The sequence below is a fragment of the Arachis stenosperma genome, chromosome 9, assembly GCF_014773155.1.
Source record: "Arachis stenosperma cultivar V10309 chromosome 9, arast.V10309.gnm1.PFL2, whole genome shotgun sequence".
Classification (NCBI taxonomy): domain Eukaryota; kingdom Viridiplantae; phylum Streptophyta; class Magnoliopsida; order Fabales; family Fabaceae; genus Arachis; species Arachis stenosperma.
The window spans coordinates 19235330-19307418 of record NC_080385.1 but is presented as its reverse complement, the minus strand read 5'-3'; the positions used below and the strand labels follow the sequence as shown (position 1 = coordinate 19307418).

Sequence of the window (72089 nt, the reverse complement as noted above, 5' to 3'; positions counted from 1 at the left end):
TGTGCCTTGATTCTGATTTTGCACCTCGTATCTATCCAATCTAACACCTGCTCCACCTCTTTCATATTCACCTCTGTCCCTTAATTTATTAGCCATACCTGTCTATGTTATCTAAGAATTGGGCACCTTTGCCAACTTTCAAAGCACCCCTTAGAGTTCCTTGCCAAAGACTGATCCAGCATTCTAGAAAAGAGTTCCTTATCTTACTACTACTATTATTATTGAGTTCCTAGTATAGTAGCTAGAATCTCGATTTAACTCTTAAAATCTTTCAATATTACGATTTTAAATAAAATAATCGATTTTACAAAATTTTTACTAAGTCAAATGATTTTTTGATTTAAATATTGTTACAAATTTATATTTTACACATTTAATTAACTTTTCCTATTTCACGGAAAAGAATAGTGCTCTTTCAGTGGATATGGCTGGTGTTTTTTGTTAGGCCTTGGTGTCTTTTTTAGCTCTCATGTCTCAAAAAAAGTGTTTTAGTTGCTTTTTTTTTTTTTTTTGAGTAGGGAGGGCATTTGTTTCACTTCTTAAACCTTCCCAGAATTGCTTGTTAAAAAGTTGGTTAATTGGGAATTTTATTTCTTTTTTTTTTTAAATGCAGGTTAACGCCACAGAAGCTTTATTACAGACCGTATTTCATTCAGAAAAGTGGGGCACAATGGCATTTGTAATAGTGGAGATTTTGTTCTGGTGTCTTTTTGCTGGTTTCCTCCACAAGAAAGGGATATATATAAAAATGTGACAGATGATGCAATCATGCAAGACATGAATTGACGTGTAAATGTATGTTATTATATATCGTTATCCAAGTACATATCTTTCTTTATTCTCATATTGCCTGCCAAAATTGTCTCTCTACTTTTACCTTCGAAATGTCTCGATGGCATTTCATCAATTTGTATATTATGTTTAAACAAAAAGCCGTTTTGAATCTGGAGTTGGCAATGTGGGTTTATTTTTTATCCCTTTTTCTATTTTCATCGAGAGTGAACATATTCATGTAAAGATACATTGCAAAGAAAGAAAATATACGTTAAAGTGGAAATATAAAAATGATAGTGGAGTTGATGATGCCGGTTACTGTGGAGTTGTATGATAATGGCATTAAGGTTGGATAACATTGTGTTTGTAGTTTGTACCAAGCAATCTCTTATTTCTTCCTTTTCTTTTTAAACAAATCATTTACTTCATTTAGAAAGAGAGAATAAGACGCCATTCACATACGTGTTTTATCATTTATAATAGAAAATTAGAAATAACACAAGGAGTCAAGGAAGTCTATAGAGTCAGTCTTTCTATGACAGAAGATTAATGGATAAGATGCAATTTATTCAGTTTAATGGACAATAGATAATCAATACATCCTGAGATTACCTTAGTGATGACAATTTGACAATTGAGCACAAAAATTGTAGCTGAATCCAGGACAAATTCAAACTTGACATTAGACATCAAGTTTAATTGTGATATTTAACATAACAGTTGGGGGAAAAACTTTAGCAGGATTTTAGTTGTATATGAATGGTAACTAGTGTGTTAGTAAATTGATATTTTAGTGATTGATCAATTTTGTTAAGGATTCAACTTTTTATCAACAATTAATCAACAAAATAGTGAATAAACAACATTATTTGAGTTATTATCGAGAGGCTAAAGAAATCCAATCCCTGTGATCCTGCCTTCCACTTTGTGTGCAACAGAAGCAAAATATTCTTGGGAACTTTCCGGAAATAAACAACATGATTCTCATCTTTATGGCTACCTAAATGGTATAATTGGTTTCTTGTTGTCTAAGACAACACTGAGTTTTACAAACTACCAGATAAAGTGCTTCCAAGAAGCATAAAGTCTCTCTTCTTCTTCTGTGGGCCTCCTGCCACCTTTAACTATGGCCTTGTCACTATTTGCAAAGAATTTCCAAAGTTAAACCAATGTGCTAAATAAATTCAGACTTGTTTATATGACATGGGATTAGTCAAGATGATAAATACTTGGTAGATTTTATGGTGTCTATAATTTTTATAGTTACAATGGTTAAATAATTTTAATAACATTTAAAAAATATTATTAAAATTAAAATAATATTTTTTTATATTTTGATAATATATTTTATTTTTAAAATTAAAAAATATTATTAAATAATAAAATAAAATAACTTTAATTTTAATTACATTTAAGTTAAAATAGTCACTTTAAATTTTTTTTTTTTTTTGAGGTGAGTCACTAACTACTATATCCATGCCTCCATGGGCACCATAAATACTTTAATCATTTAATCAAAGTTCAAGTTCTAGAAATGGAAAAGATCTTTGTTAGGAGACTCTACTCTCTTTATAGGCCTTGAGCTAGATTGGGTTCTATTATTCCTTTAGCTAAAAGAAATTATGCTCAACTTCTTTTCCTAGCTATATATAAGACATTTTAACCAATGTGCTTCAACAATCAAAGCTCTTTTTTGGCTTCTTGTATTATTCAGGAACGAGGCAAATGGATACTGAGAAAGAGAATGCTGAAACTTCAGGTGCCTATTTCAACATCCACAACAATTCTGTTCAGCCATCATCAAGCGTCAACCATCTTGACAACTGTCACTTCGGGAAATCACTAGCACACAGAGCGGTTTACCGTTATATCGGTAATGGAAGTAGAAAGGCCAGAGGCAATGATCCCAAAGCATCACCAAGCAGGCTTAGCAAGGTCTCACTGGCTGCTCATAATACACAAGATTAGCTACCTTGATCACAATATATATATATATATATATATATATATATATATATATGAAGGTAGGGAAGCAAGAGGGTATTAGCAAAAAATCAGTCAAATATCTCTGAGTGAATCTAAAATCTCTACGAGTTAATATATATGGATGTTTCTTTTGCTAAGTATTAGAATGTTTCTTTTTCATACTAAATGGATGTTCTTTTATATATTTTTCGAATTTTTTTGTATTACAAATGTGAATGTCTCTATTTCTTTAAGAATTTCATAATTTTTTTAAATTTTATAAATATTTAATTATTTTTACTAAAATATAACAGAATATTTCTTTTGTTAAGTATTAGGATTTTTTTTTCATATTAAATAAATGTTTTTTTTAATAACACCCGTAATGGCCCCACTTCATACTCCCTAAAAACACAACCTTCAGAATTCACACTCTCTCTTCAACTATGACTAAGCTGATCCAATATTCCAACCGGCTTCATCGGCTTCCTATGCACCAATTCCCTACGCCGCGGTGCAGTGCAAGTCCTTGGACCTCTTCGAGTGCCGTAACGGAACCTGCCTCCAAACAACAACGAAGGAGACCATTACGCTCGGCTCCGTTTCAGTCCCCAATGTAGCCATCGGCTGCGGCTACAACAACGAAGGCTTGTTCGTCGGAGCTGCTGGCTTGCTCGGTCTCGGAGGCGGCCCGTTGTCTTTCTCGCCTCCATGGTTTCTCAGGCTGTCCTCCCGCCCTCGAAATCGCCGCTGTCTTAGGGTCAAGCTCAAGTTCAACTCCAACTGCAACGGCGGTTCCGGTAACACATCTAGTTCGCGAAAGGGAAGCGGTTCTTGTCGACGGTGGCGAATCCGACGAACCAGATGTCTGTGATAGAAGAGGAGTGGATCGCAGTGGGGAGGCGGAGAGGACCTGACGGTGAGAGAGAAGTCTGTGTGTGTGATTGTTGGAGGTGAGTAGGTTAATGTGAGAGAGAAAAGGAATGTTTTTATAGGTTTTAATTAGGTTGACCTAATGAATTTAAAAAATTTAAAATTGATTAATTATTAATATAAATTAATGTGATTTTGTTTAGTTTTTGGCTGATAACCTCTTGATTCCATATACTTTTCCATATATGAAAAATGATAGAGGAGCATCAGAATTTATTGTTTTTATCTATTATTTTTAGTCATCAATCTAATTTTTTTAATCTAGTAATATAACATCATATTTTATCCCACATTGTTAAATATTGATGATGATTAATTAATGGTCGAAAACAATAAATTCTCATGAGCCCAACCTTCTTTTTATATATATAATGTGTGTGATTATATATTCTTAATTACAAGAAAGTCATATATATTCAGAATACAAGTGTGGTTCATTATGGAATTGTTATTCTATTGTTCTATTCTTCAAAACTGAAATTCGGGTTTGTGTTTAAGATTTTCTAAAAGAAAAAAATACGAAGTTAAAATAAAAAGTGATTTTATTATTTTTCTTTTTAGAAAAATTCTGAAAATAAAAAATAAAAAAATGAAAGCAGAAAGCGTTTACTCAAAGCAAAAAAAGTCTTAATTATTACTCTGAATCCTATGTATATTATTACTTTGTATGTGAGTCTTAATTGTGGATGTTATCCAATCTTGTTCGAATATGGAACTAGATTAAATTGGATTACTATCTTAAAGTAAATAGTCATTCATTTGAATTTAATTTTTAATATTTGTGTTATGTAAATTTTTTTTGTTTATTATTTATAAATTTTACAACCGTACTGTAAGTTCTTCAAATGACTTAACGAGATGATTAAAGAAAATATTAGTTTCAAATTAAAAGGTGTTGATATAGAAAGACAAAATACTAAGGTGCAAAGCAAATTGTCAAAAATAAAAGAGAGAATGATAAAATTAGAGTTACTACGATAGAATGGAGTGCAAACCCGAACAAAATTTACATAGTTAGGATTTTAGAGTGTGTTAGAATTTATAATATTTTTTGCTGCTGTTTTGAAGTTTGTGTTTGTTAATTGTATGAATTGTGAAATTATTTTAATGCATAGCATCTAGTGTTATTGTTTAGGACTTAATTTAAGATTGTGTAACTTTGGCGGGGACTTATTGAAGCAAATAATAAATTAATAATATTATGTAATTTTAGTTGAAGCATACTCATTGAATTTTGCTTCAACTTGCTCAATAGACTAATATTCCTAACTCCTAACATTGATAGATATTAATGTAATCTAAAAGCACAATACATCATTGACCATTAGTTTTTGGCAATTTTAGTATATTGTCACATAACTTAAATATACCAAAATAACCATCCATAGTATTATGTCATAATACCTAATAAGCATTACTATAAATGGACATGACAACAAAAGTCATAATTTACAATTTAAAATAAATACAAACATCTACATCATCCTAATAATAGCAAATAGCAACTTATATTAAATAGATCTTAGTCTTCACTTTTCTTTTTGGAAGATTGAAACCAGTTGGTACATTAGAGTCAGTTGATGCTTTTAAACTTGAAGGTTTATTGAGGTCTGGAATTGGAATAATTTGGGAAACCCTTGTTACTATGCCAGAGCTTGTGACTGCCAATGTCTCTATAAAAATTTCATTGTTATTACTTAGTTTAGGAAGTGCTAGCTTAAATGCTTTTGCAGTTACAATTAGTTTAGCAATTGGTGTGACAGGAGAAAATTCAAATTGGACAAGCATGACCTCACAATAGGTTGTTTGGCTTTTCATGGTCTTATCATCGGTGTGATTTTTGGTGGTATATCATTGTAAGTTATGGAATTGGGTTGAGGACTAACATTGGCTTTGTGAACTTGGTAAATAAGTCGAATCAATGATAAATTTCAATTCTTAAATCCACACATACTATAAGATTAATATATTATATTCCAATATCTCAGTTGGTAGTATAAATTAAGAAAGTGGAATCTCATATTTTCTTTATTGTGGTGGTTTTGTAATTTTTTTTTGCTTCTTCTTTTGCTTTTTAGCTTTAGTCCATATGCACAACTAAGTTTAAAATTTAGGCTTATTATGTTTGTAAAATTTTGAATGCAAAATTATATACAAGTAGTACTTACAACAGAATCAGTTGCTTATCTCTAGTGGTGCACTATTTGTCACATATGGATTAACTCCATTTGGCCTTGGAGCATTTCAAACTAGACGCACATCCTAATGTTGCAAACATATAAAATAAAGACCATTAAATCTCAATCGATTTTTTTTTTCAGACAGCAAAAAATTTTGTAAGGAATTCTTAAATCCCTGTCAATTTTATATAAAGACACTTAAAACTACGAACATTATAAACTTAGGTTTACATAATACCTACTACTTAGTTGGTTAGATTGATTGCTGCTGTCCTGATGAATTTTCCATAGCCTCAGTAGTTCTTTACTTCTTTCTCTTTTGTTGTTAGTTGAGATTTCTTGGAATTCCTTTGCATGTTTTGTAATAGTGACATTTTTTTTTTCATACTATAAACTTGCTTATTTCTCTTATTTGCAATAACATTCTTCCTTTTTGGAGTCAAATCGTTCTACTTTATTGTTAATTTCTTTTTTTTTGGAGTCAAAATCTCACTACTACTACTACTACTATTATCATATTCAAACCTAGGTGGAGAGGTTTATAAGTTTCATCCTCCGTACTCTCATAACTATCATTACTAGATGAGTCAGTATCTCTTCCTACATCAGTAGCAATCTCCAACAACTCTGAATTATTTACAGCATGATCACAATAGATATACAACTCATCAGTCTCTATGTTAGCCATTTTGTTGTCACACATCTCATTAATCTCTTTGTCTCCTTTAAAAATGTGGAGCCTACACAAAATATCCCCTGCAATACGGTCTAGCCAATACATCTTTTTGTAAGTTTGGTAACTTAAACCCTTAAACATTTTTACTGAGTCTTTGAAATTCACCAAGTCTATATCCAACTTAAAAAATATGGGAACCTTACCATCCATGTAGTTAAGCACACTATCCCTATCTCTTTCAAACCATCCTCCATGGTAAAACACAAGCATAATAGTAAATTTAACTAAACTCTAATAAAACTAATTTTAATTAACTCACATTCCTCATTCAACATTAATAAAAAATTGCTAATTTATTTTCATTACTTGATTTTTTTTTACTTAACCCTAAAACAGAAAATATTTATCGCCCTAACAACTAAACAAGTCACTAACTTCAAATTGCATGCAATGGAGTTACAAAGGAGGACCATCTAGCACCACCACACTCATAGGACCACAACCAAATGTAGAAAAATGCTAGAAAACAGAGTAAAAAGCCTACTTTGTGTTCTTCAAACAAGACTTCACCATAATGTCACAATGATGTCAGCTCTTCGTCGTCATTGTATTGTCACGCAACCGCTCGTCCTCTGTCATGGTATCTCTCGTTGGAGAATTTCTAACGCAAAATAAGATTTTTCTTAGGATTTTCTATAATTGTTGATGTCAATAAGGGAGATGAATGGAAAAAGTTTGTTTATATAACGTTTGTGTTGTGAAACGCAACATTTTGGCCTCATAAAAAAGCTAACATTTTGCTTACTGCATTAGGGGATAATTTATCCCAAACGAATTATCCAATGACACGTAGAAATGTTATTTTACACATTGGAATATAACCTTACACGTAGAGTTGTTTCCATCTTCTATTGATGGAAACTTTGACAGAAAAATCATGATGTCTAACGGTCGTGATGGTAATATATTTTTCTTAAAAATAAAAAAAAATTCGTAAAATTATCAGAAAACGGAATGAGATTTTACTCTAAATATTATGAGTTAATTCAACATTTTGAATTAGTCGTCTTTCATTACTAGGTCAAATTCTAGTTACCAAGTCAAGTTATCCGACATATGGCATAAGCCATTTGTCATTGTCATCATTTGAAAGGTATACCTTCAAATAATGCTGTTAATTAAGTCTAACAAACTAAGACTTATCCTTTTTAAAATCCTTTAATACAAGGAGAAAAATTAAAATGAAAGCCCATTTAGTTTTAGTAAAATTTTTCAACACAACCTGAATTCTAACTACGGTTATATCAACTATTGTTGGAAATCGTGGCAAAACTATTTTGTTGCACCTCAAAGGATAACAAAAGACAAAGCACTACCATTTAGTGGCAATTAAAAACCATTTTACCGCACCTCAAAGGGTGGTAAGCATCCCTAAACCATTTAGTAATTTTTTAAAATTGCCGCAAAATCCCTCCAATATGTACCGCTGTAGTGCCAATTCAAATCCTATAACATCCCTTGAAAATAGGGTTTCTTCAGTAGTGGAATTCAGACGTGGCTTGCTCCTGGTTAATTCCCACTTCTCCCATCACGTTGTACAAAAATGCTTAGATAGATACATAGATACATACATGGATTATTCTAATGCAATCCTCCCATACATACATTGTTCATTTATTCACACGGCTATAACCCTTTACCTTCATGACACCATGCATCATGTACTAACCATACCATCATAATCATCATATGTGACACTATCATAATATAGCATACATATTTTGTCCTTATTCACTTTTTCCTTTTGTCGAGATACATGCCTCGAGAAGTGAATTCCCCTAGCCTCCTCACGCCATTCTAGATGTGATGATTTTCATACTGAAGAACATGCTCTCAAAGCTTATATTTGTCGTTTAATGAGTTAATAAAAGGGCATTTCACAATCTCGCTACCTCCATTCTATACTTATCGTTATAGAAATCTTCAATCCACTGTTGCTCCATCTCTCATTACGTTGTTCATCTTTCTTATTCCATCCCCATTACAGTACATTACATTTCTTGACCTCCAAAGCAAAATTAAACGGTTACATCCCATTTTGTTGTAGTTCACCATTTGCGGCTAATACAAATCCGCATTAGAGGGTCAACATGGCTGCATCTAACTTCTATGACCTGGGGCGTTATTTCTACATGGAAATCAACCCTGACTTGGTAAGATGTTTAGTTAGCCTCATATTCAGTTGTTAGCATACGCATCACTTGGCCTGACTATTTATCCATACTTCAAAGTTTGTCTGTCTTCTAACATTCAAAAAGTGTCTTGCAGGACATGGGTGAGATCCCTTCCATTTTCTTCAGGAGATTCAAGGATGGGTTTCCAAACTTCATGACTTTCCACGACTTTACTAGAAATGAGGTTGATGTTGTTACTGAGAAGTGTCACTGCACGGCTATTATTGTTGCTGGTTACAACAACTTAGTCACACTCGATGGCCTCAAAGAAAGTGGTTGGCTCAAAGTGTGCTACATTGGTAGGGAGAAATTTCTCATTATCGAAGTGAAAGACCACAATATGGTGGCCAAATGTCTCTACTTTTCACCACTCAAGCTAAGTATCGACATCAAACCTACCATTGCTATTGATGAAACTATATCACTCTCCGAACATACCTCAGCGGCAAGCCCCCTCAACCAGGAGATGATTTCATCTAAGCTAGGAGAATCACCCCAAATTTTGCATAATAAAGCCAACTTGCAACCTAATTCAGATTTCGTACTCCACGGTGGTCATTTTATAACTCACTCTGTTTTCAATGTCTCAAACCCCGTCGAACCCACTACTTACTCTGGGATGGAGGCTCCATACAATAACATAATGATTTCGTCTTCTGATGATGCAATAGCTCAGCCACCTCACGATCCAATCAAACAAGTGCTTTCAATGATGGTCTTCCCTGCTCCTCCCCAGATAAGTGAGCCCCTCAACCAATATCTTCCATCTACATTACCATCCTCTAACACTGACACATCAAATATCAGTGTTGGTGATCTTAACTGTGGTACACCCATCTCACCCAACTTGAACAGTCCTCCTCTGCCAGATCTGAACCTCAACGTGTCGCCTCCGGATTCTCTCCCTGGTGAAGAGCTCTATAGCATAGTGAGAGTTATACCTGAATACCAATCCAAACACTACTCATTGGTCAGTGTCATATTTGTATTATATTTACATTAATTTTTTTTGTTAGTTCACCATGTTTCTCTTATGGAGTCTAAATCTAACATGGAAGTTAATCTGTATGCAGCTTATTCCTTCGACTTTTGCAGCCCAAGGATTTTCTTCGAGGCTTGACTTTATTCATGTTCGTCAACTGCATAAGCCACTTATTCTCATGAAGCTTCGTTGGAGGAGTCCTAGATCATCTGAGGCATTTGTTACTAGGGGATGGCGTAAATTTTCCGTTGCCAATGGTCTTAGGTGCGACAGAGTTCTGCGTCTCAGCGACCCTGTGCAAGATGAGACCACCATGTTCGTTACTATTCTACGTATCTAGCGATGTTTCTCAGTTCATGTTTCTTTTGGATCAGTTTCCCACTTGCAAACTGCTGTTTATATCTTTGGTTTAGTTGTAAACAAATTGGTTACTTTGGTGTAATTGAAAGTTATTAAAGCCAATCCTAAAAAGGCATTTTGTTATGTCCCAAACCCATTTGTCCGCAGTTTCAAATATGTATTTCATACCAAACGTCGTTGTTTGGTTTTGAATCTCCAATATTTATTTCTACTAAACTGGCAATCATGTATAGCAATAATCTGCATCAAAGCCACCAATGCTATTTCAAAGCTTTCGATACCATTCTCACACCAGTTAAGTTGCCATCCAGGTTGATATGACTGCTCATTGATATTAGAATATATTAGTTTTGTAATATATTATTTTATCTTTTAGTTATTTCTAAAGACAATCGATTATTAGTTAGGCTAATTTTCTTCCACAAGTTATACAACAATTAATTTTTCTTAACATTTTCTTTTCAATTTATCATCGAATATAACTATAAAATAAGAAAACAAAAGGTTACAAAATTTTCTAGTGGTATTCTTCAAATTTACCATACTTTTGTACAAGATAGTTAAGTTCATGAAATTAGATATTCTTTCTGCAATTTTTTCCATCCTTAATCTTTTGGTGCGAACCACTACTTCATAGGAGTGAAAGGGTTAAACCCAACTTGAGAAAGTAAGTTCCTAACCACAGATGGGTCCATACAAAACACTCCTTGAAGTAACGAAGGATTTGTAGTCAAAGCAGCAGAACCAAACAACCCACTCTCATTACTATCTTCATTATTATTATCATCATGCAAAGCCCCCTTCCTGTGTTCCTTCAAAGCTTCCTCTTTTGTGATGTTCGCCATAATTTTAACATAACCCTTCTGACTCAACCTATACAACAACGTTGCAGACCTCTTGATCCTTTCCTTAACATCCTCAATGGGCGCAAAATGAAGCTACATAGAGTGCTGATCAACATAATATACAATTAATGTTTATTGATGGATGAAAAGGAAAGAATTTGTGTACTGAGATAGGTAACAACTCATAATAACCAAGCCTGTGCCATGTTAATGAGGACAAAACACCAGACATGCCTTTATAATTCACCATCGGCGTTTCATGGCCTTAAAATCTACAACTACTAACTAATAATACAATACATGACAAGAGGCCCCAACTTCTTGTACAATCAAATCAGGCACGATACATGACTGTTGAGTTGTCGTCCCTGGGTCTTTACAACCACGCATTGCTTGAACCATACTCTTCTAATCTTCATGAATCTATGCCTTCATCACAATGCACTGCTTTACATTTACATGCTTTACATGGTTTCAATTATTGCGTTACAGACTCTTTGTCAAATGGCGGCATGCATGGTTATGGGAACATGCACAACACTGTCTTCTTCTTTTTGTTCCCTTTTACAACAAGGTTCGTGCATGATGTTTGTGTCACAGTCCTCGCTTCTATAAATTAGGCACTCCGATTCCTTTGATCAACATCCTCCTTTACCCACTTATACCAATCTCTCTTACTTTTTGGCATCCCTACAGCTTGCAACAAACAACATGGTTAGCACCTTCAACAATGTCAAGGACATTGACATGTCCCATGACAACTTGAGCTATAGGATCAAGGTGTGTGTGATTAAGATTTAAACCCTATCTACAGCTGAGCAGAAATTTCAAAAGCCAATGCTGGAACTGGTGGTCATGGATAATTTGGTAAGCTACCAACCCTGAGATCTCAATTATAATCAATAGCATTAATTTATATGGTGTATTATATTATATGGTGTATATGTTACAATAATCATGCCACTATTTTCACGTAGGGAGATCGGATCCAATGCTCAATTCGAAACCCTCATAGGAGGTTATTTGAGGATGACCTTACTGAGGAAAAAATATACAATATGTCCAATTTTTTATTTGCTCAGAATGACCTCAAGTACAAGGCCACCAATCATCCTAGTAGAATATATTTTAATGAGAGATACCCAGTTTAAGGTTGTTCAGGATCCTCTATTCCCTACACATATTTTTCGCTTTGTGTATAATAAAGTAATACTTAACCACACTAATGCTCAGTCCCATTTAATTGGTATGAAGTTCCTAATATGTTGTCTCCTTTTTCCTATATCAAAATCAATGCTGAATTATTACTCACAAATTTATCTTTTAGATGTAATTGAGCTCCTCACTGCTAAGGGTGACATTATTAAATTCACAAGAAATGGAAAGAAGTCCATCTACATTGTCATAGAGCTTGATGACCTGAGTTAGTAGAACGTTCTTACCTGTCTAATTTTGTTAAAAATATCTAATTTAGTGCAACTTTGTTTCTATGCATATTGACTAATCGAATGACTCTTGAACTAATTAACTGTTAAATGTGTCTACAGGCGAAACGGTACCGTTCGATGTACTTTATGGGAAGAATTTGCAACTCAATTGGTAAAGCATATAGAAGGGACACCAAGCTCAGAATATATACTTGTTATACAATTTGCAAAGTTTAACCTGTTCAAAGGTTAGTCACGTATTGAATTCGAATTATTTTGTGTCAAGTAATATACTTCATGCCTATCTTTGATATCTAATCAAGGTTATAAAATATACAAGTTAATCGAGTTAATCATGGTTCAGTCAAGAAATCCAAAACAATAAAAAAATGCATAATTAAAAATAAAGAAGCAAAGATGTAAATATTTTTTATCACGATGAAAAAAAATATACAAGATCAAAGTATACTATGTAGCAAAATTTTTTTCATTTTATGTAACTACCATAAAGAATGAAGGTTACGATATTATGTACTATATCTTATACATTATGTAATTAAAGAAAAATATACACAAAAGTATTTATTCAAATACATGTTATATTGTACATTATCTTATTCTTAATTATGATATATTGTTAATTAACTATTCTATGTATAATTTGCTAAAATAAGTGTAACTTATTATAAAGGAAAAAATTGAAATAAGCATTAACATAACTGTATTCTCATGTTTTTTTTTTTCGCTTAAGGTATTTCATGTAATTAAAAACAGAAGGCCTTTTTTTTACTCGGGCTTCAACAACCCAAGCTTCTAATTCTAGATGATAAAATAAGTGGAATTTTTGGTTCAAAAACATCATGAAACCTAAAACCCAAAAAATCAATTGATGCAACTACCTTAACCTATGCGTTGTGCGTGCTGTGAGCAATGCATTTGTTTCTTTATCTCTATTTCACTTTTGTCTTATTCTAAGGAAAAAAAAATTCCCAAATCATGTTTTATGCTCGTAATTCTCTATCGCAGGAAATGGAAAAAATCATGACAAGTGGCAACCCTGCTCAGCGCGATAACACACACGCCATGTTGATCACCGTGGATGGTGGTAGCTGGAACCTATGCCGATGGCTGTGATAGGAAAACAAGGGCACAAATACGGGGAAGAATTTGCCGTGGACCATTCCTGGGAGTTGGGTTTCTCATCTTTAATTTAAAAAAAGTTAATTCTTATAGTCTCCTTTCCTTTCAAATGAAAGCCATCTTACTGTTCCGAAGAGTTTTCAAGACTCAATTTCAATGCATTCTATGTAACACACTGATTGCAGAAGTTCTTATATGTTGTCCTGATTGTACACATGTACAATGGGTATATCAAATGCCAACTACAAAAAATCAATTGATGCAACTACCTTAACCTATGCGTTGTGCGTGCTGTGAGCAATGCATTTGTTTCTTTATCCCTATTTCACTTTTGTATTATTCTAAGGAAAAAAAAAATTTCCAAATCATGTTTTATGCTCGTAATTCTCTATCGCGAGAAATGGAAAAAATCATGACAAGTGGCAACCTTGCTCAGCGCGATAACACACACGCCATGTTGATCACCGTGGATGGTGGCAGCTGGAACCTATGCCGATGGCTGTGATAGGAGAACAAGGGCACAAATACGGGGAAGAATTTGCCGTGGACCATTTCTGGGAGTTGAGTTTCTCATCTTTAATTTAAAAAAAGTTAATTCTTATAGTCTCCTTTCCTTTCAAGTAAAAGCTATCTTACTGTTCCGAAGAGTTTTCAAGACTCAATTTCAATGTATTCTATGTAACACACTGATTGCAGAAGTTCTTATATGTTGTCCTGATTGTACACATGTACAATGGATATATCAAATGCCAACTACAATTCCATTCTACACATCAATGGTGATTTTCAAGAGGTCAAGGATTTTCGAAAGAGGTCTTTTAATTTCAGACTCAACTTATTTTATCAGTGATAAACTTGAGATGTATACAACTTTCACATATTGTATACTGGTACACTTCCAGTGTCATAATGTCAGGTGTACCTGCTGCAACTCAAGTTTTCCAAATAACGGGAGAACCGACATATTCAATTGAAGAGGACCTACTTAACCATTCCATTTATAAGCCCATATCCGAGCTGAAGGATTCAATTGAGGTGCACATGCATTCATGCATTGTTGTCTCCAAAGCCTGATTTCAGTTATATGTAATAAATTGATAGATTAGTAGATCTAGATTAATATAAACAAACATGCAGAATGGGCTCTTTGTCACTATTGACACAGTTATATCCATTGATCCTAAGAATGGGTAGTGGTATAAGAGTTGCAAGTATTGCTTCCATTCTTTACAAGAAGTCGAGAACTCATACCATTGTGCTAGGTGTAAGACATACCCATCGTCTCACACTCCAAGGTATATCTTATTATAATTTTTTAACACTTTCTGTAATAATGTCCTATAGTCTATTTGAATACGATTCATGTTATGGTATACAGGTTTAGCATAAACATGCGAGTTACTGATGAGACTGATACGGCTTCCTTCCTACTGTGCGATAAGGAAGCGTCCAAATTCTTTGGTATATTCGCATCCGATCTCAAACTTGCACAACTAACCAGGGTATTATGCATTTTTTCCAGCTATGAATCTTCTTTATAACACACTTTCTTGAAGCCATTATAATTTCTTTTTTGCATTTGTAGGGTGGAGTTAATGAAGAATATCCAACAGAGCTTAACTCACTGATGGGAAAGAAATTTCTGTTCAAAGTTTCTGTGAAAATGGAAGATCTGAATGCATTCCAATCATATAGGATAATTGTTACTAAACTCTGTGGGGACAACTCAGTTATAACAAAATTTACTGCAAAGAATAGCTTAGACGAGGTTATAAAATCCTTCAAAATTTTGGTGGTTATCTTTGTATTTGAGTTGTATATTTATTTTGTTTATGCCATGCAGCACAATATGGGTATGGATAATTATGAACTGCTGAGCATGAACACTGACTCTGCTGAAACTCCAAAGGTATAAATGTAGAACAAATATTTCTCTAGATCTGTTATACATGCATCATGTTTAAAACATGTGTTATACCAACCCGATTGAATTTTTAGGGTACAATTTCTCCCTCTGTTGAGACTCTATCCCAGGGAACAAATGATGCATTCTCAACTCCAAATGATAAAATCATCACTGGTGGGTGGTCTAAGAAGCTGATCAAGCTATACCCAGATTCTGGCCATGCATCATTCTCCAGGAAAGTGACAATGGGTGTCACTGCAACCATTGTCGAGATTCATGATGATTAGTGTCATTGCTATGTAATAAACTAATCTAGGCCTTATCGGTTTTACCGACGGACCAGATTATGTGTATAATATATAGTGATTACCTAAGTTGTATCGTTGGATCTTCTGCATCCAACTTTGTGGTTTGCCTTATGCTATGTCATTAGCTTGAATAATGTATAGTTGACTTATACCAACCATTAATATAGTCGTTTGGCTTGGAATGTGTCTATGTAGTCGAAGCAGACGTGATCTCCATGAGACTGTTTTGCTTCTTATGTCTTCATTTGAAGTTCAATGAAATCATGCTATTTTGCTATATGACATCAGGCTTTGGATCAGAGAATGCGATTTACTAATTGAATACAACTCCAGTTGCACACTAATCAACTTAGGCGATAGCTATAATGAAAAGAGATCACGAAGGTAATTTTAGTTTAAAAATTTATTTAATATGTAATTTTAGACATTTGTATTCTTCTATAAATTTGTTACCTTTTTGAATAAATTATTTTTGGATACTTTTTCACTTTAGTTTACAATTCTTCTATCATGTATTTATTGTAACTAAACGGTAATCTTAACCTTAACTTTTTTGTTTTTACCATTTTCTTAAAAATAAAATTAGATAATTTTATTCTTATGATCTAACTTAAAATAAAAAATCTTTATTTAATTAGTTATTCTAACAATAGCTTAATATTAACTGATTTTTATTAAACTTAGCATACCCGTGCATCGCACGGGACACTTCAAGTTGAATACAACCCCAGTTGCACACTAATCAACTTAGGCTATAGCTATAATTAAGCAATGACAAAATACATTGTGTACAAATATGGCCACCTTATCCATCCCTTATTCAATGGAGTGGCGGTGACTTGTCACAATTTTATATGTGCACAAATTGTGTTGATCCTACCACTTTGCATACTTTTGGCAAGTTAAAATATGAATGACAAATTGGTGATAACAAACTGCTATGAAATTTTATATTCCTACTAACTTGAGAACTCTTGATAACTTACCATGTGGACTGGATCTTAATTATACAAAAAATACGTATACAGTTACTTCGTGTTGTTACTTTAATAGATAGTGGTGAAATTTGGATTATTAGATGAAACAAGATTGAACCATATACTGACATCAAACATCATAAAATCCAGCCCTTCATCCTTCAGTCATGATCCCTTTCCCTTCATTGGAAATCGAATCCCAAACTCTTCTCAATTACTCTGCCCCACCAAACTTGGCTTTATCATCCCATCCCTTTCGTTTATATAGTGCCTATTACATTGTCTTATAAGTACTTTTTTCATCATCTTCACTACCCATTTCTTGCTCTAATCAAACCTATTACATTTTCTGATATCATGATCGCCATAGAGAAGAGGCTCCTTCCATCCGAATTTGATGATGACTAGATTTTTTATCTCCACGTTGACCCTCTTGCTGTAAGTCATCGCTAACCATCTTCTTAACTTACTCCACTTTGTACAAATCCTTGGATATTAGTCTATCTTACTTTTTTTATAGATTAAATTCTGTTTCTTCACTTCACAAATCATACATGAGCTGCCATCCCTCTTCTATAGGAAATACAGACCCCTCCTTGGTGAAAGGATGATTGTGATGGACCTCAACAACAACCAAATAGAGATTTCTCTATGCAAAGGTAACTCTTCTGGCTATATTGTACATGGTTTTCAAAACCTGGTCAATTGCTTTAGCCTTTCATCGGAAGGGTGGATAAAAATAATGTATGTAGGTGAAGATGTTTTTATTGTGATGAAGGTCAAAGACAACTTCATGGCTACTAAGGAACCTTCTTATCCATCTCTTGAGTTAGCTAGCAACTATTATCATTTGACACATGAATCTACATCAAGAGAGGTACTTGTGGGTTTCTGTTAGCCAATTATTTTCAACCCAACCCACCAAGAAAATGCCACAAAAAAAATGTCCACCCAAAATATCCATACACAAGGACCATGCCAGTACCATATTGCAACAACTCTTCAAACTGGTTATTTTGGTTACCCTTCTGAAATCGAAACTATCTCTAAGGAAACCTATTGTCTCGACTACTCTCAGAAGCATGGATATCTAAATCAACCCATTCTTCCTGATGAAACTTTACCGACCGCTGAGTTAAGGAATGGTTCGGTGATTCTTCCAACTAAAATACTCAACAACCTCTCTCAGGCACAGACATCACCTTTGCCAATTAGATACATGTCCTTAGAAGAGAAGGTGATCCTTAACAATCCTACTTCACCAACGGTTAAAAGACAGAGATCATCGCTTCGAAATGCCGATGAAACTAATAGTCCACCACATGTGATGCATGCTCCTATAATCCCTGCAATGAGAACATATCGAATGTACACCTGCATGAAGCTTCCGACCTCAAGCCAAGTGGATAACAGTTTCCTGGTAATTATGTCATCCATCTATCTGTAAAAATCATACATTACATCAACAGAGACAAATTTAATTAACATTCTACTCATGCATCTATTCATACATGCTTGAACAGCTACTACCCTTGCAATTTGCCCAACATGCATTCCCTTCAAGGTATAACAATGTCAAAGTTATACTAGACAATGAATGTTGCTATCGGTTGGAATTAAGGTGGAACAAGTCCAAAAAGGGCCAGTTATATCTCACTAGAGGTTGGAAGAGTTTTGCAAGTAGGAGTGGTTCTGTCCTCAAATTCCATGTCTCACCTGCAGATGAAACCACAATGCATGTCCAAGTCCTAAAGTTATGAAGCATTTTTATCATTAGTCATCTACCTATCCTAATGTGTAGTTTGTAGGTGCTATTTTGTATTCTTAATCTTAACTTATGCATTATGTTCCCTTAAGTCTAGTGTAATGGAATTGATTAAGTAATTGCCCAAATGTCTCCAAAATTTATAATCCATGTTCCTTTTTCACTGACGTACACATGATAGCAGGCCGAAAAGCTTCTGATTAATTTGTGATTCACCACTTATTAACCCCAACAGATAAACTCAGCAAGAATTTGACATTAACATCAACCTAATCTTGGCTCATCATGCAGTGTAATAGCTAACTTAGGGTTGAACTTTTAACAAATACAACATTGAAAGTTTCACATACAATCAGGGAGTTAATATGGAAAATTAATTAGTAACCAGCATCTGTATAATAAACTTGTGCAATATTATATATCTATTTATTTATTTTTTTGTTGAGTGAATATGGCATGTATGTGTCTGCCTTTCACTAATTGAGTCTAATAATATATTTGCAGCATGTTAATAAGTAATGGTTATAAAGTCAAGCCTTCTATAAAAGAAGTACATACAATGTTACCTACACCACTGAAGTTTTTTAACTTCTACCATAACAGAAACATTTTTTCTCTCATACATGGCCATTAGTTTGTCATTTTCCTGCCATCGAATAGTGTACTATTCTCTAATTACAATGTCAAGAGTTGGCAGCCTTAACTCAACAGTCATGATTACTTTTCTTCCAAGCCGCCTGTGGGAATTGTGTAGCAGACTACCACCGATTTGAGACCTTTCCTTCATATCTTCGGCTATGCCTTGCTAACCCCTTTCTGTAACTGCATTAGATTTTGTTCTGCTAGATTACACCACCTTCTAGAGTCATCCATTAGTGGGTAAGACAATGGTACAAATGAAGCACAATTAAGGAACACCCTCAACTCTCAACATGTGCATTCGTGCACAAATTCCAATTATATGTTATAGGGTTATATTTCTTTTACTCTATATGGTATGGACATCTAAATAAGAGTACAGGAAATGATGAAATCTCTGTCACCGTCATTAGCACATAAAGTTTATTAAAAGAATACTAATAATTCTAATTTTATATTTTATATATATCATGAATTTTCTGTCACCCTCATCAGCACAAAATGTTTATTAAAAGAATACTAATAATCCTAATTTTATATTTATATATATCATATATACCATAAAAGGAGTGAAAGACTTCTATTCCTTCAGTAATACCACCCCTGGTGTACTCTGTTATAAATATCAGGTACTTTTGCTCTAAAATGCATTTTACAAGCCACCAAACTATATCTTCTACCAGCTTAACTGATCCAAACATGTAGCTATCCCCAAGTCATTAATGGAACCGCTGGTCTCTATTGTGCAAAACTTTGTTTGCCACATATATCTAATATCTCATATTCGATTCTGCACATGAACAATTACTACTTCGTTCAGTTAAAACTACCTACACCATTAGCCCAACACCTGCTTTGTGCCATAAACGATGCAAGCTGATCAGAGTTTGCATGGCATTGACCAACAATGTCGAGTTTTTATCTCACGGTAGATCCACTGGTGGTATGATTTTCTCCACTCCTCTAGATGCTCATGTTATTTAGTTTGACACTTCTATAGCCATTAATTTAACATGCATTCAATGACATTATTTTGATTTTTTTCAATTGTTAATGTGCCTTTTGCTGATATTTGCAATTTCCTCTTTTATCCATAATAGAAGATGCATGCTTTACCAAGCCTGTTCTATCGAAAGTATTGTCATGACCTAGGCAATCGGATGAAAATAGTGGATGTTAATCGTAACATTGTCCATCTACGGATTATCAAAGGGTATATGACAACCTACATTGTGGAAGGGTTTGATAATTTGGTTCACGTATATCACCTTCTAAATGGAGGTACTATAAAGCTAAGATTCCTATTCAATGATATCTTTTATGTGATCAAGGTGGGGGATGATAAGATGGTTAGCATTCCGATCGTCTTCTTTTCTCTAAGGGACCCGCACACAAATCATATTTCACGAAAAGGAAAAGAGATGGTTCCACTCGATCCTTTTTTCAATGAGATTGAGACATTCCATCATGCAACGTACAAACAAAAGAAGAAGAATAAGAAAAAGATGCGTACCTCGACTTCTCGACTGCCTATAAATGCAGATGCTGCACACTCTTAGAAGAAACCAATCCTTCATGGCGAACCTATCGTTGTACATAACCATTGCCCTGAGATAGCTGATGCTGCTCCCAACAAGAATACCCACGTTTATCATTCAAAATCTCTGGATATTAATCTCAACGAGCTCCCCAAGATTGACGATGATGATCCTGCTGACTCGGACAATCTTGAGCCAAATATCATGGAAGATACTATTTGCACTACCCGAGCTGAGATCGACAACAGTAAATACTCTGTCATACCAGTCAAGTTTCATCAGTTCATCACAACAGCCGCCAACGAACAGTTTGTAGAGCTCCCAAACCATCCGCTGCACTGTGCCCAACTGAACTCGTCAACTTTCACACAGTTTATACCCATCAATCGTCTAGTAGGCTCTATCTATGACACATATGTTTGCTTCATTACCATCCATGAGGCTCACAACTGCTCTATAGTAAGTTTTGATGACCATCTTCCCACATTTCTGTTGCTTTGAAATGTTTTTTTTTCCAAATTTTGATATGCATATTTCTACTCTACATCACCAAGTTCTACCCACTGATTTTGCAGTACGTGCATTCCCTTCTAGGATGGACTTTGTACACCTTCGACATGTTGGAGGCGTTGATTACAATATGGGAACTCGCTGGACGTATATCGTTTCATTCATCGAGGTACAACTTACCAGGGGATGGAGATACTTTGTTAGGAATAACCTCTTAAGGCCAAGCAGTATAATTAGACTTACCGTCACATCCTTGAATAAGTCGGTGATGTACGCGGAGCTTATCAAACTATGATCAGCACAACCTCCAGTATATGTAAATAAATGTTAATGAAGGTATAACAAGTATTTTGTCGAGTTACTCTAGGAACCATTGATCACATCGACCCTTCAAGAAATGCCATTCATATTGCTTATCATATTACATTGTTAGATGTATATCATGGTTCATGGAGTTACTTTTTAATGCACACCATGAAACCCCCTTTTGTATAAGTGATGGAAAAGTTCCATAAGTTAATGTAATCACTCCGTGTAGAATCTATCACCCTATAGTTACTAATCATGTGGGTATCGACTTCTCTTTTTTAATACCAAATACTTATCACTTTTGTGGAATGATTCAACGACTTAAATTCAGCTGCATGAGATAGAGAAAATTTGTTACCATAGTGTGAATTTGTAAGCACAGACGTGAGCAGCATATCCATTTAAGCACAATGACTAATGACTAATATAGCCCATTGTTAACTATAATATTGAGCATTATATATCTATCACTGATCTGTATACTCAAGTGATAACATGTGGTTCATTGTTCATTCTTATTTAACAGAGTTTCCTGATGTATGCCACTGAGCGACGAAACATGAACCATGCCCGTAGTTACATGTCATCGGTGGATTTGTTTACAATATTTCAACGATGTAAAATGAACCAGAACAGTATATTCCCTAAATTAAGCGGGCCTCATGTACACAACAAGATTTCCCAACTTTCGTTGTTAATTCATATCATTAGATGGATTACTTGATTTGTTACCCCGCCACCACGACATTTCAATCCTCAGCCATCCAAATTTTTTTATTTCCCGTGTTCCCGCTTAGTTCCACAATAAACCAAAATGTTTGATAGAAATGTGCACTACTCCATATTCACAATCTAACTCACATTCCCGATACTAGCTGAGTGTGTACCATTTGTCATTCCTTCTCTGCAAAGCATTTTTCCTCGTGTTTGCGTTTCATGGTTCTACTATCATAACTACTGAACATTTTCATTAGCTTTCTATCTCTATTGTTACATCTCCCGTTTCGATATAATGGACCACGGTAACTTCATACTTAGCTCGAAATTAGCCAGGATGCGTCAAATATTCCTCTTAAATCAGCGAAGAATACCACCACAAGGTCCAACATTTGAAAGGACAATCCCAGCCGGTGAGCTTCTTTAACTCATCATATTAACATGCAAAGTCCTTTGGTTAGGTCCATGCTTTTTTCATTTACCATATACTAATTGTAGTCAATGGTTAATATTAAATAGATCCGAATTTGAAACCACTACTGCCTTTTAAGAGAAGTTCTGCCACGGTCAAACAATCCCCATCATCATCCCAGGCTATTGATAGACCCAGCAATTCTGATCTCATGGCCAAACACTTCTGGGTATCCGATTCTTCTATGTCAACATTCTCAATTCGTGGCTTCAGGAAGACACAATCTAAAACTACGAGTTATTCACAAAAGAACCCACTCTCAAACCTAACAAATGGTAAAATCCTTTCATATTACAAGTATATAAAAGTATAGTATACCACTGCATTGTTTAACTTGACCTGCCGTATTCTTCGATATGTATTCTATCCTATTTAGTGTACGATAATCAACATGTTGGCCTCAATCCTACTGTGCTAACAATGAACAACAGTAGTGGCAATTATACGGGTAATGACATAAAGAAAAATGCCTCACCAGGCCAAGACTATACCAATATTTCAGGGATTAATGGTGGACCATCAGCCACTCCAACTATAGGACGACATGGGTAACTCCTTACGATAGATTAAAACTTGATTTTACCTCACACTCTTGGAAACGAATCCACTTATTCCATTAAAGAGTTAGAGAAAATCTAAATCTTCTATATTTAACTATGGTATTATATGTTCTGTAATATATCATTGTGATTAATTTTGTTTTTAAGTTAAAATATACTAACATTTGTTTGTTATATAAAAAGGTTACCTGATTTTACATAACTTTTTTTTAATTTTAGATTTGTTAAAATATAAATAACCTTTTTTTATTTGGTTTACTTTAGTATTTATTAGTGTTTGAGTAATTTATATCTTTACATTGTAAAGGATAATATTATAACCTATAAATGTTTAATTATATGTTCATGTTGTTAAAAACATTAAAGTATTTTTATATGATGGGACGTGTGAAAATTACGAGGTTAAACTTTTAACGAGCACAGAAATTAATTGTTTACAGATTTGGAAATTTATTTAATCAAAAAGTGACTAGCAATAATATTTTTCTCTATCTAAGGATTGTTACTAACTGCTGAGTTTAATAATATCATTTTTTTGCTAGATAATTACTTATCCAATTTTTTAAGATTAAAAATAGTTACATAATATATAATAATCTTATACACCTAAAATTATAAATAGGGAAACGGATCACAAAGAAAGCTATCGAAATAATGAAAGAAACCCGACCTTTCGCACTGGACGGAGTTGTGGATAATTAGAAGTCTGCATTCTTCTTCAACGAACAATCATCATCAGATATGCATCCTGTTAATCCAACAGGTCACGATTCCATGCCAGATTTCGAAGGTTAGCTCCTTAACCTAATGGTTAAATAACAGTGTTCAGTTAATTTAACAATCACTAAATTGAGACTCGCGTAATGTGTGGAATAGTAAATTCATGATATAAAGTAATATAGTCGGTATTATATTATTTACATACTAATAGAATTAGAGTGCATCCATGCGATACAGGTGGAGATAAGTTAATTATATTATTTAGAGATTGATTACATTATATGTAACCAATTCTTTATTTTGAATCTTTTTATGTTAAAGATATCTTGCCGAATATTTAATTCGTGATCTGAAAATAATTTTGTATAATTAGTTGACTAAAGTATAATATAAATTAAAAAATAATTGATTATTTTAAGAATTTGAGTTGAATTATTTTTTAAAAAATTCATAGGTCTAAAAATAATTGATTATTTTTTATAAAAAATTAAATATACATTTAATATACATGTAGAGCTTATAGAACTAATGCAGTCACCTAGTATAAATATTTGAACATGTATAAAAGCCACGCAGATCATTTTTGAATTAATTTCTTTTTTCATCTTCAAATTCTCTTTCACTCTATATGACACTTCTTGCACAACAATAAGCTATTGCCACATAATTCTCCTATGCAGCCTCATCCTCGCAGAGCAATTCCTTTGACTCTAATTACATTCTTGGCTCAATCTTTCATGGTAATTTAAAATGGTTCCAATTATGTAACTTGGCAATAACATACACTTTTTTGCTATTGGTGACCATAACATATGAGATGATATTCAAGAATAAAAAAATAAAAAAAACTCAGAATAACATACCGACACAAAAACTCATACCACGAGCAACAAAGAATTCGGTACGACTAAACATCTTAACAAAGACTTCTAATCAATTATTCAAAAATAAAAAATTGAATTCGAAAACAAAAATACTCAGCATCTGGTACACGAATCCCCACGCTTCGTACAGCTGAACCAGCAAGTGCACTGGGTCATCCAAGTAATACCTGAGCGAGTCAGGGTCGATCCCACGAGGATTGTGGTTTGAAGCAAGCTATGGTTATCTTGCAGGTCTTAGTCAGGTGGGTAGAAGAGTTGTTGGATTTGTGAATCTAAACTAGGTTGACATGTTTAATTGCATAAAAGGGAATAAAAAGAAAAAGGATACTCAGAACTCAGAAGTAGTGTAAACTATGATAAGAAGGTGGTTAAGGCTTGGAGATGCTTTGTCCTTTTGGATTAACTCAGGTATTGCTGTCTTCTTCAATTGTGAATGATTTCTTCTATGGCAGGCTGTATGTGATCAACGCCATACGGCCGCAGTCGTCAATCTCCTCCAGATCTGAATCCCAGGGTTAGTGCGGATCCATTCTGATTGAGGGTGAAGCTCAAGCAGTCCATTCTCCTTAATGATCTTACTCAAAATGCCACAGACAAGGTCGAATCTTCCAGATTAGAGAATGCTACGCCTTTGGGTTCTAGCCTCTACCACAGAGACCCTAATCTCCCCATACCTCAGCTGAACTGGTGTCTCAAGAAGTTCCTAACGAAGTCGTGGATTAGCCGTCTAAGAGATGTATAATCAAGCTGGCAGTTTGATGCTTTCCAGTCATGTATTCACACGAACCCAAGAAGAACACGGGTGGTTGTCAAGCACGCGATCTTAGTATGAAGAATGGAGATGATTGTCACAGGTCATTCCATTCATCAAGTTGAAAAATGAAGATACATCTTAGAATTGAATCAAACACAGATTGAAAAGAAACAGTAATAATTTTATTAATTCATAGAACTCAGCAGGGCTCCTCCCCTCAACCTAGGAGGTTTAGAAACTCACATTGATAGGAAACACAATGATAAAATGAAAATATGGCATAAAGCTCTGTATGATTATGTAAAATATCCCTTAAATACTAAACTAATGACTAAGAAGCGTAAAACAGTCTTTTTAGTGCTAAAATCCACTTCTGGGGCCCACTTGGTGAGTGTTTGGGCTGAGCTTTAATGAGATACACATGCTAGGAGGCCTCTAGGGCATTGAACGCTAACTAGGGGGGTCCTCTTTGGGCATTTGGATGCAGGTCTCCTCCTTTGGGTGCTGGACGCCTAGAATGGTGTAGGAGGCTGGCGTTGAATGCCATTTTTGGGCCTTCTATTCTGAAGCAAAGTATAGACTATTATACAATGCTGGAAAGCTCTGGAAGTCAACTTTCCATAATCGTTAAGAATGCTCTATTTGGACTTCTGTAACTCCAGAAAAGCTCTTCTGAATGTAAGGAGGTCAGATCCGGACAACATCTGCTGTGCTTTCTCTGTCTCTGAATAAGACTTTTGCTCCAGCTCCGCAATTTCAGCCAAAAAATACTTGAAATTGCCTAAAAATACACAAACTCAAAGTAAAATCCAAAAATATAAATTTAACACTAAAACCTATGAAAACTTAATAAAAATCAAACAAAACATGCTAAAAACTATATGAAAATGATGCCAAAAAGCGTATAAAATATCCGCTCATCACAACACCAAACTTAAACTGTTGCTTGTCCCCAAGTAACTAAAAACACAGTAGGATAAAAAGAAGAGTAAGATACAATAAATCTCAGAGTTTCCAATGAAGCTCAGTTTTAATTAGATGAGCGGGACTTAGTAGCTTTTTCCTTCTGAATAGTTTTGGCATCTCACTATCCATTGAAACTAAGAAATGTTGGTCTCTTTAGGAACATAGAATCCAGATGATATTATTGACTCTCATAGTTTAGTTCTTTTTTATTCTTGAACACAGCTTTCAGAGTCTTGGCCGTGACCCTAAGCACTTTGTTTTCCAGTATTACCACTGGATACATAAATGCCACAGACACTTTAACTGGGTGAACCCTTTCGGATTGTGACTCAGCTTTGCTAGAATCCTCAGATAGAGGTGTCCAGAGTTCTTAAGCACACTCTTTTTGCTTTGGACCATGACTTTAACTGCTCAGTCTCAAGCTTTTCACTTGACACCTTCACACCACAAGCATATGGTTAGGGACAGCTTGGTTGAGTCGTTTAAGCTAGGATTTTATTCCTTGTAGGCCCTCCTAACTATTGATGCTCAAAACCTTTGATCCTTTTACCCTTGCCTTTTGATTTAAAGGGTTATTGGCTTTTTTCTCTTGCCTTTTGGTTTAAAGAGCTATTGGCTTTTTCTACTTTTTATTTTTCATTTTTTTCGCTTATTTTTTTTCGCATGCATATATATTAATTTTTTCTTTTGCAACATGCTTTTTCTTTTTCTTTTTGCTGCTTTTTCTTGCTTCAAGAATCAATTTTTGGATTTTTTTTATTACCAATAATACTTCACTTTCATCATCATTCTTTCAAGAGCCAACATTCTAAAATTCCAACTTCAAATATGCATTGTTTATTCATACATTCAGAAAATAAAAGTAATGCCACCACATCAAAATAATTGAACTATTCTTATTTTATAACTTGAAATTCATGTATCTATCAATTCTTTTCAAATAAAATTTTCTGTTAAGAAAGGTGAGAGATATATGAAACATTTTACAACTTTAAGACATAAATGGAAATGATCATGCAATAAGAACAAGAGAACACACAATACAACATAACAAAAAAAAAACAGAAAAATAACATAAGAAAAGGAGATAAAGAGAATGAATCCACCTTTAATGGTGGTGGCTAGTGCTCTTCCTTGAGGATCCAATGTAGTGCTTGATCTCTTCAATGTCACTCCTTTGTCTTTGTTGTTCTTCCCTCATAGCCCTTTGAACTTTTCTGATGGATCTTTGGTCTTCCCTTATTTCATTGAGGATGGTGGAATGCTCTTGATGCTCCAACTTCAATTGCTCCATGTTAGAGCTCAATTCTCCCATGGAAGTATGCCATTGATCCCAATAGCTTTGAGGGGGAAAATACATCCCTTGAGGCATCTCAGGGATCTCATGCTGAGGTGGCTGTACAGGCTCTTATGCATACTTTCTAGTTTGCTCCATCTTCTTCTCAGTGATGGGCTTATCTTCCCCAATGGAGATATCTCCCTCTATGATAATTCCAATTGAATTGCATAGATGACAGATGAGGTGAGGGAATGCCAACCTTGCGTTGGTGGATGACTTCTCAGTTATCTTGTACAGTTCTTGATGGATCACCTCACGTACTTCTACCTCACTTCTAATCATGATACAATGGATCATGATGGCCCTTTCAATAGTCACTTCTGACTGATTGATAGTAGGGATGATAGAGCATTGGATGAATTCCAACCATCCTCTAGCTATGTGCTTTAGGTCAAGTATTCTTAGTTGAATGAGCTTATCTTGGGAATCCCTTTTCCACTGTGCTCCTTCCACACAAATGTTTAAGAGCACTTGATCCAGTCTCTGATCAAAGTTGACTCTCCTAGTGTAAGGATGTGGGTCTCCTTACATCCGAGGCAAGTTGAACGCCAATCTCACACTTTCTGGGCTAAAATCTAAGATTCTCCCTTGGACCATGGTGCTCCAATTCTTTGGATTTGGGTTCACACTAATGTCATGGTTTTTAGTAACCCATGCATTAGCATAGAATTCTTGCACCATTAAAATCCCAACATCTTGAATGGGATTGATTAGGACTTTCCAACCTCTTCTCCGGATCTCTCTTTGGATTTTCGGATAATCATTCTTCTTGAGCTTGAAAGGGACCTCAGGGATCACATTCTTTTCTGCCACTACTTCATAAAAGTGGTCTTGGTGGGCTTTGATGATGATCTCTCCATCTCCCAAGATTCAGAGGTGGCGGATACTGCATTTTCTTTCCTCTTTCTAGAGGATTCTCCAACCTTGGGTGCCATAAGTGGTAATGGAAAGCAAAAAGTAACTCTTTTCCCATACCAAACTTAAAAGCTGTGCTCGTCCTCGAGCAAAAATTAAGAAAAGAGAAGAATAGAGTAGAAGAAAAAGAAAATAGAAGGAGATAGAGGGAGAGAGAGGGCTTGGCCGAATGGGGTTTTGAGTGTATGAGAAGTGTGTGTATGAAGGGTTAGGAGGAGGGGTATTTATAGGAGGGGGTAGGGTTAGGGTCGGCCATGGGTGGATAATTGGGAAGGAAATTTGATTTTGAAGTGGGTGCCAGTTGGTGGGAGTTATGATGGATTTGGGAAAATGATATGGATGTGATTGGGCTAGGGTATATAGGGAAGTGTGTATAGGGAAGTGTGAAAGAGAGAGAGGGAAAAAGTGCGGTAGGTAAAGATGCTGTGGGACCCACTGATTTTGAGAGGCTAGAAAATTCAGATTTCTTGCCCTCTGCACCGGCGTTTGAATACCCAGGGTCTGCTCCTTGTCTGGCGTTCAACGCCAGCTATGCTGCCCATTGGGGGCATTGAACGCCCAGGGTCTGCTCCCTTGCTGGCATTCAACTCCAACAACACTCCATCCAGAGTGTTATGTTTTCACTGCTGAACATTTCTGTCTCTGTTCTAACTGCTGCACATGATTATGAACCTAAAAAAAACTTAAAGAAAAACAAAATAAAAGAAAATAGAAATAATTAATTAAGGTTGGGTTGCCTCCTAACAAGCGCTTCTTTAACGTCACTAGCTTAATGGTTAGCTCCTTACAGAGGTGAGTATGGGCTCAAAATTTTGCCCCTTATAGTGAACTTTCTTCCTGTCTTCTCATGAATGTGCTCCACATGCTCTAGAGACAGGATACGACTCACTGTATATGGTATGACTGGCTTCTTAGTGAAGACAACTCTCATGCCAGGTGAGAGGCTTTTAGTTGAGACTTTCTTGTCCCTCCAGCCTTTAGGTACTTTCTTCCTAGTACCTTTGTTTCCAGTGCTTGTTAATGGCTGTCCAACACCAAACTTAGAATTGATGTTTGGGGATTTAGTACAGCTCTGCACTGAAAGATATGGTTGGAACACTAAGTGTTGCACCATTGTCTCTTGCTTATCAGAGGGAGAATTGGGTTTGGACATCTTGAACAAGATGTAGTCCTCTCCTAGTTGGAAAACCATTTCTCCCTTTGCCACATTAATCATGGCATTTGCAGTAGCTAGGAAAGGTCTTCCGAGGATGATAGAATCATCCTCATCCTCTCCTATGTCCAAGACTATGAAGTTTGTAGGGATGTAGTGGTCTTCAACCTTCACTAAGACATCCTCTACTGAGCCATATGGCTTCTTTATTGACTTGTCTGCCATCTCTAGTGAGAAGTTTCCAGCTTGTACCTCAAAGATTTCCAACTTCTCCATTACAGAGAGTGGCATGAGGTTTATACTTGACCCTAGGTCATACAAAGCCTTCTCAAAGGTCATGGTGCCTATGGTGCAAGGAATAAGAAGCGTCCAGGATCTGAAAGCTTCTGAGGTAGCTTCTGCTAAACCAAAGCATTGAGTTATTTGGAAAGCAATGGAGGTTCTTCCTCCAAAGGCTTTGTACCAAATAGCTTGGCATTCAGCTTCGTGAGAGCTCCTAGGTACCGAGCAATTTGCTCTTCCCTAGTGTCTTCATCCTCATCAGAGGATGAGTATTCATCAGAACTTATGCATTGTAGAAGTGCATGTAAAAGAACCACTATGGTCTCTATATGAGCCTTGGCTTTCTTTAGTTTTTGGATAGGGATTTTTTGATTGGGTATTGAGAACTCAGAGTGTGTGCCTTTACTGGCGTTCAACGCTAGCTCTGATGACTCTTTTGGTGTTGAACGCCCATGCTGTATACCCTTACTGGCGTTAAACGCCAATTCCCTTACCATTTTGGGCGTTGAACGCCCAGCAGGGATGTCCTGAACGCCAGCTTTTCTATCTGGCTGGGAGTTGAATGGCCATCCAGTGTTCCATGGCTGGCATTCAACGCCAGCTCTGTTGCCAGGATGGGCATTAAATGTCCAGTGAGGGCTTCCTCACTGGTATTTAGTGCCAGGCTTTTAGCCAATTTGGGCATTGAACACCCAGTGAGATCTTCCTCATTGGCATTCAATGCCTTTTTAGTCTCTCCAGGTTTGGCCTCAGCCTCAGTAGTGATAGCCTTGCACTCTTCTCTTGGGTTCACCTCAGTGTTACTAGGAAGAGTGTCAGGAGGGGTCTTAGGGATCCTCTTGCTCAGTTGACCAACTTGTACCTCTAAATTTCTGATGGAAGCCCTTGTTTCAGTTTTGAAACTATGAGCGGTCTTAGAGAGGCTTGAGACTAGAGTAACTAAGTCAGAAAGGCTCTGCTTAGAGGTCTCCATATTCCCTTTAGAAGATGGGAATGGTGGTCTGTTGTTGAACCTGTTCTGGTTCCTTCCACCTTGATTATTATTGAAACCTTGTTGAGGCTTCTGTTGATCCTTCCATGAGAGGTTAGGATGATTCCTCCGTGAAGGATTGTAGGTGTTTCCATAGGGTTCTCCCATGTAATTCACCTCCTCCATAGTGGGTTGATCAGGATCATAAGCTTTTACTTCAGAATAAGCTTCTTGGGTACTGCCAGTTGCAGTTTGCATTCCAATAAAATGCTGAGAGATCATATTGACCTGCTGGGTCAAGATTTTGTTTTGAGCCAATATGGCATTTAGGGTATCAACTTCAAGAACTCATTTCTTCTGAAGTACCTCATTACTTATAGGGATTCTTTCAGAAGTGTACATGAATTAGTTGTTTGCAACCATCTCAATGAGTTATCTTATTTCTACAGGCGTTTTCTTCAAGTAGAGTGATCCACCTGCAGAGTTGTCTAATGAGATTTTGGACATCTTAGACATACCATCATAGAACACGCCTATGATAGACCATTCTGAGAGCATGTCAAGAGGACATCTCTTGATCAGTTACTTGTATCTTTCCCAAGGTTCATAGAGGGATTCACCTTCTCTTTTTCTGAAGGTTTGAACTTCCACTCTAACTTTGCTCATCTTTTGAGGAGGAAAGAATTTAGCCAAAAAAGCATTAACCAGCTTTTTCCAAGAATCTAGGCTCTCTTTAGGTTGAGAATCTAACCATATCTTAGCTTTGTCAATTACAGCAAAGGGAAAGAGCATAAGTTTATATACCTCAGGATTCACTCCATTGGTCTTAACAATGTCACAGATTTGTAAGAATTCAGCTAAGAACTGATGTGGATCTTCCAGTGAAAGTCCATGGAACTTGCAATTCTGTTGCAAAAGAGAGACTAACTGAGGCTTAAGCTTAAAGTTGTTAGCTCCAATGGCAGATACAGAGATACTTCTGCCATAAAAGTCAGAGGTAGGCATGGTGAAGTCACCAAGAACCTTTCTTGCCTCTTCTTGAGGTTCGGCCATGTCTTCAATTTCTAGTTCAAAATTTTCTGAAAGGTTTCTTCCGAAGTGTTGTGCTTTAATTTGTTGTAAGCTCCTCCTTAAAGTCCTTTTAAGTTCAGGATCAAGATTAAAGAGAGGTTCTTTATCCCTGTTCCTGGTCATAAACAAGAAAAGAAGAAACCAAGGACAGAAGAGAATGGGAGTTCTATGTTCAAGAACAGAGGACTCCCTGTGAGATGTGAAGAAAGAAGATGAAGATAGAAGAAGGGGAAGAAGAATAATTCGAATAAATAGAAGTAGAAAAGATAAACAATAATTAAAATATTTTTATTTTTGTTTTATTTATTTATATAATTCAAAAATAAAGGTTTGTAAATTAAAAAGATTTGAAAATAAGTTAATGAATTTCGAAAATTAGAAGAGAGAAGAATTAGTTAGGAAGTTTCGAAACAGAAGAGAGAGAAGATAAGTAACTAATTAAAAAAAGATTTGAAAATAAGATAAGATAGAAGATTAGAAAAGATTTGAATTTTGAAATTTGAATTTGAAATTTGAAATTTTGAATTTTGAAAAAGTCAACAAGATAAAATAAAGATGTGAAAGATTTGAAGTTTTGAAAAGGTCTGATTTTTAAATTTGAAATTTGAAATTTAAATTTTGAAATTTGAAATTGAGTTTTAAAATTTCAATTTGAAATAAGATAATATAAGACTTTTTAATTTTAAAGAAAGATAAAAAGATGAGATAAGATTTTGAAAAAGATAAGATTTTTGAAAAGATTTGAATTTTGAAAATTGAAAAATAAGATAAGATAAGATAGAAATTTAAAATTAAAATCTGAATTTTTAATGTGATTTTCAAAAATTTTAATTAAAATAAAGATAGAAAAGATATTTTTTATTTTTGAATTTAATGAGGGAAGAGAAAAAGAACAAAACGACACCAAACTTAAAATGTTTAGATCTAAAGGGACCTAGTATGCGAAAATTTGAAGACAAACACCAAAAAGACACCAAACTTGAAATTTTTAAGATCAAAACAAAAAGAAAAACAAGAACACTTTGAAGATCAAGACGAACACCAAGAACAAAACTCAAAGAATTCAAAGAACACAAGAACATGCAAAAGACACCAAACTAAAAATTTTTGAAAACCAAACACAAAATTTTCAAAAAATTAAAGAAAACACACAAGAAGACACCAAACTTAAAGATTGACAAAAGAATCAAATAAAAGAAACTATTTTTGAAAACTTTTTAGAAAAAGGACTAAAAAATTTTGAAAATTTCAACAAGAACAAAAACAAAAGACTCAAACCAAAAACAAAGATTAAACAAAGAAAAGAAAAAAAATTTGAAAAAGTTTTTTATTTTTTTGAAAAAAAAGAAAAATAAAATAAAAGACTCTAACAAAATTAAAGATAATACCTGATCTAGGGAACAAGATAATCCCTCAGTTGTCCAAACTCGAAGAATCCCCGGCAACGGTGCCAAAAACTTGGTGCACGAATCCCCACGCTTCGTACAGCTGAACCAGCAAGTGCACTGGGTCGTCCAAGTAATACCTGAGCGAGTCAGGGTCGATCCCATGAGGATTGTGGTTTGAAGCAAGCTATGGTTATCTTGCAGGTCTTAGTCAGGCGGGTAGAAGAGTTGTTGGATTTGTGAATCTAAACTAGGTTGACATGTTTAATTACATAAAAGGGAATAAAAAGAAAAAGGATACTCAGAACTCAGAAGTAGTGTAAACTATGATAAGAAGGTGGTTAAGGCTTGGAGATGCTTTGTCCTTCTGGATTAACTTTGGTATTACTTTCTTTTTAATTGTGAATAATTTCTTCTACGGCAAGATGTATGTGATCAATGCCGTACGGCCACGGTTGTCAATCTCTTCCAGATCTGAACCCCAGGGTTAGTGCGAATCCATTATGGTTGAGAGTGAAGCTCCTGCAGTCCATTCTCCTTAATGATCCTACTCAAATCGCCACAAACAATGTCAAATCTTCCAAATCAGAGAATGCTGCGCCTTTGGATTCTAGCCTCTACCACAGAGACCATAATCTCTTCATACCTCGGCTGAACTGATGTCTCGAGAAGTCCACAACTAAGTCATGGATTAGCTGTCTAAGAGATGTAAATCAAGCTGACGGTTTGATGCTTTCCAGTCACGTATTCACATGAACCCAAGAAGAACCCGGGTGGTTGTCAGGAACACAGTCTTAATATGAAGAACGGAGATGATTGTCACATGTCATTGCATTCATCAAGTTGAAGAATGAAGATACATCTTAGAATTGAATCAAACACAGATTGAAAAGAAACAGTAATACTTTTATTAACTCATAGAACTCAGCAGGGCTCCTCCCTTCAACCTAGGAGGTTTGAAAACTCATACTGATAGGAAACACAATGATAAAATGAAAATATGGCATAAAGCTCTATATGATTATGTAAAATATTCCTTAAATACTAAACTAATGAATAAGGATTACATAAGAAGGGTAAAACAGTCTTTTTAGTGCTAAAATCCAGTATTGGGGCCCACTTTGTGAGTATTTGGGCTAAGCTTTGATGAGATCCACGTGCTAGGAGGCCTCTAGGGTGTTGAATGCTGGCTAGGGGATCCTCTTTGGGTGTTTGGACATTGGTCTCCTCCTTTAGGCGCTGGACACTTGGAATGGGGCAGAAGGCTGGCGTTGGACGCTAGTTTTAGGCCTTATATTCTGAAGCAAAGTATTGATTATTATACGTTGCTGGAAAGCTCTAGAAGTCAGCTTTGTAAAGCCTTTGAGAAAGCTCTATTTGGACTTATGTAGCTCCAAAAAATCTCTTTCGAGTGCAAGAAGGTCAGATCTGGATAACATCTACCGTGCTTTCTCTGTCTCTTAATCAGACTTTCGCTCCAGCTCCTCAATTTCAGCCAGAAAATACCTGAAATTGCCTAAAAACACACAAACTCAAAGTAGAATAAAAAATGTGAATTTAACACTAAAACCTATGAAAACTTAATAAAAATCAAACAAAACATACTAAAAACTATATGAAAATGATGCCAAAAAGCGTATAAAATATCCGCTCATTAGCATCCACACCATCCGAATCCAAAAACCAAAAAAATAAACAAAGAATCCAAGAATAAATTTGTTTATGAGGCAGTCCTATATGAATATATTGTAAATTTGTTCTATAGAAATAATATTCAGAATCCAAGCATTTCAATCAGATAGGATTAACACAAAGTGATACATTTCCATCAAGTAGTGAAAGAATTTGAGGAAACAAAAAGATACTTCTATTAATTATAAACTCTGAAGTAAGGGATAAAACCATTTTCCTATTCTCAAGTGCAACTTTTACCTAAGGGTCTTCATTTGAAGTCACAGGCAACACAGCCAAAAAGTAAATACTCCTTATAACACAAAAAACCAGAAATGCAGGGATAATGCTTACATGAAAGTGAGATTGGAGTTTTCTCCTAAAAAATTATTGAAAATCCATCTTAGTCGTCTATCCTCACTGAAAATTATTGGTAACCACATTAAGATATTAAGCAAATTAATAAATGCCACAATATATAAGAGATAAATCCCAAGATACTAACAAAAATCATGAACATAATTAACTCAGTAAACAAAATCCAGCTACTCAGTTTCGAACAATGGCAAAACACTAAAACTAGCATAAATGATTTCAAGTATTAAATATTAATTCTTAAACATAACTAATATTGCAAAAATATATAACAAATTAGTCCCTAATACAAAATATATTATCAGTTTAAATAAAGAGGGAAAAACATAACACAATAAGTAAACTAAAGTTCAATGATGATTTATGGCAACAAAAAATTTAACTACAAAAATGATTTACAACAACATCATAATGTTCTGAAAAATTATTAAAATTCCCTTAGCAATGGCAGATTTGAATTAGCTACATCTGTTGAAAGCCTTGCTACCATCAAGCTTGAGTTGTGTTCCTCCTCATGGAACCATCCTACTTCATTCGCCAATATAGCTACCATAAACAAGCCAAATTCACATTAACAACATTATATGTTTGTTTTAACCAAGGTTGTGAGAATCGGATCGGTCATTGAACTGGTCAAATGATTGGTTTAATGCTTCAACAGTTCAACTGGGATCCAACCGTAGTCGAACTAGTTTCATTAAATATATAATAAAATTATTAAAAATTCAATACACAATTTCAAATATATAAATTCAATAATTTTTTAACTAATAAAATTCAAAACTTTTATAATTTGACAATAATTTATTCATATTTTATCATAAAAAATCTATAAAATAAAAAAATTTAATTAAAAATCCATCATCTGCAGAACCTTTCCCTCCTTTTTTACCCTCCAATCCATCCAAGAATTGAAACATTCCGTCCGTCACCGAGCCTGGCCGCACCCAAGCTAAACTTCAGTGGTTCAACACCAATCCCTATAAATCCCAAGCAACCTTACAACAACAAAATTAGAATCACAAACTTACACTTACACTTAAAAATTCAATCCATTAGCAACAAAAAGAATTCAGAGACACAACAATTTCCACAAAAATCTTTCAATCTAAGTATTCAATAAAAAAAATCAGAAAACTCAAAATCCAAATCCAGCAAAATCTAGAAACAAAAAAACTAACGAAAAAAATCCAAACATAACATCCAAACCAAATTCAAAATCACATAAGCAATAATCCAACTCAAAACACAACCCAACTCAAAATCCAAAATTCAGAATGATTAATTCATATAATTCAGAATCCAAATTCTCCCACTCATAATCCAAAATCCAGAATAATTAATTCATATAATTCAGAATCCAAAATCCAGAATACAGAATGATTAATTCATATAATTAACAAAATCCAAAAAAGTTAACTGAAAAAAAAACTAATTAACTCACTACAGCAAGCAATTCATATAGTTAACAAAATAAAAGAAATTAATTGACAATAATAATCGAAGAATCCACTGTGGCAAAGAGCAAAATTTAGCAAAATTTAATGTAGCATTCAAAATCCAGAATCCAAAATTGAATTTATATCAAAATTACGTTCAGTAAAATCTAGAAATACAGGCTCATTAATTCATATAATTAATAAAATAAAAAACCCCAAGAACTCACCGGTCACCGCGACAGAGACCAGAGAAGGCCTACAGTTCTAGGACGACCAGGATGACGACGACGCCGACGCTAAGCTTCAGAGTTCAAACGACTAGACGACAACACCGCTGACACCCGCTTTGATCCGTGACGGTGAGTTCCTTCTGCGCGTTGACATTAGCTCCTATTCGGCATCAATTGTGGTAGAGTGGTAGGACGGTGATCTTCGTTGGAGTTGGAGGATGATTGGAAGCATAAATTAGAGTTGAGGTGTGGTGACTGGAGAGGGAGTGAGGGACTGAAGAAGTGAAGGGCTGGGTCTCAGCAGGTTCAGTAATAGTTTTGTTTTACGTTTTTTTGTGGCGTCAAAATGACGCAGTTTTGGGACAGTAATAAAAAATCGGCATCTTTAAAAACTTGCTCGGTTCAATGATTTAACTGGTTTTTTCATCAATTTTTAGGTTTCACTTAGTCATCAAAATTGCTGGCAATTGCCAAGACATCATTCGAAAAAACAATATTTGGATTGAACTCAAACCACAAAATTTTTATATTTTTAACCATGGACTATGTATGTATATTCCTCATGGTCGACACAAAATTTACCCAAATTGTTATATAGACATTGTCCATGTCAAAACATAAATGCTGCTAATAATGTATTGCTAACTGGAAATTAATGCAGTTATACATGCATTTAATAATACTAGAATAGACTCTGACTACGTACATAACTCCAGGAGAAATGAGCATGAAGGTACTACTATATGATTCATGCATTACTTAATCCTTTCCTAACAACAATCAACTTCGTTTGCTAACATAAACTTTGGCCGTTCTTGCTGAATAGGTCCACACCAACTTTCTCTAGTCGAGTCAGCAGATTCGATTTGGGAGGAAGGTTACTGATATCTCTTATATACCCTGCATGCTGTGTTTTAGAAATAACTCATTTCGCACTGCATTTTCTCAACTAAACATGACAAGCGTTATATGTACTTCAGATAATTAGGATGCTGGAGATGCAATCCATTGTTGCATGTTTTGCAATGCATGCATGTGGAAAGGGGAAAAGTTAGCTAAAAGCAAGAGCAACAGAATTCCTCGATTTGGCCTTTGCTACATGGATGGAAAGGTACAATTGTCGTTTCTTATGCAGGTCCCTGCAACTCTACAAGACCTCCATCGTGGACACCACGACAAAGGTAGGTACTTCAGGAAGAATATCCGTAAGTTTAATTCCATGATTGCGTTTACGTCAATGGCTGGAAAGGTTAACCGAAGCATTAACAATGGCACGACTCCACCGACTTTTTCAATTAATGGTCAGAACTACCATTCAATTGGAAGCCTGATCCCTACCAACAATGAAAGACCAAGATTTGTGCAACTGTACGTCTATGACACAGATAATGAAGTTTTTAATCGGATACTTACTGTAAGGTACATCATTCAAACTTGTATACAGAATAGATTATACCTTGCAAACAAATTAATAGATGTCTAGATGTACATACTTACCAAGTGTTTAACTGTATGTCGCACTTAATAGTTAGAACAATTGTAGGTCCGATGAAATAATCAACAAACTTGAAACTAAAATCATGTCTGAACTCAGTAAGATGCTGGACATATGCAATCCTCTTGCCAAGAGTTTTTGCTTTGCTCGAGATCGGTTTGCTGATAGCGAGCCTTCAAAAATTAAAATGAGGCTGATTAGAAATCGGGAAAAGGATGGACGAGTGTACAACTTACCTACTGCATCTGAGGTTGCCATCTTAATAGTAGGTGACATTGATGACTCAATCCTTGGTAGAGATATTATTATTCAGTCGACAACAAATAAGTTGAAAAGAATAGATGTTATACACCCGTTGTACTTGGCTCTTCAATATCCGTTGATATTTCCATACGGTGAGGATGGTTTCATGACAGGTATTCAGATATCTACTAGATATGACCTGAGTGGTACAAGGAAATGTAAGACGATAAGTATGTGAGTTTTTTTCATACCGTATACAGATGAGATGTAATGAGTCCCCAATCATATTACAATCTATGAGGTTATTCCAATAATTCCTGGTCGATGTGTACACGATGATTGAGTCTGAACGGCTTAGTTCTATCAAACATAACCAACCCAGACTAAGGGTGGACATAGGGGTGCACATGGGGCCGGGTGAAGCCGGGTTCGCTGTGACCCGAACCCGACCCTAAATAATGACCGGGTCTGTTTATGAGACCCTTACCTGGCCCAAGACCCGATGAAATCGTGTTACTTTCGGGCCACACTTAAGCCGGGTCTAGACCGAGTGAAGTCCGGGTCTTGATCAACTTTATCACGACATCACCAAAAATTAGATTCTACATCTTTTGAACCTCTAAATTTTGGAAAATAATTATTCCATAACATTGTAACATTCACATAATAATAATTTAGAATCTAATAATAATAATTTAAAGTTTCATAATAATAATTATGTCAATTACACACTAAACATTCAAAGTTCAAAAGACAAGTAAACAAAGTTAACAACCAACGCAAGATTAACATAATAATAATAATTTATAGTGTCATACCAACCAATAACAACAAACTATTAAGTAGCAAACAACTACAGAATAAAATGCATTTGATTCGTAGCTTGCTCTCAAGGTTGTGAACTTGATTCTTGTTGTGTGGATGTGCTAGTAACATCTGCAAAACATAAAAATTAGTCTCTCAAGATTATCATATGAATTAAATTAAATAATAAGAAAAGTAAAGACATCATAAAGTAAATATACCATTAACAATCTTGTCACTACTGTCAAATTGATCAAACTCAAGTTCTTCAAATATCTGCTTAGAAGGATACAACCAACTTTGAGTGCAGATTAAAGCTTCTATCATTTTTGGTGACAAAGAGCTACGATAAAGATCAACCACACGCCCACCGGTACTAAAGCATGATTCAGATGCAACAGTTGAAACTGGAATACCAAAGACATCACGGGCTATGGGAGAAAGAATTCTATATTTTGATCCATTTAATTTCCACCAAGCCAATATATCAAAATTCTCATCTTCGACGTCGACAGGATCTTCGGCCAAATATTTCTCAACATCAGATTTGCTATCTGCATTAGCTTTTTCTTTCTTTTGTTTTTTCCACAAATTCACTCTATTTGCAGCAACACACCTAGCACTAGACTGACTACTGTCTTTATCATCCAAAACAGCTCTAGAGGAACTGACACCATCATCAAAAACTTTATCATCTATAATTTCCTTTGAATAAAATTTGTACAATGTCTCCAATGTAAATTTCACAAAACTAGTCATACTAGTAGCCACTTCCTTACCATATACATCCTCCAAACACCAAGAAAGATAATCAAGTTTGTATCGAGGATCTAAAACAACGGCAACAGGTATCAAAGGATTAAACTTGTCAACTGGTCCCCAATATTTATCGTATTTAGCCTTCATAGAGCATGCCATAGTTCCCAATAGTTCAGAATTGTTGTGGCTCCAAGATGTTAGTTGAGAATTTATAGAAGCAATTTCATGAAAGCATTTGTTTGAAGTAACATGTAAAGAAGATGAGAAACACAAAGTAATCTCATAGAAGATTCTCAAAAAATCAATGAATAGCCTAGCATATTGCCAATCAAGTGCCGTAGGTGGACCAACTTTCTTTTTACCCCCACTATCCTCTCCAAACTATCTAAAAAAATCAGTTTCTTGATCATAAAGTCTATCAAAAGCTTTTTCAAAATTTTCAGCATGTTCTAACATTAGATAGGTGGAATTCCATCTAGTTGGAACATCTAAACAAACAAGACTTTTAGACTCTATCAACTCAGCCTCAATGCATTCTTTAAATTTTTTAATTCTTTGGGGAGAAGATCTAACATACCTAACAGCATTCCGAATGCTTTCAATGGAGGCATGTTGCTATTTAATTCCTTCATTCACTATCAAGTTGAGAATATGAGCACAACACCTCATTTGCAAATATTTTTCTCCTTACACCAATCCACCCCTTGCAGCTAATTTTCTTTGAAGGTAAGTGATAGCCCCATCATTTGAAGATGCATTGTCTAATGTGATTGTGAAGACCTTTTCAATTCCCCACTCTCCCAAACATGTCTCAATTTCTCTCCCTATTGTTTCTCCCTTGTGGTTCTCAATCAAGCACAAGTTGAGAATTCTCTTTTGTAGCTTCCATTCGTCATCAACAAAATGTGCAGTTAGGCTCATGTAGCTAAAATTTTGATTTGATGTCCAACAATCTGATGTCAAACAAACTCGAGCACATGACTTTGCCAACCAAGCTTTAAGTTTTTTCTTCTCATCTAAATGAAGCTGAAAGCAATCTCTTGACATTGTCATCCTGGATGGTACAGTGAATCTTGGCTCAAATCGATTAATCATTTTGCAAAACACAATCCCTTCGACCACTTTAAAAGGGTGTTCATCAAGGATAATAAACTCAGCCATTGCCTTCCTACAATCTTCCAAGCTATAGCCATTGAATTTGAAAGTTTTGCCGGCTTCACCTTCTTCACCAACCTTAGGCATATAACCATGAAGTGTCCCATTTTTGCCTGCTTTTGTAAATATCCACTTGTGAGAAATTTTCAAGTGTTTATTCAAAGAATTTGTGCCATGTCTAGTTGGATGACATAGATATACTTTTCGACAGTGATTACATTTGGCCTTGTGCTCTCCATTGGTCTCGCTAAATGGAAGCTGTTTAAAATGTGTCCAAACATAAGACTTTTTTCCCTTGCGAGTAGCCTACTGTCCAAACATAAGACTTTTTTCCCTTGCGAGTAGCCTACTGTCCCTCATTAGCCTATTTTCCCTCATTAGCCTGCTGTCCCTCATTAGCCTGCTGTCCTTCGGCAGCAGCAACCTCATGCTCTATATCCATAGCTTTGTTGTCCTCATTACTTTGGACTGCAATAGAACTAGGATCTCCTCCTCCCATTTGTGTTTATCTAAACATAAAAAGATTCATATAACAATATATCTAAAAAAAACTAAACATACTTAAACAACTTATCATAAATTCAATATATCTAAATAAAACTGAGCATACTTAAACAAGTGTTCACTGTTCAGTCTCATCATTTAACAATAACAAATGCAAAAAGAATTAAATGTTTAATTTACTAATCCAAAAAAGAAAAACAAAACAAATAAGAAAGATTCATAAGTATCTCGGTCTCATTCTTATTATTGTAAAACATAAGTGAATTAAGGCATAGAGCCATAGATAATAATTGAAGGTAGCATTACTCAATACTCACCAAAGCATTATTAGTAGGAGATCAAACCAAAGCATTATTACATAATAACATAAAGTACAGTAGTGCACAAACCAGGAAATTCAATTTTTAAATAACAATAAAATTTTAAGTGGAAGAGATCAATTAAAATTATTAGCGGTGCAAATTATAAAACTAAAATTATTGTTCCTACTTCCTACTTCCAAGAATTTGCTAAGGCAGCCAATAATTATAATTGTAAATTATTGTTCCTGCTCCCAATTCCTCTCAATTGTTAATTCCTATCTCTAATCAATAACTTCTTCCTCCTTTCATCTAACCTGTAACTCTCATCATTGAAGTATTCAAAATACAAACCAGAAAATTGAACACACAAAAAATCAATTTTGTTAGTTTTTCTCAAAATTAAACCAATTGTAGCAAGAAAAATATCAACGATTTCATTAGTTCTTTTCAAAAATTAACAAAACAAATAAAATAGGTGAAATAATTAGCACTCAATAGGCCAGTAGTTGCAAGAAAAAATGAAAATCAATGGTTTTTAGCAAAAACAAATTACCTGCTCTGCATCTTGCGATGAACACTGCGTTGATGAAAACTCTAAGTCTCTGAGAGATGATTAAAGGTGAGTTACTGGTGCGCGCGATGGTCAGCAGTTATGGTGGTTGATCAGACTTGGTGGAGAAAAAGGAAGGTCTTCGTTGGCCGTTGGGGGCTTGGGGCTACGGCGCTGCGCCTCAGGGGAAGTGGAAAACGAGTTTGAGTGAGAGAGACTGAGAGAGTGTGTTGTATGCTGTGCAGTGTGCCCTAACCCATGAATATTGTGGGCTATTGGGCTATGAAATGTGAAGCATGAGTCCTGAAGAATGAAATTGTGGACATTTTTTTTTGACAAGGAAATTGTGGACATTAAACACAAAGCCAAGAAACAATAAAACATAGTGCATATTTTTTTTATTTTTTCTTACTGCACGCACGGGTCCAACGGGCCGGGGTCGGGTGACCCGAACCTTGGCCCGAACCCGATTTAATAAATAACCGGGGCCATCTATTGAAACCTCGGGTCTGACCGGGCCATAACAAAGCCGGGCCAAATTAGCCCCGAAATCACCGGGTTCGGTCCGGGTTTTCGGGCCGGACCGGGTCTTGTGCACCCCTAGGCGGACAAATACATTGCACTGCATGAGTCATTGGTTAGGGGAGAGGCAAGTGCTGTTGCAACTGGACAGAAGATTATACTACCAAGTAGCTTCACTGGCAGTCCTCGGTACATGTTCGACAATTGCAAGGATGCATTTGCAATTTGCAAATATGTAGGTTATCCTAGCTTTTTCATAACAATTACTTGCAATCTTGAATGGGATGAGATAAAACGTTCATTAAAAGACACAGGGTTAAAAGCACAAGACCGTCCTGACATCATATCAAGGATTTTTAACATAAAGCTCGGTGAGTTGATAGCTGACTTCAAGCATGGTCGATTATTCGGCAAGATAACGGCATGTAAGTTTAATGAAATCTATTATGTTAAACATGTATCAAAATTAATGCCTAACAATGAGTTAGTCTCTACAGATGTCTGCACAGTAAAATTCTAAAAGCAGGGACTCCCACCTGAGCACATACTGTCGTTCATGCATCTTCTATCCAAGCCTAAATCACCAGATGATATTGACAAACTAATCTCAGCTGAGATTCCAAACAAAATCAAGAGGCCAAAACTATATGCGGCAGTTGAAAAGTACATGATCCATGGCCCGTGTGGCAAGAATAATAGTAAAAGCCCCTGCATGTTAAACGGTCGGTGCTCAAAGTATTATCCAAAGCCCTTTAGATCAAGGACAATGATTGATGATGGTGGGTTCCCCAAGTATAAGAGGATGGATAATGGTCGGATAGTAACAAAGAATAATACGGCCTTTGGTAATTCATATATTGTACCGTACAACCCATCACTACTACTAAAATACGGTTGCCATAAAAATGTTGAGCACACCTGCCAGACGTCCGCAATAAAGTTTTTGTTTAAGTACGTTCACAAGGGCAATGATCGAATAACTGCTTCTTTCTACCAAACCAATGTAGACGGTGAGTCTAAACAAGTGGTAGATGAGATACGCAGCTATTATGATTGTTGATATATCTCAGCCTGTGAGCCAGCTTGGCATATTTTTGGGTATGACATCCAACAGAAGGAACTTTCGATCATCAGGCTTCCTTTTCATCTGCCAAATGAACAACCTATTGTATTCAGGGATTACGAAAATATTATTGATGTAATAGATAGGGTTGATCTCAAGCTATCAAAGCTATTGGTCTAGATGCTTGCGAATAGGTTGTTTCCTTATGGTCGTAATCTTAGATACAGTCAATTTCCTAAAAAATTTGTATGGAAAGACGACATCTCCATGTGGATGCCAAGGAAATAGGGATTCTCCATTGGTAGGCTTTTGCATGTTTCCCGTGGCAACGGTGAGGATTATTACCTGTGACTTTTGCTTAACATACAAAAGAGATGCCTCAGCTATGTTCATTTGCGCACAGTCAATGGGGTTGTGTATGGTACCTTCAAGGAAGCATGCTATGCATTGGGGTTATTGTAAGACGATAAGGAATTCATTGATGCTATAATAGAAGCAAGCACGTAGCCCTCTGGAAACTACTTGCGTGACCTGTTCGTGGTGCTCTTACTATCTAACAACATTGTAAGACCCGAGGTTGTTTGGGAGCAGTGTTACCATGTATTGTCTGAGGATATTTTATTCTCTCACAGAAAAATTATGCAGTATGTAGGTATGGTCATCATTAACATTATTTCTAGGGTAAATATGTTGTACGATTTTTGAATGCTCTATATGTAACTAATGGATATCATTTTTCATTCTTTTAACAGATCTCAAATTTTCACCGGAACAAATTATGAACACGACACTTGCAAAAATTGAGGATAAACTTCAGGCTAATGGAAGATCTCTTAAAGAGTTTGACAAGATGCCGTACCCAAGTTCGGACGTTATTGACGGCTTAGAGGATCGACTACTGCTAGATGAGCTGAACTTTGATGTCGAGGCCCTAACAAAGGAGCTTAACAACAACCTATCTAATATGAATATAGGTCAGAGAAAAGCATTTGATGTCATCATACAGGCAGTCAATGGTAATGACGGAGGATTCTTCTTTGTTTATGGCTACGGTGGTACCGGTAAAACGTATCTATATAGGACTCTATCAGCTGCAATTCGAAGCAAAAGGAGCATTGTACTGAATGTTGCATCCAGTGGAATTGCTTATTTATTGCTTCCAAACGGACGCATAGCTCATTCAAGGTTTAAGATACCGCTGGAGTTGACAGAGGACTCAGTATATTGCATTAAGCAAGGTACATCTTTGGCCAAGTTGATCTGCAAAGCTAGACTTATTATATGGGATGAGGCACCAATGGTCAACAAACTTTGCTATGAAGTACTGGTGCACGAAAATTATACTCACACTATGTAATTTCACACAACTAACCAGCAAGTGCACTGGGTCGTCCAAGTAATACCTTACGTGAGTAAGAGTCGAATCCCACAGAGATTGTTGGTTTGAAGCAAGCTATGGTTATCTTATTATTCTTAGTCAGGATACCAATAGGGTTCTTTAGTTTTAATTGTAAAAAGTGAAAAGGCATAAAATAAGTAATTGTTACGCAATAATGGAGAATATGTTGGAGTTTTGGATATGCTTTGTCTTCTGAATCCCTGTAACATAATGCTTTCTTACTTTCAAACATGCAAGGCTCCTTCCATGGCAAGCTGTATGTAGGGCGTCACCATTGTCAATGGCTACTTCCCATCCTCTTAGTGAAAATGGTCCAAATGCTCTGTCACAGCACGACTAATCATCAGTCGGTTCTCGATCATGTTGGAATAGGATCCATTGATCCTTTTGCGTCTGTCACTACACCCAACACTCGCAAGTTTGAAACTCGTCACAGTCATCCAATCCCTGAATCCTACTTGGAATACCACAGACAAGGTTTAGACTTTCCGGATTCTCAAGGATGCTGCCAATGGATTCTAGCTTATACCACGAAGACTCTGATTAAAGAATCCAAGAGATATTCATTCAATCGAAGGTAGAACGGAGGTGGTTATCAGGCACGCGTTCATAGGTTGAGAATGGTGATGAGTGTCACAGATCATCACCTTCTTCATATTGAAGTGCTAATGAACATCTTAGATAGGAACAAACGTGTTTGAATAGAAAACAGAAATAATTGCATTAATTCATCGAGACGCTGCAGAGCTCCTCACCCCCAACAATGGAGTTTAGAGACTCATGCCGTCAAAAAGTACAAAGTTCAGATCTAAAATGTCATGAGGTACAAAATAAATCTCTAAAAGTTGTTTAAATACTAAGCTAGTAACCTAGGTTTACAGAAAATGAGTAAACTAAGATGGATAGTGCAGAAATCCACTTCTGGGGCCTACTTGGTGTGTGCTGGGGCTGAGAATTGAGCTTCTCACATGCCTGGGCTGTTTCTGGAGTTAAACGTCAGGTTGTAACCTGTTTCTGGCGTTCAACTCCAACTTGTAACCTGTTTCTGGCGTTCAACGCCAGAATGCAACATGGAACTGGCGTTAAACGCCAGTTTACGTCATTTATCTTCGCACAAAGTATAAACTATTATATATTGCTGGAAAGCCCTGGATGTCTACTTTCCAACCCAATTGAGAGCGCGCCAAGTTGATTCCTGTAGTTCCAAAAAATCCATTCCGAGTGCAGGGAGGTCAGAATCCAACAGCATCAGGAATTCTTTTTTCAGCCTGAATCAGATTTTTGCTCGGCTCTCTCAATTTTAGCCAGAAAATACCTGAAATCACAGAAAAACACATAAAATCATAGTAAAGTCCAAAAATATGAATTTTGCCTAAAAACTAATAGAAATATACTAAAAACTAACTAAAACAAACTAAAATCTACATGAAATTACCCCCAAAAGCGTATAAAATATCCGCTCATCACAACACCAAACTTAAACTGTTGCTTGTCCCCAAGCAACTAGATAAATAAAATAGGATAAAAAGAAATCAAGAAGCAATAATATCTCAGAGTTTTAAGTGAAGCTCAGATTCTAATTAGGTGAGCGGGACTAGTAGCTTTTTGCTTCCGAACAGTTTTGGCATCTCACTTTATCCTTTGAAATTCAGAATGATTGGCATCCATAGGAACTCAGAATTCAGATAGTATTATTTATTCTCCTATTTTAGTATGTTGATTCTTGAACACAGCTACTTTATGAGTCTTGGCCGTGGCCCTAAGCACTTTATTTTCCAGTATTACCACCGGATACATAAATGCCACAGACACATAACTGGGTGAACCTTTTCAGATTGTGACTTAGCTTTGCTCAAGTCCCCAATTAGAGGTGTCCAGAGTTCTTAAGCACACTCTTTTGCTTTGGATCACGACTTTAACCACTCAGTCTCAAGCTTTTCACTTGGACCTGCATGCCACAAGCACATGGTTAGGGACAGCTTGATCTAGCCGCTTAGGCCTGGATTTACCTCCTTGGGCCCTCCTATCTATTGATGCTCAAAGCCTTGGATCCTTTTCACCCTTGTCTTTTGGTTTAAAGGGCTATTGGCTTTTTCTACCTCTTTTGCTTTTTTTTCACTGCTTTTTCTTGCTTCAAGAATCAATTTCATGATTTTTCAGATCAGCAATAATATTTCTCTTATTCATCATTCTTTCAGGAGCCAACAATTTTAACATTCATAAAATTCAATATAAAAAATATGCACTGTTCAAGCATTCATTCAGAAGAAAAAGTATTGCCACCACATATAAATAATTAGAATTTTCCTTATTAAGAACTCGAAAAAAATATTGCCTCTTTATTCTAAAAATCTACTATTTTATTCATATTTGATGATGATGAGAAAAATAAATTATAGCTTAATTAGAGATAAAATCAAAATAGATATACTAATTACTACTACTCATATATAATTTCTAAGGTGAATTCCTATAAGAACAACTATCACAGAGTTAAAGCTAAGATTAGGACTCAACAACCTTTATTTTGGGAGGTGGATGCTCCTTTAATCTGTGGGTTGCTTGGCCCTTCAAGAGATAGCTTTTGACGCTTCAGTTGCCTCAGTTCACGCCCTTGCTCCTCTTGTTCCTTAAGCAGTTTGCAAAGCATGCTATTTTGATTTTGCTGTTCTTCCTTTAATTTCTCCATAGCTTCTTGCAACTTGGTGACAGATGCTTCAAGACGCTCCCAGTATTCAATTTGAAGGATTTTCGGGAGGAACTCCTGTGCTCTCCTCTTAATGAGGTCGTCCTGCACCTGTTTTCCATCCATTGACTTTTTGGTGATTGGTCGCTCAACTGAGATATACTCAGTTACTCCCATCTTTACCCCAGCATCTTTACATAGCATAGAGATTAAGCTTGGATAAGCCAATTTGGCATCTTTGGAGTTCTTATTTGCAATTGTGTAAAGTTCACAAGAAATCAGCTGATGAACTTTCACTTCTTTTCCCAACATAATGCAATGGATCATTACTACTCTTTTGATGGTGACTTCAGAGCGGTTGCTAGTGGGCAGTATAGAACGCCCAATGAAGTCCAGCCAGCCTCTGGCGACTGGTTTGAGATCTTCTCTCTTGAGTTGATTTGGAACACCCTTTGTGCTGGTTATCCACTTGGTTCCAGGGAGGCATATGTCCTCTAGAATTTCGTCCAAGCCCTTATGTGTTCTCATCATTCTCCTATTAAAGGAGTCTGGGTCATCTTTCAGCTGAGGTAGCTTGAAGATCTCCCTGATTTTGTCAGGATGAAGGTGAACAATCTTTCCTCTGACCAGAGTTCGATAGTCATAGAAGGCGGCTCCAGCTAATCTCTGCCTGTCTGTTTGCCACAAATTAGAGTAGAATTCCTGAACCACGTTCCTTCCCACCTTTGTCTCAAGATTAGCTAGGATTTCCCAGCTCCTGTTTCGAATTTTCTCTTGGATCTCCGGATATTCGTCTCTTTTCAGATCGAATTTAACTTCCGGGATCACTGACCTTAGACCCATTATTTTGTAGTAATGGTCTGAATGTTCTTTGGTTAAGAACTTTCCTTGATTCCAAAGTGGTTTTGGAATATTCTTTTTCTTGCCTATTGGAGTGGTTTGTTTTCCTTTAGGAGCCATAATCTTAGTGGGTATGGCTTAGTGATCACGAATAAACACACCAAACTTAGAGGTTTGCTTGTCCTCAAGTAAAAGAAAGGAAAGGAGAGGGATAAAAGGAGAGCCAATTTCGAATGGTGGAAGAGAGGAGGGAGGCCGAATGTGGATTTAAAGGGAGGGGGTGGGTTTTCGAAAATTTAGAAAAAGATAAAATAGAAGATATGATTTTGTGAAAGATAAGTATGATAGGAAAAAGATGTAATTTAAAATTGAGAAGTTATGAAAGATATTTGAAAAAGATAAATTTGAATTTTTATTTTAAAAAAAAAAGATTTGAGATGAATTTGAAAAGATAATTGAGTTTTGAAAAAAAATTGAAAAGAAGTTGGAGGGGATTTGAAAAGGATTTGTGTTTATGAATTAAGATACATTTGATATCTTTGAAAAAGGGTTTGAAAAATTAGGATTAAAATTTTTGGAATTGAAAGATGAGAGTTTGTAACATGTTTATGCAAGAAATCATGAATTGAAACATGAAAAATGGAAAAAATTTGAGTTGAAAACGAATTCACCTCCTCCCCATAATCCTGGCGTTAAACGCCCAAACACTGCATGTTTTTGGCATTTAACGCTCATTTGTAGCTTCTCCTGGGCGTTTAACACCCAGTTGTTGCTTCTGGCTGGTGTTAAATGCCAGGAACTCCTTTGTCACTGGGCATTTTTCTGAACGCCCAGGACGCTGTAAATCTGGCATTAAACGCTTAGAAGATGCTTCTTTCTGGCGTTTAACGTCCCAAAGATGCTTCTTTCTGGCGTTTAACGCCCAGATGGCTATCTCTACTGGCGTTGAACGCCCAGTAGATGCTTCTTTTGGGCGTTCAATGCCCAAAACAGCTCTTACTGGCTTTTTCGCACCAGTGAGCTTCTTTTTGCTGTTTTATCCTCTGAATCTTTCTGTAACTCTGTATCATTCACTGAAATGTATTATCTAATTTAAAATTAAAATTACAAATAAAATAAACTCATGATTGGGTTGCCTCCCAGCAAGCGCTTCTTTATTGTCTTTAGCTGGACTATTACTGAGCTTTAATCAAGTCTCAGTTTTGAGCATTCTTGCTCAAAATTGCTTTTAAGATAATGTTTGACTCTCTGTCCATTAACAATGAACTTTTTGTCAGAGTCATTATCCTGAAGCTCCACGTATCCATATGGTGACACACTTGTAATCACATATGGACCTCTCCACCGGGATTTCAATTTCTCGGAGAATAATCTGAGCCTAGAGTTAAATAGCAGAACTTTCTGCCCTGGCTCAAAGACTCTGGATGATAGCTTCTTATAAAGCCATCTTTTTGCTTTCTCTTTGTAAATTTTTGCATTTTCGAAAGCATTGAGTCTGAATTCCTCTAACTCATTTAACTGGAGCAATCGTTTTTCTCCAGCTAACTTGGCATCAAGGTTTAGGAATCTGGTTGCCCAGTAGGCCTTATGTTCCAGTTCCACTGGCAAGTGACAGGCTTTTCCATACACAAGCTGGTATGGAGAGGTCCCTATAGGAGTTTTGAATGCTGTTCTATATGCCCACAGAGCATCATCCAAGCTTCTTGCCCAATCCTTTCTACGGTTAATCATAGTCCGTTCCAGGATTCTTTTAAGTTCTCTATTAGAGACTTCAGCTTGCCCATTTGTCTGTGGATGATATGGAGTTGCCACTCTGTGGCTAACACCATATCGGACCATAGCATAGTAAAGCTGTTTATTGCAGAAATGAGTGCCCCCATCACTAATTAGTACTCTAGGGACACCAAATCTGCTAAAGATGTGTTTCTGGAGGAATTTCAGCACTGTCTTAGTATCATTAGTGGGTGTTGCAATAGCTTCCACCCACTTGGATACATAATCCACTGCCACCAGAATATAAGTGTTTGAGTATGATGGTGGGAAAGGCCCCATGAAGTCAATACCCCAGACATCAAATAACTCAATCTCCAAGATCCCTTGTTGAGGCATGGCATAACTATGATGCAGATTGCCAGATCTTTGGCAACTGTCACAATTAAGTACAAACACTCGGGAGTCTTTATAGAGAGTAGGCCAGTAGAAGCCACTTTGGAAGACTCTTGTGGCTATTCGCTCACTTCCAAAATGTCCTCCATATTGCGATCCATGGCAATGCCATAGGATCTTCTGTGCTTCTTCTTTAGGCACACATCTACGGATTACGCCGTCTGCACATCTCTTGAAGAGATATGGTTCATCCCAAAGATAGTACTTTGCATCTGTGATTAATTTCTTTGATTGCTGCCTACTATATTCTTTGGGTATGAATCTCACAGCCTTGTAGTTTGCAATGTCTGCAAACTATGGTACTTCCTGGATGGCAAAGAGTTGCTCATCCGGAAAGTTTTCAGAGATCTCAGTAAGAGGGAGGGACGCCCCTTCTACTGGTTCTATTCGGGACAGGTGATCTGCTACTTGATTTTCTGTCCCTTTTCTGTCTCTTATTTCTATATCAAACTCTTGCAGAAGCAACACCCATCTGATGAGTCTGGGTTTTGAATCCTGCTTTGTGAGTAGATATTTAAGAGAAGCATGGTCAGTGTACACAATCACTTTTGATCCTACTAAATAAGATCTGAACTTGTCAATGGCGTAAACCACTGCAAGTAACTCTTTTTCTGTGGTTATGTAGTTCTTCTGTGCGTCATTTAAAACATGACTGGCATAGTAAATAATGTGCAGAAGCTTGTCATGCCTTTGTCCCAATACTGCACCAATGGCATGGTTACTGGCATCACACATCAGTTCAAATGGTAATGTCCAGTCTGGTGCAGAGATGACTAGTGCTGTGATCAGCTTAGCTTTCAGAGTCTCAAACGCCTGCAGACACCCCTTATCAAAGATAAATGGCCTGTCAGCAGCTAGCAGATTACTCAGAGGTTTGGCAATTTTCGAAAAATCTTTTATAAACCTCCTATAGAATCCTGCATGCCCCAGAAAGCTTCTGATTGCCTTAACATTGGTAGGTGGTGGTAATTTTTCAATTACCTCTACCTTAGCTTGATCCACCTCTATTCCCTTATTCAAAATTTTGTGCCCAATGACAATTCTTTCAGTAACCATAAAGTGACATTTTTTCCAATTTAAAACCAGGTTAGTCTCTTGGCACCTCTTTAGAACAAGTGCTAGATGGTCAAGATAGGAGCTGAATGAGTCTCCAAATACTTAAAAGTCATCCATGAAGACTTCCAGAAATTTTTCCACCATATCAGAGAAAATAGAGAGCATGCACCTTTGAAAGGTTGCAGGTGCATTGCACAGGCCAAATAGCATCCTTCTGTATGCAAATACGTCGGATGGACATGTGAATGCTGTTTTCTCTTGATCTTGGGGATCTACTGCAATTTGATTATAACCTGAATATCCATCCAAGAAGTAGTAGTATTCATGACCTGCTAGTCTTTCTAGCATTTGGTCTATGAATGGTAAAGGAAAATGATCCTTTCTGGTAGCTGTATTGAGCCTTTGTAATTAATACACATACACCACCCTGTAACTATTTTTGTAGGAACCAGTTCATTTTTTTCATTATGAACCACTGTCATACCACCCTTCTTAGGGACGACTTGGACAGGGCTTACCCAGGGGCTATCAGAAATGGGATAAATAATCCCAGCCTCTAGTAATTTAGTGACCTCCTTCTACACCACCTCCTTCATGGCTGGATTCAGCTGCCTCTGTGGTTGAACCACTGGCTTAGCGTCACCCTCCAATAGGATTTTGTGCATGCATCTGGCTGGGCTAATGCCCTTAAGATCACTGATGGACCACCCAAGAGCTGTCTTGTGTGTCCTTAGCACTTGAATTAGTGCTTCCTCTTCCTGTGGCTCTAAGGTAGAACTTATGATTACAAGAAAGGTATCACCTTCTCCCAGAAATGCATATTTTAGGGATGGTGGTAATGGTTTGAGCTCGGGTTTGGGAGGTTTTTCCTCTTCCTGAGAGATTTTCAGAGGTTCTATTATTCTCTCCGGTTCCTCCAGATCAGGCTGAGCATCTTTAAAGATATACTCTAGCTCTGATTCGAGACTCTCAGTCATATTGTCCTCTTTTACCAGAGAGTCAATAATATCAATGCTCATGCAGTCATTTGGGGTGTCTGGATGCTGCATAGCTTTGACAACATTCAACTTAAATTCGTCCTCATTGACTCTCAGGGTTACTTCCCCTTTTTGAACGTCAATGAGGGTTCGTCCAGTTGCTAGGAAAGGTCTTCCTAGAATGAGAGTTGCACTCTTGTGCTCCTCCATTTCCAGCTGACAAACACCAATTTGACGGTTTATATTGTATTGAATTTAGGGGATTTTATCACCTTTTACCCACATTTATTCAATGAAATAGCATGGTTTTGTATATTCTCCTTTAATTGTGCTTAAGAGTGAAAACATGTTTTTTAGGTCTTAAAATAGCTAAATCTAATTCTCCTTGATTCCATTAGATGCCTTGATATGTTTGCTAAGTGATTTAAGGTTTAGGAGGCAAAGATTGGACCAAGGGAATGAAGAAAGAAAGCATGAAAAGTTGGAGAACTCATGAAGAAATGAAAGAACCGGAAAGCTGTCAAGCCGACCTCTTTGCACTTAAACGACCATAACTTGAGGTACAGAGGTCCAAATGATGCGGTTCTAGTTGGGTTGGAAAGCTAACATCCGGGGCTTCGAAACGATATAAGATTTGCCATGGTTGCTACACGTATGGTGGTGCGCATGCGCAAAGTACGCGCACGCGCCGTTGCTGCCACCTAGTTCACTTAAAGCAACATGTGGCCAGCGATTTTAGAAGCCTTGTGGGCCCAATCCAACTCATTTCTGATGCTATTTAAGCCAAGGATTGAAGGGGAATCAAGATACTTTTTCATACTTTTGATACTTCACACTTTAGAAGTTAGTTACCAATTAGTTTTAGTTTAGTTTTAGAAGTTAGTTTCTAGAGAGAGAAGCTCTCACTTCTCTCTAGAATTAGGATTAGGATTAGGATTAGTTCTTAGATCTAGGTTTTAATCTTTGCTCTCTTCTACTTCTACCTTTCAATTCTTTGTTGTTAGATTCATCTTCTTCTACTCTTTTATTGTAATTTCCTTTATGTTGTTCTTGTACTTTGTTGTAGATCTACTATTGTTCCTTCCATTTCCTTTCAATTCAATAAGAGGTAATTCATAATAATTGTTCTTCTTTACTTTTCCATTGTTAATCTCTTGCCTTTGTAGTTAGATCTCTCTTTAATTCTTGCAATTTATGTTGTTTACTTTTGTTGCCTTTTATGTGTTTGTTGAAATGCCTCTTCTAGATATAGTATAGATTTTGTTCCTCTTGGCCTAGGTAGAGTAATTAGTGACACTTGAGTTATCTAATCCCTTTGTTGATTGATAATTGGAGAGATTGCTAATTGGTTTGGAGTGCACTAAAGCTAGTCTTTCCTTGGGAGTTGGCTAGGACTTGTGGCTCAAGTCAATTCATCTACTTGACTTTCCTTTATTTAGTAAGGGTTAACTAAGTGGTAGCAATGAACAATTCTCATCACAATTGAGGAGGATAACTAGGATAGGACTTCTAATTTTCATACCTTGCCAAGAGCCTTTTATAGTTGTTAGTTTATTTTCATTGCCATTTACTTTCATGCATCTTATCAAAACCCCAAAACAACTCAAACCAATAACAAGACACTTTATTGTAATTCCTAGGGAGAACGACCCGAGGTCCAATACTTCGGTTTATAAATTTAGGGGTTTGTTTTAGTGACAAACAACTTTTTGTATGAAAGGATTAGTGATTGGTTTAGAAACTATACTTGCAACGAGAATTCATTTGTGAATTCTAAACCGTCAAAAATCCAATCGTCAAAATGGCGCCGTTGCCGGGGAATTGCAATGGTGTTATGTTATTGGTTATTGTATATATGTGAATATTGTAAATATGTTTGCTTTTTGCTTCTTTGTTAGTTTTTAGTTTGTTTTCTTTATTTGTTACTATTTTTTTTGTTTTTGCCCTCTCTTGCTATCATGAATTCTCATTTTGGCTATGAGTGTGATTACAACTATGTTGTAGGTAATGAGAACTTCAATGAAGAGATGCATCAAGGATGGGACAATCAAAGATGGGAGGAGCCATATACATATGATCAATTTTCATGGCAACAACCTCCACCAATGCACTATGAAGAAGAACCATTCTATGATACATATCAATCCAATGGCTATGGTGAATCTCCTTGTGATTTTCAAGAACTACCACCATATGCCTATGAACCATGTCCTCAACATAACTCTCAACCATACTCACAAACCCCTTCTTACCAACCACCTTCTAACCCATATCCATCCTACCAACAACCATATGAACCATATGAACCACATATAGAGCCACCACCATTCCAACATCAATATTTTCAAGAGCCACCTCCTCCACATTATTACCAAGATGAACCACCTCCAATATATGAAAATTTTCAACCACAAGATGAATACTACTTTCCACCACAACCTTCCATGGAAGAATACTCATATCCATTGATCCAAGAGCCACATGATCCTAATCATATTATCCAAGAGGAACAAGAGTCAAGGGATCATCTCAAGGAAGCATTGGATCAATTTCAAGCAACCATGGAGTGTGTTGTGCAACAAGTGGAAAGAATGGAAAACATTGAACTACCACAACTCTACCAAGAAGAACCACCTTCCTACTATGAACCCTTCCCCCAAAATGATGAATCCTTCCACCAACCCCAATCTCTAATGGATGAAACCCTTGGTGTTCTTGTTCAAGGGCAAGAAGAGATGCAAAGGGATGTGCAAAATTTCATGGCCGCCTTGGATGCGGTAACAAATCAATTAGCCTCCCAGTGCTTGAACACTCAAGGAACTCCCATGGCTACATGTGGAGAATCAATGAAGAACATAGCATGAAGGAGAGATTGGAAACTCCGGTGGGAAATGAAGGAAGTTGCTTTGTATTGGAACAATTGGAGGAAGCTTTAATTGTTGAAGACAAGGAAGAAGTGGTAGAAGACTTAGGAGATGTGGAGCCTCCATGGGAACATAGAGTTGAAGAAAACCCCTCAAAGATGATTGAAATTGATGCTAGGGAGGAAAGTGCACACCTTCCAGGGCATATTCCATATGAAGACTTGGATGGGATAGAGCAAGAATTGAAGTCCCATGGCAATGAAGAGCAAGCACCAAGTCCTAGTGGTGGAAAATTCTTTGAACTTGAAGAACCTTCTCCCGGTGCATATGAAAATGTTGTGGAGGTAAACTTCTTTCACCCTCCCAATTATAGTTTGATTAAGGGAAAAGGCTTAGATAGTATTAATGAACAAAGGATTAAATTAGAAAAATCTCGTGAAGAGGTGGAAGTTCTTAGAAATAGAAGGATAGGAGTGGAATACGCTTTGTCAAGATCGTTGGAAGCATCTTTGCCTAGGTTGTCATCTACTCCTTCACTTGAGTGGGTAAAATTCATTTCTATTAGCTTTATTGTCCCACTCGAGTATGGCTTGCTTGAAACGGATGGTCAACTTAGGACGCTTTGTGGAATGAAGCGTAAGCGAAAGATGTTTCGTGGTTGGCGTTGCAAATCAAGGCTCATCTTGGTTGATACTCCAAGAGTTGAATACAAAGGTGGGAATAGTGCTCAAATAGATGGGTCTAGGAGGATTGTTGGGCACTTCATAGAGAATTCATCTTGTGCACCACCCGGATGGACCAATAATGATGATCAACTTCAAGACGGGTGTGAAAACAAAGTGTGGGACCCCGGATCACAAGAAGAGGACCAACTTTGGGAGCCCTGAGCTTGTGAAGAACTACATCAACACTTGGCTCAATCCATGAGAAATATTGGGGCACAATGGAGAACCAAGCATTGGTGGAAGTTGCAAGATGAGTACAAGCACAAGCCACCTTGATAAGAAGCTCCCCATAAGTCCAACTTAAGGACAATAAATAAAAGTGCTAGGTGGGAGACACCCCACCATGGTAAAGTCTTTCCATACTCTTTTAGTTTGTTAATAAGTGAATTGAGTTGCCATTGTAGGTAGATTCTCATTTTCATTTTTATCTTTTGTAAATATTGGTAGAATTAGTTTAATTTCTTGTTTTTATTGTTTTATCAAGTTTAGTTAGTAGTATAATATGATAAATAAGGTTTTAGGGTATTTTGGTAGCTGTTTGGAGGATTGAAAGGCTTGGATTGGTGTAAGAACTTAGAAAAATATTTTTTGAAAAACAGAACACCATCCACGCGTGCGCGCACCTAACGCGTACGCGCACCTGAGCATTTTTTTTTACCATCCACGCGGACGCGCACTGTACGCGTACGCGTGGCTGCAAAAAAATTCGACCCCAGCCAAAAACCCGAGAGTCAGGCCTGCGCTGTGCAAACATTGGGCCTAAGGCACAAGTCCATGCACGCGTGCGCGCACCTGGCGCGTACACGCACATGACCTTAAAATCGCAATGCACGCGCACGCACGCTGTGCGCGCGCGCGTCGATTGCACAATCTGCACCCCCGGTACTTTTACCCGAGAGTTGTGCCAGACTTGGGCCGACATTATGCCTCCGGCCTAACTCGATGCACGCGTGCGCGCACCTGGCGCGTACGCGTCCTTCAACCAATATGCACATCGACGCGTAAGCACGCATGACGCGCACGCGTCGATAAAAAAAAAAGAGTTTTTTTTTCTCATCCTCCATTTTCTTTTGCTTATCACATTCGCATACCTCTACTCTTCCCATTTTCATTTAGTTTTTGTAGTATGTTTTCGTTTTTTAGTCATTTTCATAATGGTGTTGGATTCTTACACTCAATTGTTGAGGATTCATTGCATTACTTTGGTGCTTCTTGACTTGTTTGATATTGTTGGGTGATGAAACTTTTAAATCAATGCTTTATATTGTATGACTCTTATGTCTTTGTGCATTGATATGACCTCATATTGTCTTTCATGACCCACTTCTTCTTATGTGAACTTGATGTGCCATATGCTCTTCATGCTTTGATTTTACTCTTGCATCAAGTATTAGTTAATATGCCATTAGCTTATATTGTTTTCTTACTCACATGTTGTAGCTACCATGTAGTAGAGAACCATACTCTTATTTGGCATTAGCCCCCGCCTATGTTCTAATTGCTTTGATGTCTTTGTTATAGGCTTAATTTTCTTTCTTTTTCTCTCCTTCTAGGTTGGCCACCAAGATGGAAAGGAATGAGAAAGCTTCTAAATGGGGCAACAAACAAGTCATCCGCACACCCTTTTGAAGGAGCTCATCAATTGTGGCAACCCATCCACCTTGCTCTTCTTTGCATGCACCGAGGACGGTGCAATCTTCAAGTGTGGGGAGGTCGTTCGACCGATCTCCATGGGTAACAATTTCCTTTTCAATACCAATTCTTAGTTTTCTTTGTTAGATTAGTTATTGCATTGCATGATAGGTTGCATGTTAGTTAGAATTTGTACAAATTTTACTACCTTCTTCTTATTAGGACTACTTGGTTAGAGTGATGATTTCTTTCCCAAGAAACTGTTTTAGGGCAACCTACCAATTTGAAAAAGAAAATTTGTGGAACTTGCTTGAAAGAATTTATTTTGGAACATGGTTTTTGAGCTAAGAACACAAGCAAGTGAGATTTGAGCCTAATGATGTGGTTACATCTTATAACCACTTATTTTTCCTTCTTGTGTGTAATTGTTCTCTTTCTATGAATGTAATCTTTGATTTGTTTGATTCTTTATGTCCATTATTTTGTGTATTCATGCATTTATATGATTGAGGCCATCATTCCATTAGCTCACTTATCCAAATAGCCAACCCTTTTATATTCCTTTGTTAGCCAATTTGAGCCTACGATTAACCTACTTTGTTCTTAATTTAGCACATTACAAGCCTCAGAGCGAAAAACAATAAATGTCCTTAAATGGGATCTTTGATTAGCTCAGGCTAGAGTGTGTGAGTATCATTTAAGTGTGGAAACCTTGGGACATTGGGTGAATAAAAGGGTAGTTTTGTATTATTAGTATAAATATTGGGAATTTGGTACATACTCATATATATTGATCAAATGTAAAAACCTTATGCATTGAGGTTCTTGTATATAGAAAGAAAAAAAATGAGAAAAACAAAAGAAAAAGAAAAGAAAAATAATATGGAAAAGGAAAAAGAAAAGAAAAGAAAATGTATATAGAAAAAAGAAAGAAAAAGAAAAGCAATAAAAGGGGACAAAATGCCCCAAAGTGAAGCTCAATAAGAATCAATGCATAAGTGTTGTGAAATGAAAAGAAAACGCATGAGTATGTAAAAAAGTGAGGAATGGGTAGTTAGATTAGTACTTAATTGTATAGGTTATTATATAGGTTAGGTGGAAAAGTCTAGGTTAATCAAAGATTCAAATCCTAAGTCCACTAGCCATATATGATCCTACCTTGACCCTAGCCCCATTACAACCTAAAGAAAAGACCTCATGATACATGTATGCATGCATTGAATAATTGTTGATTGTTAGAAGATAAACAAATCTTGGAAAGCATGATTAGGGGAGAATTGAGAGAATCAACCCCAAACACCGAGCGACTAGAGTGCAAACACTTCCGGTGAGGGTTCGATGCTCAATTCCTTGATTCCCGGCTTTCATGAGCGTTCTTCTCGCAAGTCGACTTGAACTTCATTTTGATATTCGAATTGGTAGGATTCATGAATCGTTATATGATCTTGACCCTACTTGTGCATGTATGACTTGGAGGATTGATTTATTTTTAACCAAGTAGGTAAAACCATTTTGCATTTAGTTGCATATAGTTTAGGTTGCATATAGTTTATTTACATTGAATAAATGTTGATACCCTTTGCTTTCTCTTGGCTTAAGCATGAGGACATGCTTGGTTTAAGTGTGGGGAGGTTGACAAACCATAATTTGACGGTTTATATTGTATTGAATTTAAGAGATTTTATCACCTTTTACCCACATTTATTCAATGAAATAGCATGGTTTTGTATATTCTCCTTTAATTGTGCTTAAGAGTGAAAACATGTTTTTTAGGTCTTAAAATAGCTAAATCTAACTCTCCTTGATTCCATTAGATGCCTTGATATGTTTGCTAAGTGATTTAAGGTTTAGGAGGCAAAGATTGGACCAAGGGAATGAAGAAAGAAAGCATGAAAAGTTGGAGAACTCATGAAGAAATGAAAGAACCGGAAAGCTGTCAAGCCGACCTCTTTGCACTTAAACGACCATAACTTGAGGTACAGAGGTCCAAATGATGCGGTTCTAGTTGGGTTGGAAAGCTAACATCCGGGGCTTCGAAAAGATATAATATTTGCCATGGTTGCTACACGTATGGTGGCGCGCATGCGCAAAGTACGCGCACGCGCCGTTGCTGCCACCTAGTTCACTTAAAGCAACATGTGGCCAGCGATTTTAGAAGCCTTGTGGGCCCAATCCAACTCATTTCTGATACTATTTAAGCCAAGGATTGAAGGGGAATCAAGATACTTTTTCATACTTTTGATACTTCACACTTTAGAAGTTAGTTACCAATTAGTTTTAGTTTAGTTTTAGAAGTTAGTTTCTAGAGAGAGAAGCTCTCACTTCTCTCTAGAATTAGGATTAGGATTAGGATTAGTTCTTAGATCTAGGTTTTAATCTTTGCTCTCTTCTACTTCTACCTTTCAATTCTTTGTTGTTAGATTCATCTTCTTCTACTCTTTTATTGTAATTTCCTTTATGTTGTTCTTGTACTTTGTTGTAGATCTACTATTGTTCCTTCCATTTCCTTTCAATTCAATAAGAGGTAATTCATAATAATTGTTCTTCTTTACTTTTCCATTGTTAATCTCTTGCCTTTGTAGTTAGATCTCTCTTTAATTCTTGCAATTTATGTTGTTTACTTTTGTTGCCTTTTATGTTTGTTGAAATGCCTCTTCTAGATATAGTATAGATTTTGTTCCTCTTGGCCTAGGTAGAGTAATTAGTGACACTTGAGTTATCTAATCCCTTTGTTGATTGATAATTGGAGAGATTGCTAATTGGTTTGGAGTGCACTAAAGCTAGTCTTTCCTTGGGAGTTGGCTAGGACTTGTGGCTCAAGTCAATTCATCTACTTGACTTTCCTTTATTTAGTAAGGGTTAACTAAGTGGTAGCAATGAACAATTCTCATCACAATTGAGGAGGATAACTAGGATAGGACTTCTAATTTTCATACCTTGCCAAGAGCCTTTTATAGTTGTTAGTTTATTTTCATTGCCATTTACTTTCATGCATCTTATCAAAACCCCAAAACAACTCAAACCAATAACAAGACACTTTATTGTAATTCCTAGGGAGAACGACCCGAGGTCCAATACTTCGGTTTATAAATTTAGGGGTTTGTTTTAGTGACAAACAACTTTTTGTATGAAAGGATTAGTGATTGGTTTAGAAACTATACTTGCAACGAGAATTCATTTGTGAATTCTAAACCGTCAAAAATCCAATCGTCAAAATGGCGCCGTTGCCGGGGAATTGCAATGGTGTTATGTTATTGGTTATTGTATATATGTGAATATTGTAAATATGTTTGCTTTTTGCTTCTTTGTTAGTTTTTAGTTTGTTTTCTTTATTTGTTACTATTTTTTTTGTTTTTGCCCTCTCTTGCTATCATGAATTCTCATTTTGGCTATGAGTGTGATTACAACTATGTTGTAGGTAATGAGAACTTCAATGAAGAGATGCATCAAGGATGGGACAATCAAAGATGGGAGGAGCCATATACATATGATCAATTTTCATGGCAACAACCTCCACCAATGCACTATGAAGAAGAACCATTCTATGATACATATCAATCCAATGGCTATGGTGAATCTCCTTGTGATTTTCAAGAACTACCACCATATGCCTATGAACCATGTCCTCAACATAACTCTCAACCATACTCACAAACCCCTTCTTACCAACCACCTTCTAACCCATATCCATCCTACCAACAACCATATGAACCATATGAACCACATATAGAGCCACCACCATTCCAACATCAATATTTTCAAGAGCCACCTCCTCCACATTATTACCAAGATGAACCACCTCCAATATATGAAAATTTTCAACCACAAGATGAATACTACTTTCCACCACAACCTTCCATGGAAGAATACTCATATCCATTGATCCAAGAGCCACATGATCCTAATCATATTATCCAAGAGGAACAAGAGTCAAGGGATCATCTCAAGGAAGCATTGGATCAATTTCAAGCAACCATGGAGTGTGTTGTGCAACAAGTGGAAAGAATGGAAAACATTGAACTACCACAACTCTACCAAGAAGAACCACCTTCCTACTATGAACCCTTCCCCCAAAATGATGAATCCTTCCACCAACCCCAATCTCTAATGGATGAAACCCTTGGTGTTCTTGTTCAAGGGCAAGAAGAGATGCAAAGGGATGTGCAAAATTTCATGGCCGCCTTGGATGTGGTAACAAATCAATTAGCCTCCCAGTGCTTGAACACTCAAGGAACTCCCATGGCTACATGTGGAGAATCAAATGAAGAACATAGCATGAAGGAGAGATTGGAAACTCCGGTGGGAAATGAAGGAAGTTGCTTTGTATTGGAACAATTGGAGGAAGCTTTAATTGTTGAAGACAAGGAAGAAGTGGTAGAAGACTTAGGAGATGTGGAGCCTCCATGGGAACATAGAGTTGAAGAAAACCCCTCAAAGATGATTGAAATTGATGCTAGGGAGGAAAGTGCACACCTTCCAGGGCATATTCCATATGAAGACTTGGATGGGATAGAGCAAGAATTGAAGTCCCATGGCAATGAAGAGCAAGCACCAAGTCCTAGTGGTGGAAAATTCTTTGAACTTGAAGAACCTTCTCCCGGTGCATATGAAAATGTTGTGGAGGTAAACTTCTTTCACCCTCCCAATTATAGTTTGATTAAGGGAAAAGGCTTAGATAGTATTAATGAACAAAGGATTAAATTAGAAAAATCTCGTGAAGAGGTGGAAGTTCTTAGAAATAGAAGGATAGGAGTGGAATACGCTTTGTCAAGATCGTTGGAAGCATCTTTGCCTAGGTTGTCATCTACTCCTTCACTTGAGTGGGTAAAATTCATTTCTATTAGCTTTATTGTCCCACTCGAGTATGGCTTGCTTGAAACGGATGGTCAACTTAGGACGCTTTGTGGAATGAAGCGTAAGCGAAAGATGTTTCGTGGTTGGCGTTGCAAATCAAGGCTCATCTTGGTTGATACTCCAAGAGTTGAATACAAAGGTGGGAATAGTGCTCAAATAGATGGGTCTAGGAGGATTGTTGGGCACTTCATAGAGAATTCATCTTGTGCACCACCCGGATGGACCAATAATGATGATCAACTTCAAGACGGGTGTGAAAACAAAGTGTGGGACCCCGGATCACAAGAAGAGGACCAACTTTGGGAGCCCTGAGCTTGTGAAGAACTACATCAACACTTGGCTCAATCCATGAGAAATATTGGGGCACAATGGAGAACCAAGCATTGGTGGAAGTTGCAAGATGAGTACAAGCACAAGCCACCTTGATAAGAAGCTCCCCATAAGTCCAACTTAAGGACAATAAATAAAAGTGCTAGGTGGGAGACACCCCACCATGGTAAAGTCTTTCCATACTCTTTTAGTTTGTTAATAAGTGAATTGAGTTGCCATTGTAGGTAGATTCTCATTTTCATTTTTATCTTTTGTAAATATTGGTAGAATTAGTTTAATTTCTTGTTTTTATTGTTTTATCAAGTTTAGTTAGTAGTATAATATGATAAATAAGGTTTTAGGGTATTTTGGTAGCTGTTTGGAGGATTGAAAGGCTTGGATTGGTGTAAGAACTTAGAAAAATATTTTTTGAAAAACAGAACACCATCCACGCGTGCGCGCACCTAACGCGTACGCGCACCTGAGCATTTTTTTTTACCATCCACGCGGACGCGCACTGTACGCGTACGCGTGGCTGCAAAAAAATTCGACCCCAGCCAAAAACCCGAGAGTCAGGCCTGCGCTGTGCAAACATTGGGCCTAAGGCACAAGTCCATGCACGCGTGCGCGCACCTGGCGCGTACACGCACATGACCTTAAAATCGCAATGCACGCGCACGCACGCTGTGCGCGCGCGCGTCGATTGCACAATCTGCACCCCCGGTACTTTTACCCGAGAGTTGTGCCAGACTTGGGCCGACATTATGCCTCCGGCCTAACTCGATGCACGCGTGCGCGCACCTGGCGCGTACGCGTCCTTCAACCAATATGCACATCGACGCGTAAGCACGCATGACGCGCACGCGTCGATAAAAAAAAAAGAGTTTTTTTTTCTCATCCTCCATTTTCTTTTGCTTATCACATTCGCATACCTCTACTCTTCCCATTTTCATTTAGTTTTTGTAGTATGTTTTCGTTTTTTAGTCATTTTCATAATGGTGTTGGATTCTTACACTCAATTGTTGAGGATTCATTGCATTACTTTGGTGCTTCTTGACTTGTTTGATATTGTTGGGTGATGAAACTTTTAAATCAATGCTTTATATTGTATGACTCTTATGTCTTTGTGCATTGATATGACCTCATATTGTCTTTCATGACCCACTTCTTCTTATGTGAACTTGATGTGCCATATGCTCTTCATGCTTTGATTTTACTCTTGCATCAAGTATTAGTTAATATGCCATTAGCTTATATTGTTTTCTTACTCACATGTTGTAGCTACCATGTAGTAGAGAACCATACTCTTATTTGGCATTAGCCCCCGCCTATGTTCTAATTGCTTTGATGTCTTTGTTATAGGCTTAATTTTCTTTCTTTTTCTCTCCTTCTAGGTTGGCCACCAAGATGGAAAGGAATGAGAAAGCTTCTAAATGGGGCAACAAACAAGTCATCCGCACACCCTTTTGAAGGAGCTCATCAATTGTGGCAACCCATCCACCTTGCTCTTCTTTGCATGCACCGAGGACGGTGCAATCTTCAAGTGTGGGGAGGTCGTTCGACCGATCTCCATGGGTAACAATTTCCTTTTCAATACCAATTCTTAGTTTTCTTTGTTAGATTAGTTATTGCATTGCATGATAGGTTGCATGTTAGTTAGAATTTGTACAAATTTTACTACCTTCTTCTTATTAGGACTACTTGGTTAGAGTGATGATTTCTTTCCCAAGAAACTGTTTTAGGGCAACCTACCAATTTGAAAAAGAAAATTTGTGGAACTTGCTTGAAAGAATTTATTTTGGAACATGGTTTTTGAGCTAAGAACACAAGCAAGTGAGATTTGAGCCTAATGATGTGGTTACATCTTATAACCACTTATTTTTCCTTCTTGTGTGTAATTGTTCTCTTTCTATGAATGTAATCTTTGATTTGTTTGATTCTTTATGTCCATTATTTTGTGTATTCATGCATTTATATGATTGAGGCCATCATTCCATTAGCTCACTTATCCAAATAGCCAACCCTTTTATATTCCTTTGTTAGCCAATTTGAGCCTACGATTAACCTACTTTGTTCTTAATTTAGCACATTACAAGCCTCAGAGCGAAAAACAATAAATGTCCTTAAATGGGATCTTTGATTAGCTCAGGCTAGAGTGTGTGAGTATCATTTAAGTGTGGAAACCTTGGGACATTGGGTGAATAAAAGGGTAGTTTTGTATTATTAGTATAAATATTGGGAATTTGGTACATACTCATATATTGATCAAATGTAAAAACCTTATGCATTGAGGTTCTTGTATATAGAAAGAAAAAAAATGAGAAAAACAAAAGAAAAAGAAAAGAAAAATAATATGGAAAAGGAAAAAGAAAAGAAAAGAAAATGTATATAGAAAAAAGAAAGAAAAAGAAAAGCAATAAAGGGGACAAAATGCCCCAAAGTGAAGCTCAATAAGAATCAATGCATAAGTGTTGTGAAATGAAAAGAAAACGCATGAGTATGTAAAAAAGTGAGGAATGGGTAGTTAGATTAGTACTTAATTGTATAGGTTATTATATAGGTTAGGTGGAAAAGTCTAGGTTAATCAAAGATTCAAATCCTAAGTCCACTAGCCATATATGATCCTACCTTGACCCTAGCCCCATTACAACCTAAAGAAAAGACCTCATGATACATGTATGCATGCATTGAATAATTGTTGATTGTTAGAAGATAAACAAATCTTGGAAAGCATGATTAGGGGAGAATTGAGAGAATCAACCCCAAACACCGAGCGACTAGAGTGCAAACACTTCCGGTGAGGGTTCGATGCTCAATTCCTTGATTCCCGGCTTTCATGAGCGTTCTTCTCGCAAGTCGACTTGAACTTCATTTTGATATTCGAATTGGTAGGATTCATGAATCGTTATATGATCTTGACCCTACTTGTGCATGTATGACTTGGAGGATTGATTTATTTTTAACCAAGTAGGTAAAACCATTTTGCATTTAGTTGCATATAGTTTAGGTTGCATATAGTTTATTTACATTGAATAAATGTTGATACCCTTTGCTTTCTCTTGGCTTAAGCATGAGGACATGCTTGGTTTAAGTGTGGGGAGGTTGACAAACCATAATTTGACGGTTTATATTGTATTGAATTTAAGAGATTTTATCACCTTTTACCCACATTTATTCAATGAAATAGCATGGTTTTGTATATTCTCCTTTAATTGTGCTTAAGAGTGAAAACATGTTTTTTAGGTCTTAAAATAGCTAAATCTAATTCTCCTTGATTCCATTAGATGCCTTGATATGTTTGCTAAGTGATTTAAGGTTTAGGAGGCAAAGATTGGACCAAGGGAATGAAGAAAGAAAGCATGAAAAGTTGGAGAACTCATGAAGAAATGAAAGAACCGGAAAGCTGTCAAGCCGACCTCTTTGCACTTAAACGACCATAACTTGAGGTACAGAGGTCCAAATGATGCGGTTCTAGTTGGGTTGGAAAGCTAACATCCGGGGCTTCGAAAAGATATAATATTTGCCATGGTTGCTACACGTATGGTGGCGCGCATGCGCAAAGTACGCGCACGCGCCGTTGCTGCCACCTAGTTCACTTAAAGCAACATGTGGCCAGCGATTTTAGAAGCCTTGTGGGCCCAATCCAACTCATTTCTGATACTATTTAAGCCAAGGATTGAAGGGGAATCAAGATACTTTTTCATACTTTTGATACTTCACACTTTAGAAGTTAGTTACCAATTAGTTTTAGTTTAGTTTTAGAAGTTAGTTTCTAGAGAGAGAAGCTCTCACTTCTCTCTAGAATTAGGATTAGGATTAGGATTAGTTCTTAGATCTAGGTTTTAATCTTTGCTCTCTTCTACTTCTACCTTTCAATTCTTTGTTGTTAGATTCATCTTCTTCTACTCTTTTATTGTAATTTCCTTTATGTTGTTCTTGTACTTTGTTGTAGATCTACTATTGTTCCTTCCATTTCCTTTCAATTCAATAAGAGGTAATTCATAATAATTGTTCTTCTTTACTTTTCCATTGTTAATCTCTTGCCTTTGTAGTTAGATCTCTCTTTAATTCTTGCAATTTATGTTGTTTACTTTTGTTGCCTTTTATGTGTTTGTTGAAATGCCTCTTCTAGATATAGTATAGATTTTGTTCCTCTTGGCCTAGGTAGAGTAATTAGTGACACTTGAGTTATCTAATCCCTTTGTTGATTGATAATTGGAGAGATTGCTAATTGGTTTGGAGTGCACTAAAGCTAGTCTTTCCTTGGGAGTTGGCTAGGACTTGTGGCTCAAGTCAATTCATCTACTTGACTTTCCTTTATTTAGTAAGGGTTAACTAAGTGGTAGCAATGAACAATTCTCATCACAATTGAGGAGGATAACTAGGATAGGACTTCTAATTTTCATACCTTGCCAAGAGCCTTTTATAGTTGTTAGTTTATTTTCATTGCCATTTACTTTCATGCATCTTATCAAAACCCCAAAACAACTCAAACCAATAACAAGACACTTTATTGTAATTCCTAGGGAGAACGACCCGAGGTCCAATACTTCGGTTTATAAATTTAGGGGTTTGTTTTAGTGACAAACAACTTTTTGTATGAAAGGATTAGTGATTGGTTTAGAAACTATACTTGCAACGAGAATTCATTTGTGAATTCTAAACCGTCAAAAATCCAATCGTCACCAGCACCACAAAGTCAGTGGGAAAGGCAAATGGCCCAACCTTGACAATCATGTCTTCAATCACGCCTGATGGGTATTTAATGGAGCCATCAGCAAGTTGGAGACATATCCGGGTTGGTTTGACTTCTTCAGTCAAACCAAGCTTTCTAATAGTGGATGCAGGTATTAGGTTGATACTTGCCCCAAGATCACATAGAGCTTGCTTGGTATAAGTACCCTCTAATGTGCATGGTATCATAAAGCTTCTAGTATCTTTAAGCTTTTCTGGTAAGCTTTTCAGAATGATTGCACTGCATTCTTCAGTGAGGTAAACTTTTTCAGTTTCTCTCAAATCCTTCTTATGACTTAAGATCTCTTTCATGAACTTAGCATAAGAGGGTATTTGCTCAAGTGTCTCTGCAAATGGAATCTTTATTTCAAGAGTCCTGAGATAGTCTGCAAAGCGGGCAAATTGCTTATCCTGTTCCGCTTGGTGGAGTTTCTGAGGATAAGGCATTTTGGCTTTGTATTCCTCAACCTTAGTTGCTGCAGGCTTATTGCCTACAGATGTGGGTTGAGAAGCCTTTTTAGAGGGGTTGCTATCAGCACTTGTATGTGTCTGATCCTCCACTGGCATTTGAATGCCAGGGGTGGAAGCTGGAGTGGCGTTAGACGCCAACTCTTTACCTGTTTCTGGCGTTTGAACGCCAGAACTGAGCTTCCTTTGGGCATTCAACGCCAACTTCTTGCCTGTTTCTGGCATCTGAACGCCAGAACTGAGTATGGGTTGGGCGTTTAACGCCAGCCCTTCACCCTTTTTTGGTGTTTGAACGCCAGAATTGTTCCTCTCTGGGCTCTTACTGTCCTCAGAGGGATTTTGGGTAGCAGTTTGTTCATTTTTTGGCTTCCTGCTGTCTTGAAGTGAGGTATTTAATATTTTTCCACTTCTTAATTGAACTGCTTGGCACTCTTCTGTTATTTGTTTTGATAACTGCTGTTCTGTTTGCTTCAACTGCACTTCCATATTCATATTAGCTATTCTTGTTTCTTGCAACATCTCCTTGAATTTGGTTAGCTGTTTTGTCAGAAAATCTAATTGCTGATTGAATTCAGTAACTTGTTCTGCAGGACTGAGTTCAGCAATTACTGTTTTAGCCTCTTCTTTCATGGAAGATTCACTGCTTAGGTACAGATGCTGATTTCTGGCAACTGTATCAAAGAGCTCTTGAGCTTCCTCAATTGTCTTTCTCATGTGTATAGATCCACCAGCTGAGTGGTCTAGAGAAATCTGAGCTTTCTCTGTAAGCCCATAATAGAAGATGTCTAACTGCACCCACTCTGAAAATATTTCAGAGGGGCATTTTCTTAGCATCTCTCTGTATCTCTCCCAGGCATCATAAAGGAATTCATTATCTCCTTGTTTAAATCCTTGGATGCTCAGCCTTAGCTGTGTCATCCTTTTTGGAGGGAAATATTGATTCAGAAATTTTTCTTAGAGCTGTTTCCATGTCCTTATGCTAGCCTTGTATTGGTTATTTAACCACCTCTTAGCTTGGTCTTTTACAGCAAATGGAAACAGTAATATTCTGTAGACATCCTGATCTACTTCCTTATCATGTACTGTGTCAACAATTTGTAAAAACTGTGCCAGAAACTCTGTAGGTTCTTCCTGTGAAAGACCGGAATACTGGCAACTTTGCTGCACCATGATAATGAGCTGAGGATTCAACTCAAAACTACTGACTCCGATGGAGGGTATACAGATACTACTCCCATATGAAGCAGTAGTGGGGTTAGCATATGACCCCAGAGTCCTTCTGGACTGTTCATTTCCACTTAGGTCCATGATGGAGAAAGGGAGATGATGTGGATTTATTTTATTTATTTTATTATATAAGAAAAGTAATTTTCGAAATAATAAAATGAAATAAAATAAAAACTAAAATAAAAAGAATAAAAATAAAAATTTTGAAAATATTTTATGAAGATTTTCGAAAAAGTGAGGAGAGAGAAAGTGGTTATGATATTTTTGAAAAAGATATGATTTTAAAATTTTAAAATTGAAATTTGAATTTTTATGAAAACAATTTCGAAATATTTGCTTAAAAATAGTTAGAAAAGATGTTCTTTTGATTTTTTGAATTTTATGATGAAAGAGAAAAACACACAAAAGACACAAGACTTAAAATTTTTAAATCCAATGCTCCTTGTTTTCGAAAATTTTGGAGGGAAAATACCAAGGCACACCAAACTTAAAAATTTTAAGATCAAAACACAAAGAAGGCTCAAGAACACCTTGAAGACTCACAAAACACCAAGAACAAAAGAAAGAACACCAAACTTAAAATTTTTAGAAAACCAATTAAAATTTTCGAAAACTAAAGAAAAATTAACAAGAAAACACCAAACTTAAAGTTTGGCAGAAGATTTAATCAAAGAAAAATTATTTTTGAAAAAGTTTTAAAAAAAATATGCCCAATTACCAAGAACATAAACCAACGCTCTAGCCAATTGAGCTATAAATGTAACGTGTTTTAAAGAGGTATCTTTAATAAATAAAAATATTTTTTTGAAAACTAAAATTTTGAAAAAATGCACAAGAAAAACAAGAAAAGACACAAAACAAGACAAACCAAAGATCAAACAAGAAAAATTGACAAGAACAATTTGAAGATCAAGGAAGAACAAAGAACATGCAATTTGAAAATTGAAAGACAAAGAAAAGCATGCAATTGACACCAAACTTAAATCATGACACTAAACTCACACAAAAGACTCCAAGAAAAATTAAAAACTAATAAAGAAAAATAATATTTTTAAAAAATTTTTAAAAGGAATAATAAAAGATGCAATCCTAGTGACTCTAAACAAAAAAAAAGACAAATTTTTCCTAATCTAAGTAACAAGATAAACCGTCAGTTGTTCAAACTCGAACAATCCCCGGCAACGGCGCCAAAAACTTGGTGCACGAAAATTACACTCACACTATGTAATTTTGCACAACTAACCAGCAAGTGCACTGGGTCGTCCAAGTAATACCTTACGTGAGTAAGGGTCGAATCCCACGGAGATTGTTGGTTTGAAGCAAACTATGGTTATCTTATTATTCTTAGTCAGGATACCAATAGGGTTCTTTAGTTTCAATTGTA

At 36.4% G+C, this 72089-nt stretch overlaps 3 protein-coding genes across 3 annotated transcripts in view; all 3 read left to right on the top strand.

The window, feature by feature from the left end:
* The window catches only part of LOC130950879 (uncharacterized), an 11265-nt gene extending 10427 nt beyond the window's left edge, over positions 1–838 (top strand). Inside the window, exon 14 of the mRNA XM_057879479.1 lies at positions 614–838. Within this exon, the coding sequence (XP_057735462.1) occupies positions 614–754 (141 nt within the window). The 3' untranslated portion in view covers positions 755–838. The remainder of the gene's footprint in view (positions 1–613) is intronic.
* A 13411-nt stretch (positions 839–14249) lies between these two features.
* LOC130949206 (uncharacterized) lies at positions 14250–15709 on the top strand. Its single transcript, XM_057877994.1, has 7 exons — positions 14250–14329; positions 14419–14551; positions 14654–14706; positions 14895–15018; positions 15102–15284; positions 15360–15425; positions 15515–15709. Exons 1-7 carry the CDS (start codon positions 14250–14252, stop codon positions 15707–15709), a joined length of 834 nt encoding a protein of 277 aa, XP_057733977.1.
* Positions 15710–38470: 22761 nt separating this feature from the next.
* LOC130949205 (uncharacterized) lies at positions 38471–39347 on the top strand. Its single transcript, XM_057877993.1, has 2 exons — positions 38471–38790; positions 38915–39347. The coding sequence occupies exons 1-2, from the start codon at positions 38471–38473 to the stop codon at positions 39345–39347; spliced, it is 753 nt and encodes a 250-aa protein (XP_057733976.1).
* Positions 39348–72089: the final 32742 nt, after the last annotated feature.

Coding starts and splice junctions, on each gene's coding strand:
- LOC130949205 (XM_057877993.1), top strand. CDS start 38,471: ATGGATGGAAAGGTACAATTGTCGTTTCTTATGCAGGTCCCTGCAACT. Junction 38,791..38,914: donor AATCGGATACTTACTGTAAG/GTACATCATTCA, acceptor GAACAATTGTAG/GTCCGATGAAATAATCAACA.
- LOC130949206 (XM_057877994.1), top strand. CDS start 14,250: ATGGATATATCAAATGCCAACTACAATTCCATTCTACACATCAATGGT. Junction 15,285..15,359: donor CAAAGAATAGCTTAGACGAG/GTTATAAAATCC, acceptor TATGCCATGCAG/CACAATATGGGTATGGATAA. Junction 15,426..15,514: donor ACTCTGCTGAAACTCCAAAG/GTATAAATGTAG, acceptor TTGAATTTTTAG/GGTACAATTTCTCCCTCTGT.